The 71,107-nt window shown below is 46.6% G+C and overlaps 1 long non-coding RNA gene across 1 annotated transcript; it reads left to right on the plus strand.

Annotated features, from left to right (window-relative positions):
- The first annotated feature begins 15,565 nt into the window (after positions 1 to 15,565).
- Positions 15,566 to 21,883, plus strand: LOC140592710 (uncharacterized). The gene is made up of 2 exons (XR_011993140.1): positions 15,566 to 16,169; positions 21,217 to 21,883. It is a non-coding gene; the product is annotated as an uncharacterized lncRNA (long non-coding RNA).
- Positions 21,884 to 71,107: the final 49,224 nt, after the last annotated feature.

Genomic DNA, 71,107 nt, shown 5'->3' on the forward strand with positions numbered 1-71,107 from the left:
AGGTGGTTGCTAAGGTGTGGCTAGGTGGTTGCTAGGTGCTGCAAGTGGGTTGCTATGATGTCAGATGGCGTTGCTATGGTCTCAGTTGCTGGTTGCTAGGCATAGCTAGATGGTTGCTATGGCGTTGCTATGCAATTCTAGGTGGTTGCTAAGGTGTTGCTAGGTGGTTGCTAGGTGCTGCAAGCTGGTTGCTATGATGTCAGAAGGCGTTGCTATGGTCTCAGTAGCTGGTTGCTAGGCATAGCTAGATGGTTGCTATGGTGTTGCTATGCAATTATAGGTGGTTGCTAAGGTGTTGCTAGGTGGTTGCTAGGTGCTGCAAGCTGGTTGCTATGATGTCAGAAGGCGTTGCTATGGTCTCAGTAGCTGGTTGCTAGGCATAGCTAGATGGTTGCTATGGTGTTGCTATGCAATTATAGGTGGTTGCTAAGGTGTTGCTAGGTGGTTGCTAGGTGCTGCAAGTGGGTTGCTATGATGTCAGAAGGCGTTGCTATGGTCTCAGTAGCTGGTTGCTAGCCATAGCTAGATGGTTGCTATGGCGTTGCTATGCAATTATAGGTGGTTGCTAAGGTGTTGCTAGGTGGTTGCTAGGTGCTGCAAGTGGGTTGCTATGATGTCAGAAGGTGTTGCTATGGTCTCAGTAGCTGGTTGCTAGGCATAGCTAGATGGTTGCTAAGGTGTTGCTATGAAATTGTAGGTAGTTGCTAAGGTGTTGCTAGGTGGTTGCTAGGCAGTTGCTATGTGTTTGGTGATGAGGCCTGAGGTGTAATACCAAGTCTTGTTGCTGTGGCATTAACACTGGCCAAGTGGCAAAACTTTGATTGAAATGCATTGAAGTCAATGGGAGAGAACGAGGGATGAAAGACGAGTGCGGGTCAAGATGGTGGACTTGGGGCGTTGGGTGATGAGGCCTAAGGGTGAATATGAAGTCTTGTTGCAGTGGTATGAACGCTGGACGAATGGGAAAACTTTGACTGAAATGCATTGAAGTCAATGGGAGGGAACGAGGGATGAAAGACGAGTGCGGGTCAAGATGTTGGACTTGCGGTGTTGGTTGATGAGGCCTAAGGTTGAATACCGAGTCTTGTTGCTCTGGTATGAACGCTGGCCGAGTGGGACAACTTTGACTGAAATGCATTGAAGTCAATGGGCCATTCACTCCCATGAAAAAAGATGCGCCTTACTACTATTCACATGGCTAATGCTAGGTAAAAGTTAGCATTCAGTGCATTCCTATGGGATTTTAAGTGTGTTTTAACGTGAATAACGTCGCCATGGTAACATATTCTGCGCAGAAAAGTAATAGCACACCTCACACCATGAAGGACTCACTTTTGATATATAGATTGCCTGGCTGCACGCTACGGTACGACCCGCATTAATTGCCGAAAATCACGGAAGAATAATAATAATAATAAACTAGAAACGAAAATTCCTGAAGAAATTTTGAGATGGGCCTATTCTGCTGACCGAGGAAGAGCCTGTGCTACTAATAAAGTGGCTGGTCTGTGCACTGCTAGGTGATTGCTATGATGTTGCTAGTTTGGTGCTATGGTGCTGCTAGGCAGTTGCTGTAGTGCCGCTAGGCATTGCTAGGTGGTTGCAATGTTGTTATTAGGCATTGCAAGGGTGTTGGTAGCTGGTTGCTAGGTGTTGCAACATGGTTGCTATGGTGTTGCTAGGTGGTTGCTATGGTGTTGTATGGTGGTTGCTAGGTGCTGCAAGGTGTTTGCTATGGCGTCTGAAGGCATTGCTATGGTCTCAGTAGCTGGTTGCTAGGCATAGCTAGATGGTTGCTATGGTGTTGCTATGCAATTCTAGGTGGTTGCTATGGTGTTGCTAGGTGGTTGCTAGGTGCTGCAAGTGGGTTGCTAAGATGTCAGAAGGCGTTGCTAAGGTCTCAGTAGCTGGTTGCTAGGCATAGCTAGGTGGTTGCTATGGTGTTGCTATGCAATTCTAGGTGGTTGCTAAGGTGTTGCTAGGTGGTTACTAGGTGCTGCAAGTGGGTTGCTATGATGTCAGAAGGCGTTGCTATGGTCTCAGTAGCTGGTTGCTAGGCATAGCTAGATGGTTGCTATGGTGTTGCTATGCAATTCTAGGTGGTTGCTATGGTGTTGCTAGGTGGTTGCTAGGTGCTGCAAGGTGGTTGCTATGGCGTCAGAAGGCATTTCTATGGTCTCAGTAGCTGGTTGCTAGGCATAGCTAGATGGTTGCTATGGTGTTGCTATGCAATTCTAGGTGGTTGCTAAGGTGTTGCTAGGTGGTTGCTAGGTGCTGCAAGTGGGTTGCTATGATGTCAGAAGGCGTTGCTATGGTCTCAGTATCTGGTTGCTAGGCATAGCTAGATGGTTGCTATGGTGTTGCTATGCAATTGTAGGTGGTTGCTAAGGTGTTGCTAGGTGGTTGCTAGGTGCTGCAAGCTGGTTGCTATGATGTCAGAAGGCGTTGCTATGGTCTCGATAGCTGGTTGCTAGGCATAGCTAGATGGTTGCTATGGTGTTGCTATGCAATTCTGGGTGGTTGCTAAGGTGTTGCTAGGTGGTTGCTAGGTGCTGCAAGCGGGTTGCTATGATGTCAGAAGGCGTTGCTATGGTCTCAGTAGCTGGTTGCTAGGCATAGCTAGATGGTTGCTATGGTGTTGCTATGCAATTATAGGTGGTTGCTAAGATGTTGCTAGGTGGTTGCTAGCTGTTGCAAGGTGTTTGCTATGGTGTCAGAAGGCGTTGCTATGGCCTGAGTAGCTGGTTGCTAGGCATAGCAAAATGGTTGCTATGGTGTTGCTATGCATTTTTTGGTGGTTGCTATGGTGTTGCTAGGTGGTTGCTAGCTGCTGCAAGGTGGTTGCTATGATGTCAGAAGGCGTCGCTATGGTCTTAGTAGCTGGTTGCTAGGCATAGCTAGATGGTTGCTATGGTGTTGCTATGCAATTATCGGTGGTTGCTATGGTGTTGCTAGGTGGTTGCTATGGTGTCAGAAGGCGTTGCTATGGTCTCAGTAGCTGGTTGCTAGGTGGTTGCTAGGCATAGCTAGGTGGTTGCTATGGTGTTGCTATGCAATTGTAGGTGGTTGCTATGGTGTTGCTAGGTGGTTGCTAGGTGCTGCAAGGTGGTTGCTAGGTTGTGCGATGGCGTTCCTATGGTGTCAGTAGCTGGTAGCTAGGCATTGCTATGTGGTTGCTATGCAGTTGCTATGTAATTATAGGTGGTTGCTATGGTGTTGCTAGGCATCGCTAGGTGGTTGCTACGGTGCTGGTAGGCGTCTGGTGATGAGGCCAAAGGTTTAATATTAAGTGTTGATGATGTGGCATGAACAGTGGCTGAATAGCACAAGTTTGACTGAAATGCATTGAAGTCAATGGGAGAGAACGAGGGATGAAAGACGAGTGCGGGTCAAGATGTTGGACTTGGGGTGTGGGGTGATGAGGCCTAAGGTTAAATACCGAGTCTTGTTGCCGTGGTATGAACGCTGGCCCAGTGGGAAAACTTTGACTGAAATGCATTGAAGACAATGGGAGAGAACGAGGGATGAAAGACGAGTGCGGGTCAAGATGTTGGACTTGCGGTGTTGAGTGATGAGGCCTACGGTATAATACCGAGTCTTGTTGCTGTGGTATGAACACTGGCCCAGTGGGAAAACTTTGACTGAAATGCATTGAAGTCAATGGGAGAGAACGAGGGATGAAAGACGAGTGCGGGTCAAGATGGTGGACTTGGGGCGTTGGGTGATGAGGCCTAAGGTTGAATACCGAGTCTTGTTGCTGTGGTTTGAACGCTGGACGAATGGGAAAACTTTGACTGAAATGCATTGAAGTCAATGGGAGAGAACGAGGGATGAAAGACGAGTGCGGGTCAAGATGGTGGACTTGGGGTGTTGGGTGATGAGGCCTAAGGTTGAATACCGAGTCTTGTTGCTGTGGTATGAACGCTGGCCGAGTGGGACAACTTTGACTGAAATGCATTGAAGTCAATGGGAGAGAACGAGGGATGAAAGACGAGTGCTGGTCAAGATGTTGGACTTGGGGTGTTGGGTGATGAGGCCTAAGGTTGAATACCGAGCCTTGTTGCTGTGGTATGAACACTGGCGGAGTTGGGCAACTTTGAATGAAATGCATTGAAGTCAATGGGAGAGAACGAGGGATGAAAGACGAGTGCGGGTCAAGATGTTGGACTTGGGGTGATGGGTGATGAGGCCTAAGGTTGAATACCGAGTCTTGTTGCTGTGGTATGAACGCTGGCCGAGTGGGACAACTTTGACTGAAATGCATTGAAGTCAATGGGCCATTCACTCCCATGAAAAAAGATTCGCCTTACTACTATTCACATGGCTAATGCTAGGTAAAAGTTAGCATTTAATGCATTCCTATGGGATTTTTAGTGTGTTTTAACGTGAATAACGTCGCCATGGTAACATATTCTGCGCAGAAAAGTAATAGCACACCTCACACAACCAAGGACTCACTTTTGATATATAGATTGCCTGGCTGCACGCTACGGTACGACCCGCATTAATTGCCGAAAATCACGGAAGAATAATAAATAATAACTAGAAACGAAAATTCCTGAAGAAATTTTGAGATGGGCCTATTCTGCTGACCGAGGAAGAGCCTGTGCTACTAATAAAGTGGCTGGTCTGTGCACTGCTAGGTGATTGCTATGATGTTGCTAGTTTGGTGCTATGGTGCTGCTAGGCGGTTGCTGTAGTGCCGCTAGGCATTGCTAGGTGGTTGCAATTTTGTTAATAGGCATTGCAAGGGTGTTGGTAGCTGGTTGCTAGGCGTTGCTACATGGTTGTATGGTGTTGCAAGGTGGTTGCTAGGTGCTGCAAGGTGTTTGCAATGGCATCAGAAGGCCTTGCTATGGTCTCAGCAGCTGGTTGCTAGGCATAGCTAAATGGTTCCGATGGTGTTGCTAGGCATTTTTTGGTGGTTGCTATGGTGTTGCTAGGTGGTTACTAGCTGCTGCAAGGTGGTTGCTATGATGTCAGAAGGCATTGCTATGGTCTCAGTAGCTGGTTGCTAGGCATAGATAGATGGTTGCTATGGTGTTGCTATGCAATTCTAGGTGGTTGCTATGGTGTTGCTAGGTGGTTGCTAGGTGCTGCAAGTGCGTTGCTATGATATCAGAAGTTGTTGCTATGGTCTCAGTAGCTGGTTGCTAAGCAAAGCTAGATGGTTGCTATGGTGTTGCTATGCAATTATAGGTGGTTGCTAAGGTGTTGCTAGGTGGTTGCTAGGTGCTGCAAGCGGGTTGCTATGATATCAGAAGGCGTTGCTATGGTCTCAGTAGCTGGTTGCTAGGCATAGATAGATGGTTGCTATGGTGTTGCTATGCAATTATAGGTGGTTGCTAAGGTGTTGCTAGGTGGTTGCTAGGTGCTGCAAGCTGGTTGCTATGATGTCAGAAGGCGTTGCTATGGTCTCAGTAGCTGGTTGCTAGGCATACCTAGATGGTTGCTATGGTGTTGCTATGCAATTATAGGTGGTTGCTAAGGTGTTGCTAGGTGGTTGCTAGGTGCTGCAAGCGGGTTGCTATGATATCAGAAGGCGTTGCTATGGTCTCAGTATCTGGTTGATAGGCATAGCTAGATGGTTGCTATGGTGTTGCTATGCAATTGTAGGTGGCTGCTAAGGTGTTGCTAGGTGGTTGCTAGGTGCTGCAAGCTGGTTGCTATGATGTCAGAAGGCGTTGCTAAGGTCTCAGTAGCTGGATGCTAGGCATAGCTAGATGGTTGCTATGGTGTTGCTATGCAATTATAGGTGGTTGCTAAGGTGTTGCTAGGTGGTTGCTAGGTGCTGCAAGTGGGTTGCTATGATGTCAGAAGGTGTTGCTATGGTCTCAGTAGCTGGTTGCTAGGCATAGCTAGATGGTTGCTAAGGTGTTGCTATGAAATTGTAGGTAGTTGCTAAGGTGTTGCTAGGTGGTTGCTAGGCAGTTGCTATGTGTTTGGTGATGAGGCCTGAGGTGTAATACCAAGTCTTGTTGCTGTGGCATTAACACTGGCCAAGTGGCAAAACTTTGATTGAAATGCATTGAAGTAAATGGGAGAGAACGAGGGATGAAAGACGAGTGCGGGTCAAGATGGTGGACTTGGGGCGTTGGGTGATGAGGCCTAAGGGTGAATATGAAGTCTTGTTGCAGTGGTATGAACGCTGGACGAATGGGAAAACTTTGACTAAAATGCATTGAAGTCAATGGGAGGGAACGAGGGATGAAAGACGAGTGCGGGTCAAGATGGTGGTGTTGCGGTGTTGGGTGATGAGGCCTGAGGTTGAATACCTAGTCTTGTTGCAGTGGTATGAACGCTGGCCGAATAGGAAAACTTTGACTGAAATGCATTGAAGTCAATGGGAGAGAACGAGGGATGAAAGACGAGTGCGGGTCAAGATGGTGGACTTGGGGCGTTGGGTGATGAGGCCTAAGGGTGAATATGAAGTCTTGTTGCAGTGGTATGAACGCTGGACGAATGGGAAAACTTTGACTGAAATGCATTGAAGTCAATGGGAGGGAACGAGGGATGAAAGACGAGTGCGGGTCAAGATGTTGGACTTGCGGTGTTGGTTGATGAGGCCTAAGGTTGAATACCGAGTCTTGTTGCTCTGGTATGAACGCTGGCCGAGTGGGACAACTTTGACTGAAATGCATTGAAGTCAATGGGCCATTCACTCCCATGAAAAAAGATGCGCCTTACTACTATTCACATGGCTAATGCTAGGTAAAAGTTAGCATTCAGTGCATTCCTATGGGATTTTAAGTGTGTTTTAACGTGAATAACGTCGCCATGGTAACATATTCTGCGCAGAAAAGTAATAGCACACCTCACACCATGAAGGACTCACTTTTGATATATAGATTGCCTGGCTGCACGCTACGGTACGACCCGCATTAATTGCCGAAAATCACGGAAGAATAATAATAATAATAAATAAATAATAATAAAGTTTTTTTTTTGACTTTGAGAGGCAATTGCACGCAATCCGTAAGCAGTACGGAGACAAACGATATGTCAATCCGTGCAGCTAAGTAAGCCCTACGATTTGGCACCAAAGTGAGCTCCGTGCCTTTCACGGGCTCAGCGCAAATTGGCAAAATGTAGTTTACTAGGTGAAGAACAATATGGGCCTTTCATTACATGAATAGGCCCATAACTAGAAACGAAAATTCCTGAAGAAATTTTGAGATGGGCCTATTCCGCTGACCGTGGCAGAGCCTGTGCTACTAATAAAATGGGTGGTCTGTGTACTGCTAGGTGATTGCTAAGATTTGCAAGTTAGTTGCTACGGTGCTGCTAGGTGGTTACCGAAGTGCCGCTAGGCATTGCTAACTGGTTGCAATGTTGTTATTAGGCATTGCAAGGGTGTTGGTAGCTGGTTGCTAGGTGCTGCAAGTGGGTTGCTATGATGTCAGAAGGCGTTGCTATGGTCTCAGTAGCTGGTTGCTAGGCATAGCTAGATGGTTGCTATGGTGTTGCTATGCAATTATAGGTGGTTGCTAAGGTGTTGCATGGTGGTTGCTAGGTGCTGCAAGGTGTTTGCAATGGCATCAGAAGGCCTTGCTATGGTCTCAGCAGCTGGTTGCTAGGCATAGCTAGATGGTTGCTATGGTGTTGCTATGCAATTATAGGTGGTTGCTAAGGTGTGGCTAGGTGGTTGCTAGGTGCTGCAAGTGGGTTGCTATGATGTCAGATGGCGTTGCTATGGTCTCAGTTGCTGGTTGCTAGGCATAGCTAGATGGTTGCTATGGCGTTGCTATGCAATTCTAGGTGGTTGCTAAGGTGTTGCTAGGTGGTTGCTAGGTGCTGCAAGTGGGTTGCTATGATGTCAGAAGGCGTTGCTATGGTCTCAGTAGCTGGTTGCTAGGCATAGCTAGATGGTTGCTATGGTGTTGCTATGCAATTATAGGTGGTTGCTAAGGTGTTGCTAGGTGGTTGCTAGGTGCTGCAAGGTGGTTGCTATGATTTCAGAAGGCGTTGCTAAGGTCTCAGTAGCTGGTTGCTAGGCATAGCTAGATGGTTGCTATGGTGTTGCTATGCAATTCTAGGTGGTTGCTAAGGTGTTGCTAGGTGGTTGCTAGGTGCTGCAAATGGGTTGCTATGATGTCAGAAGTCGTTGCTATGGTCTCAGTAGCTGGTTGCTAGGCATAGCTAGATGGTTGCTATGGTGTTGCTATGCAATTCTAGGTGGTTGCTAAGGTGTTGCTAGGTGGTTGCTATGTTGTCAGAAGGTGTTGCTATGGGCTCAGTAGCTGGTTGCTAGGCATAGCTAGATGGTTGCTAAGGTGTTGCTATGAAATTGTAGGTAGTTGCTAAGGTGTTGCTAGGTGGTTGCTAGGTGCTGCAAGTGGGTTGCTATGATGTCAGATGGCGTTGCTATGGTCTCAGTAGCTGGTTGCTAGGTGGTTGCTAGGCATAGCTAGGTGGTTGCTATGGTGTTGCTATGCAATTCTAGGTGGTTGCTAAGGTGTTGCTAGGTGGTTGCTATGTTGTCAGAAGGTGTTGCTATGGGCTCAGTAGCTGGTTGCTAGGCATAGCTAGATGGTTGCTAAGGTGTTGCTATGAAATTGTAGGTAGTTGCTAAGGTGTTGCTAGGTGGTTGCTAGGTGCTGCAAGTGGGTTGCTATGATGTCAGATGGCGTTGCTATGGTCTCAGTAGCTGGTTGCTAGGTGGTTGCTAGGCATAGCTAGGTGGTTGCTATGGTGTTGCTATGCAATTGTAGGTGGTTGCTATGGTGTTGCTAGGTGGTTGCTAGGTGCTGCAAGGTGGTTGCTAGGTTGTGCGATGGCGTTCCTATGGTGTCAGTAGCTGGTAGCTAGGCATTGCTATGTGGTTGCTATGCAGTTGCTATGTAATTATAGGTGGTTGCTATGGTGTTGCTAGGCATCGCTAGGTGGTTGCTACGGTGCTGGTAGGCGTTTGGTGATGAGGCCTAAGGTTTAATATTAAGTGTTGATGATGTGGCATGAACAGTGGCTGAATAGCACAAGTTTGACTGAAATGCATTGAAGTCAATGGGAGAGAACGAGGGATGAAAGACGAGTGCGGGTCAAGATGTTGGACTTGGGGTGTGGGGTGATGAGGCCTAAGGTTAAATACCGAGTCTTGTTGCCGTGGTATGAACGCTGGCCCAGTGGGAAAACTTTGACTGAAATGCATTGAAGTCAATGGGAGAGAACGAGGGATGAAAGACGAGTGCGGGGCAAGATGTTGGACTTGGGATGTTGGGTGATGAGGCCTGAAGTTGAATACCGAGTGTTATTGCTGTGGTATGAACGCTGGCCGAGGAGGAAAACTTTGACAGAAATGCATTGAAGTCAATAGGAGAGAACGAGGGATGAAAGACGAGTGCGGGGCAAGATGTTGGACTTGGGGTGTTGGGTGATGAGGCCTAAGGTTGAATACCGAGTCTTGTTGCTGTGGAATGAATACTGGCCGAGTGGGAAAACATTGACTGAAATGCATTGAAGTCAATGGGAGAGAACGAGGGATGAAAGACGAGTGCGGGTCAAGATGTTGGACTTGGGGTGTTGGGTGATGAGGCCTAAGGTTGAATACCGAGTCTTGTTGCTGTGGTATGAACGCTGGCCGAGTGGGACAACTTTGACTGAAATGCATTGAAGTCAATGGGCCATTCACTGCCATGAAATAAGACGATCCTTACTACTATTCACATGGTTAGTTAGGTATAGGCTAATGCTAGGTAAAAGTTAGCATTCAATGCATTCCTATGGGATTTTTAGTGTGTTTTAACATGAATAACGTCACCATGGTAACATATTCTGCGCAGAAAAGTAATAGCACACCTCACACCATGAAGGACTCACTTTTGATATATAGATTACCTGGCTGCATGCTACGGTACGACCCGCATTAATTGCCGAAAATCACGGAAGAATAATAATAATAAAGTTTTTTTTTCGTGTTTGAGAGGCGATTGCACGCAATCCGTAAGGAGTACAGAGACAAAAGATATGTCAATCCGTCCAGCTAAGCAGGCCCTACGATTTGGCACCAAAGTGAGCTCCGTGCCTTTCACGGGCTCAGCGCAAGTTGGCAAAATGTAGTTTACTAGGTGAAGAGTAATATGGGCCTTTCATTACATGAATAGGCCCATAATAATAAATAATAAAGTTTTTTTTCGACTTTGAGAGGCAATTGCACGCAATCCGTAAGCAGTACGGAGACAAACGATATGTCAATCCGTGCAGCTAAGTAAGCCCTACGATTTGGCACCAAAGTGAGCTCCGTGCCTTTCACGGTCTCAGTGCAAATTGGCAAAATGTAGTTTACTAGGTGAAGAGTAATATGGGCCTTTCATTACATGAATAGGCCCATAATAATAAATAATAAAGTTTTTTTTCCACTTTGAGAGGGAATTGCACGCAATCCGTAAGCAGTACGGAGACAAACGATATGTCAATCCGTCCAGCAAGGTAAGCCCTACGATTTGGCCCCAACGTGAGCTCCATGCCTTTCACGGGCTCAGCGCAAATTGGCAAAATGTAGTTTACTAGGTGAAGAACAATATGGGCCTTTTATTACATGAATAGGCCCATAACTAGAAACGAAAATTCCTGAAGAAATTTTGAGATGGGCCTATTCCGCTGACCGTGGAAGAGCCTGTGCTACTAATAAAATGGCTGGTCTGTGTACTGCTAGGTGATTGCTAAGATTTGCAAGTTAGTTGCTACGGTGCTGCTACGTGGTTACCGAAGTGCCGCTAGGCATTGCTAGGTGGTTGCAATGTTGTTATTAGGCATTGCAAGTGTGTTGGTAGCTGGTTGCAAGGCATTGCTATGTGGTTGCTATGGTGTTGCTATGCATTTTTTGGTGGTTGCTATGGTGTTGCTAGGTGGTTACTAGCTGCTGAAAGGTGGTTGCTATGGCCTCAGAAGGTGTTGCTATGGTCTCTGTAGCTGGTAGCTAGGCATAGCTAAATGGTTGCTATGGTGTTGCTATGCATTTTTTGGTGGTTGCTAAGGTGTTGCTAGGTGGTTGCTAGGTGCTGCAAGTAGGTTGCTATGATGTCAGAAGGCGTCGCTATGGTCTTAGTAGCTGGTTGCTAGGCATAGCTAGATGGTTGCTATGGTGTTGCTATGCAATTATCGGTGGTTGCTATGGTGTTGCTAGGTGGTTGCTATGGTGTCGGAAGGCGTTGCTATGGTCTCAGTAGCTGGTTGCTAGGTGGTTACTAGGCATAGCTAGGTGGTTGCTATGGTGTTGCTATGCAATTTTAGATGGTTGCTAAGGTGTTGCTAGGTGGTTGCTATGGTGTCGGAAGGCGTTGCTATGGTGTCAGTAGCTGGTTGCTAGATGGTTGCTAGGCATAGCTAGATGGTTGCTATGGTGTTGCTATGCAATTCTAGGTGGTTGCTAAGGTGTTGCTAGGTGGTTGCTAGGTGCTGTAAGCTGGTTGCTATGATGTCAAAAGGTGTTGCTATGGTCTCAGTAGCTGGTTGCTAGGCATAGCTAGATGGTTGCTATGGTGTTGCTATGCAATTCTAGGTGGTTGCTAAGGTGTTGCTAGGTGGTTGCTAGGTGCTGCAAGTGGGTTGCAATGATGTCAGAAGGCGTTGCTAAGGTCTCAGTAGCTGGTTGCTAGGCATAGCTAGATGGTTGCTATGGTGTTGCTATTCAATTCTAGGTGGTTGCTAAGGTGTTGCTAGGTGGTTGCTAGGTGCTGCAAGTGGGTTGCTATGATGTCAGAAGGCGTTGCTAAGGTCTCAGTAGCTGGATGCTAGGCATAGCTAGATGGTTGCTATGGTGTTGCTATGCAATTCTAGGTGGTTGCTAAGGTGTTGCTAGGTGGTTGCTAGATGCTGCAAGTGGGTTGCTATGATGTCAGAAGGCGTTGCTATGTTCTCAGTAGCTGGTTGCTAGGCATAGCTAGATGGTTGCTAAGGTGTTGCTATGAAATTGTAGGTAGTTGCTAAGGTGTTGCTAGGTGGTTGCTAGGCAGTTGCTATGTGTTTGGTGATGAGGCCTGAGGTGTAATACCAAGTCTTGTTGCTGTGGCATTAACACTGGCCAAGTGGCAAAACTTTGATTGAAATGCATTGAAGTCAATGGGAGAGAACGAGGGATGAAAGACGAGTGCGGGTCAAGATGTTGGACTTGGGGTGTTGGGTGATGAGGCCTAAGGTTGAATACCAAGTCTTGTTGCTCTGGTATGAACGCTGGCCGAGTGGGACAACTTTGACTGAAATGCATTGAAGCCAATGGGCCATTCACTCCCATGAAAAAAGATGCGCCTTACTACTATTCACATGGCTAATGCTAGTTAAAAGTTAGCATTCAATGCATTCCTATGGGATTTTAAGTGTGTTTTAACGTGAATAACGTCGCCATGGTAACATATTCTGCGCAGAAAAGTAATAGCACACCTCACACCATGAAGGACTCACTTTTGATATATAGCTTGCCTGGCTGCACGCTACGGTACGACCCGCATTAATTGCCGAAAATCACGGAAGAATAATAAATAATAAATAATAATAAAGTTTTTTTTTCGACTTTGAGAGGCAATTGCACGCAATCCGTAAGCAGTACGGAGACAAACGATATGTCAATCCGTGCAGCTAAGTAAGCCCTACGATTTGGCACCAAAGTGAGCTCCGTGACTTTCACGAGCTCAGCGCAAATTGGCAAAATGTAGTTTACTAGGTGAAGAACAATATGGGCCTTTCATTACATGAATAGGCCCATAATAAATAATAATAAAGTTTTTTTTTTGACTTTGAGAGGCAATTGCACGCAATCCGTAAGCAGTACGGAGACAAACGATATGTCAATCCGTGCAGCTAAGTAAGCCCTACGATTTGGCACCAAAGTGAGCTCCGTGCCTTTCACGGGCTCAGCGCAAATTGGCAAAATGTAGTTTACTAGGTGAAGAACAATATGGGCCTTTCATTACATGAATAGGCCCATAATAATAATAAAGTTTTTTTTTCGACTTTGAGAGGCAATTGCACGCAATCCGTAAGCAGTACGGAGACAAACGATATGTCAATCCGTGCAGCTAAGGAAGCCCTACGATTTGGCACCAAAGTGAGCTCCGTGCCTTTCACGGGCTCAGCGCAAATTGGCAAAATGTAGTTTACTAGGTGAAGAACAATATGGGCCTTTCATTACATGAATAGGCCCATAACTAGAAACGAAAATTCCTGAAGAAATTTTGAGATGGGCCTATTCCGCTGACCTTGGAAGAGCCGGTGCTTTTACTTATTGATTTAATTATTTAGTCTTGTTGCTGTGGCAGTAGTATTGGCCAAATAATGAAACTTTGACAGAAATGCATTGAAGTCAATGTGAGAGAACGAGGGATGAAGGACGAGTGCGGGTCAGGATGGGGGTCTTAAGGTGTTGGGTGATGGTGCCTGAGGTTTAATACCGAGTCTTATTGTTGTGGCATAAACCCTGGCCGAGTAGGAAAACTTTGACTAAAATCTATTGAAGTCAATGGGAGAGAACGAGGGATGAAAGACGAGTGCGGGTCAAGATGGTGGACTTGGGGCGTTGGGTGATGAGGCCTGAGGTTGAATACCGAGTCTTGTTGCTCTGGTATGAACGCTGGCCGAGTGGGACAACTTTGACTGAAATGCATTGAAGTCAATGGGAGAGAACGAGGGATGAAAGACGAGTGCGGGTCAAGATGTTGGACTTGGGGTGTTGGGTGATGAGGCCTAAGGTTGAATACCGAGCCTTGTTGCTGTGGTATGAACACTGGCGGAGTTGGGCAACTTTGAATGAAATGCATTGAAGTCAATGGGAGAGAACGAGGGATGAAAGACGAGTGCGGGTCAAGATGTTGGACTTGGGGTGATGGGTGATGAGGCCTAAGGTTGAATACCGAGTCTTGTTGCTGTGGTATGAACGCTGGCCGAATGGGACAACTTTGACTGAAATGCATTGAAGTCAATGGGCCATTCACTCCCATGAAAAAAGATTCGCCTTACTACTATTCACATGGCTAATGCTAGGTAAAAGTTAGCATTTAATGCATTCCTATGTGATTTTTAGTGTGTTTTAACGTGAATAACGTCGCCATGGTAACATATTCTGCGCAGAAAAGTAATAGCACACCTCACACAACCAAGGACTCACTTTTGATATATAGATTGCCTGGCTGCACGCTACGGTACGACCCGCATTAATTGCCGAAAATCACGGAAGAATAATAATAATAATAATAATAATAATAAAGTTTTTTTTTCGACTTTGAGAGGCAATTGCACGCAATCCGTAAGCAGTACGGAGACAAACGATATGTCAATCCGTGCAGCTAAGTAAGCCCTACGATTTGGCACCAAAGTGAGCTCCGTGCCTTTCACGGGCTCAGCGCAAATTGGCAAAATGTAGTTTACTAGGTGAAGAACAATATGGGCCTTTCATTACATGAATAGGCCCATAACTAGAAACGAAAATTCCTGAAGAAATTTTGAGATGGGCCTATTCCGCTGACCGTGGAAGAGCCTGTGCTACTTATAAAATGGGTGGTCTGTGTACTGCTAGGCGATTGCTAAGATTTGCAAGTTAGTTGCTACGGTGCTGCTAGGTGGTTACCGAAGTGCCGCTAGGTATTGCTAGGTGGTTGCAATGTTGTTATTAGGCATTGCAAGTGTGTTGGTAGCTGGTTGCTAGGCATTGCTACGTGGTTGCTATGTTGTTGCTATGCAATTATAGGTGGTTGCTATGGTGTTGCATGGTGGTTGCTAGGTGCTGCAAGGTGTTTGCTATGGCATCAGAAGGCGTTGCTATGGCCTCAGTAGCTGGTTGCTAGGCATAACTAAATGGTTGCTATGGTGTTGCTATGCATTTTTTGGTGGTTGATATGGTGTTCCTAGGTGGTTGCTAGCTGTTGCAAGGTGGTTGCTATGGTGTCATAAGGCATTGCTATGGTCTCAGTAGCTGGTTGCTAGGCATAGCTAGATGGTTGCTATGGTGTTGCTATGCAATTCTGGGTGGTTGCTAAGGTGTTGCTAGGTGGTTGCTAGGTGCTGCAAGTGGGTTGTTATGATGTCAGAAGGCATTGCTATGGTCTCAGTAGCTGGTTGCTAGGCATGGCTAGATGGTTGCTATGGTGTTGCTATGCAATTCTAGGTGGTTGCTAAGGTGTTGCTAGGTGGTTGCTAGGTGCTGCAAGCTGGTTGCTATGATGTCAGAAGGCGTTGCTATGGTCTCAGTAGCTGGTTGCTAGGCATAGCTAGATGGTTGCTATGGTGTTGCTATGCAATTTTAGGTGGTTGCTAAGGTGTTGCTAGGTGGTTGCTATGTTGTCAGAAGGTGTTGCTATGGGCTCAGTAGCTGGTTGCTAGGCATAGCTAGATGGTTGCTATGGTGTTGCTGTGGAATTATAGGTGGTTGCTAAGCTGTTGCTAGGTGGTTGCTAGGTGCTGCAAGTGGGTTGCTATGATGTCAGATGTCATTGCTATGGTCTCAGTAGCTGGTTGCTAGGCATAGCTAGATGGTTGCTATGGTGTTGCTATGCAATTATAGATGGTTGCTAAGGTGTTGCTAGGTGGTTGCTATGTTGTCAGAAGGTGTTGCAAAGGTCTCAGTAGCTGGTTGTGTAGTGGAAAATTACCACCAAGCATGATGTCTGATGGTTACTAAGGAAGTTAGGCTGCAAAATAAGGTTGCTATGCTCGAAGAAACAGATGCAAGAGACTGGGGAGGGGTTTTAGACCTTACCCATGTTAAGCTAGACAAGAGATGAATTTTTATTCTATATATGGTAAATATAAGATGCTTGTGCTAGACGAAAAGCTTGTCCTGAGCATAGAATGTGCAAAAGCAGACATGGGTCTTCCGGTTGTGGTTGCAGAGAAAGGTCATTTGTCTGTCAGTATAAAATGAAAGCAACTGCGTTTGCTATTTGGAGAACTTCTCAGAACTGTCTGTGGAGAGTCTCCCCGAGCTCGCATAGAAAGATATCTCAATAAATGAAACCAAGCTAAACCATTGGACTCATCTGTTACTTCCTACCTCCAAATTTCCATAACAGACTTGGGGGCTCGTCCGGGATTCGGTTGCACGGGGACCGCCAGGACCTTCAGAAGGACGCGAGTCCTAGAAGGACGACGAGGTACCCGTCTGGAGTCGAGGACAGAGAATTTTAGCCTGACCCATCGCAGTTCCTGAGGCCTGCGGTCCCCCGTCACTCCGACCGGACTAAAAGGTAGGACAAATTTTGTGGAATAGAAAATTTGTTGCGGTATCTTTCTGAAGGTAAAATATCCAGGTTCGACTGGGAGAGTCGTAAAATAACCAGGTTCGACTGGGAGAGTCGTAAAATATCCAGGTTCGACTGGGAGAGTCGTAAAATAACCAGGTTCGACTGGGAGAGTCGTAAAATATCCAGGTTCGACTGGGAGAGTCGTAAAATAACCAGGTTCGACTGGGAGAGTCGTAAAATATCCAGGTTCGACTGGGAGAGTCGTAAAATAACCAGGTTCGACTGGGAGAGTCGTAAAATATCCAGTTTCGACTGGGAGAGTCGTAAAATAACCAGGTTCGACTGGGAGAGTCGTAAAATATCCAGTTTCGACTGGGAGAGTCGTAAAATATCCAGGTTCGACTGAGAGAGTCGTAAAATATCTGTATCACGTCCAGCGAGATGTGAAATGTGTTTTGTCTGCAGACTAGATAAAATAAGATTGTATGAATGTAACGTGCACGGTATGAATGTGTAAGGTTTGTGGTTTGGATGAGTGTGCCGAGTGTGAAATTAGAAACCTGACAAGTCAAGAATATCAAATAAATGTGCTCATAAGTATAAAAAAAAATTAAGCAGAAATTAAGGTGTAAAAGGTTCCGCAAACATATAGTTTAACGGAGAGGCTGAGACAAAGACCTCCGTGTACTGTAGATTATCCCCACGACTGCTTTGTCCCTATTATCAGAACTGCACCCCGAATTGAGATTTATGTTACTGGGATGTGCATTTGGCATACATAAATTATACAAATATAACTGTTTTGTTATAAGTCTTTTGTAAAAGTCTGCATTGTTGCAATGAAGAACTTGCTTTGCAAAATAACACAGGAATAGAAGTTTTCTACTGTGTGACAATTTTAATATATATATATATTCTTTCCCTGCAAAGAAAACAAGTTTACCTTCTTTTTTTTTTTTTTTTTAGCTTTTTTCTTTATGCAAAGAAGACTGGCTTGTCTAACATATTCTGTGCATGTTTGTTAAGTAACCTATCTTAAAAAAAAAAAAAAAAAAAAAAAAAAATCAGTACTGAAAGTCTGGTGCGACAAAATGGGAAATAGCAGTAGCAAGTCAAATTGGACTCCTGATCCGGCTTATGATCCGGAAGGTGAAACAGCATTTGAAAGGGAAATGCGAAAACGTGATAAGGGAAATAAGGGCTTACTACGGGGTAAAACATGTAGGGAAGCAGTAGAGGAAAGAACTGGAAAGGACTTTTCGGAGATGTGTGAAATGTGGGCGAAAAGGACAGGTGGCAAGTGGCCAAGAGATGGGTCTTTCGACCCTGCGAAAATAAGGATGGTAAGAAGAAAGATAAAGAAGCGAGAAGGCTGTTGTGGATGTTGTAGAAGTAGTGAAGGTGAAGAGGAATGTTTGGAAATGTGGGAAAATGTGGCAAGACAGATCGAAATAGAGGCTGAGAGACGCAAGAATGAGGGAATCATAAAAAAAATAGGTGAGGAAAAAGCAAAGGCAGTCCAAGCACAACAAAGTTTGAATATGTTGTTAAAAGAGAAAGAAGATAGAGGAAAAAAAAAGAAAGCGGAAGACAGCTGCATCTACCCACCCCTCCCTTCAGCGCCGCCAGCTCCCCCTGCTCAGGAAATCCTGCCACCACCAGCGAGACAGGATCCGCCCCCTGCATACTCAGCAGCGCAAACCGCAAGAGCTGCAGATTCGGCAGAAGATGAAGAAGACACTCCTCCCCGGAGGAGTGAGCGTATTCAACAACGCATGCAACAGCCTCTGAATGAAGAGCAAAGGGCACCTGTTGGAGTGCCAAGACAGTTCCCCTTGGTGGAAATGCCAAACCCCAGAGACGACGGGACGCCACTGGGTGCAGAGGAACTGGGATCTAAGTGAACTGAAGGAGGTGGTCAACAGTCTGCCAGACCCAAACCAAGTGGGAGGGGCCCCCACCCCAGTGGGGTGCAGATGGCCCACAATGAAGAGGCGAGGGGACTGAGGGACCAGGAAACGGTCAGTTCCTGTCCCTCACAGAGACATCAAGGGAGGACCCCACGATAACCCTCGAGATTGACAATCATGCTGTTGTCTTCTTAGTGGACACAGGAGCTACCAAGTCCACAGTGAAAGACACAGACCTCCCTGGAGTCCCTAAGTCTGGAAATCATGTGACAGTTGTGGGGTCCTCTGGCCTACCCCACACCTTGTTAGAGACTGTTCCGTTATCCATTGCCACAAGGTCCGGTCCTGTCCATCACGCCTTCCTGTTGAATAACCACTGTCCAGTTAACCTTTTGGGCAGAGACCTACTATGTAAACTGCAATGCAAAATTGATTTGGACGAGAGGGGAGTCCACCTGACCTCTCCCCCACTTGGATTGTATGTCTCCCAAGAAAGTAAGCCATGCTACGCCGCATGGGTCCTCACTGATAACACCATTGGTCGAGACAAGGTGCCACACTCACTTGAACAACCCCCCATCCTCCATTGCACGGCTCTCTATAGTTCACACTGCGACCATGAGATAAGGGAATGGATGATGTTCTTCCTGGAAGAACAGAAACCCCCTGAGACCGTGTTAATGAAGTTTCTGTATGTAAGCGCGTCCATGGCCGGCATGTCTGTCCAGCTCAACCAAGATCAAAGTACATGGATCTTCGATCATCATATGCCCCATGTGTCACTGGGAAAAACTGACGCCCACCAATGGAAAGACCTAGGCCCATGGATCAAAGACTGTGAAGAGAGACAAGACTGGATTCAAGTCGAGGATGGCCGAAGTATTACTACTGATGGAACCATTCAAAGACATACCATCTCCCTCACAGTAGATGTCAGGAGAGAAGCGTTCCTCTCTGGAGAACATCGCCAGACCACGAACCTACCAGCCCCACCAACTGAACCTGAGTGGCTGTCTGAGATACCAGAAACCCTATGGGCAAGTGGCAAGAATGACTTTGGGAGAATCTGTACCGCGGCACCACTGCAAGTCCAGCCAAAGTCCAACCACAGACCAGTAAAAGCTCAGTACCCACTCTCACCTGAGGCAGAGAAGGGTATCACCATGGTGCACCAAGAACTGGTACAAAAGGGGGCTCTGAAGGAAATTCCCTACTCCCCCGTTAATTCTCCGATCCTTCCTGTGAGGAAGGCAGATGGATCCTGCCGGTTTGTACAGGACCTAAGGGGGGTAAATGACGCCATACATCCCCGTGCACCTATTGTTCCTAATCCAGTAACTATCCTATCATCCATACCACCTCAGGCTCAGTGGTTTTCTGTTATTGATCTAGCAAATGCATTTTTCTCTATCCCTGTTCACCCAGACTCACAGTACTGGTTTGCGCACACCTTTAGAGGCAAGCGTTATACGTGGACAGTGATGCCCCAGGGGTACACTGAGTCACCTAGCGTTTATGCTCAAGAATTAGGGAAGAACTTAGAGGGGTTCAAGCCCCCGGGCGGGAGCACCCTAATTCAATATGTAGATGACCTGCTGTTGTGTTCCACCACTAGGCAGAGTTGTGAGCAAGATACCAAAGCGCTGTTGCTGTTTCTAGCCCAAAATGGCCATAAAGCCTCAAAGGCAAAACTGCAGTTAGTCAAACAAGAGGTTCAATATCTCGGACATGTCCTCAATCACCTAGGCAGACGCCTAGGTCTAAAACGGGTAGAAGGGATTCGCAAGGCCCCCATCCCAGATACTAAAAGGCAATTGATGAAATGGATGGGAATGGTCGGCTACTGCCGTCCCTGGATCCAGGATTTTGCTGAAAGATCCCAACCTTTACTAGACCTTATGCATGGGGGACAAGGACTTAGACCTAATGACAGACTGGACTGGACGACTAAGGCTGAGACGGCGTTCTCTGACCTTAAACAAGCGCTATGCGATGCGCCTGCTTTAGGAGTACCAAATTTTTCCAAGCCATTTCAATTGTATGTGGATGAACGGCATGGTTTCATGACCGCCGTCCTTGGCCAGATTCATGGTGACAGGTTGCGCCCCATTGCGTATTATTCTAAACGTCTGGACACGGTGGCCAGCTCTCTGCCAGCCTGCCTCAGAGCTGTGGCAGCCACTGTGGAGGCAGTCCTCATGTCTGCAGATTTAGTCCAAATGCAACCCCTTGTGGTGCACACCTCGCATGCTGTGCATGCCCTAATAACGCAGGCTAAAACATCTCACCTTACCACTGCGCGTCTGATTCACTACCAAAACATCCTGCTTACTCTCTCCAATGTGACCCTCCAAAGGTGTTCCACAATAAACCCGGCCACACTTCTTCCCACTGAAATGGAAGGTTCCCCTCATGACTGTGTTGAGGTTGCTCAATCCCTCGCTAAGCCTAGATCAGACCTGGGTGAAGACCCATTGCCAAATTCTGGGTTCATTTTTGTGGATGGGTGCTCCCTTAGGCTCCCTGATGGGAGCCCATCTACCTCTTACGCTGTGGTTGCGTCAGAGGGCCAATTGCTGTCTGGAGGTAAGTTACCGTCCACCTGGTCAGCACAGGCTGCAGAGCTGTTCGCCCTAGCCCAGGCCTGCCGCCAGTTCGCAGGTGAGGATGTCACGATATTCACAGATTCCAGGTATGCATTCGGGGTATGCCATGACCATGGAGCCCTCTGGAAACAGAGGGGCTTCCTCACCAGCACAGGTAAACCAATACAGCACCATGAGTTAGTCCGAGACCTCCTTTCTGCCATCCAACTGCTTCACTCCATTGCTGTGGTTAAGTGTAAGGCTCACACGGGGTGCTCTGACCCGGTCAGCATTGGTAACTCCTGGGCCGATTGGTGGGCTAAGAGGGCAGCCTTACACACTGATGCCCCAGTGGCGCTCATGCCTTCACGGGTATTACATGACACTCACACCCTCCTTGATGTCCAGTCGGGTGTGACAGAGGGGACAAACACATAGTGGAATGGGGTTAGCTCCATTTGAGGTGCTCACCGGGAGACCAGTGCCGCTCCCATACCCGGGAGGCACGCTCACGTTAGAAACTGTTGATGGCGATTTACTACCCTATGTGTCTAGTTTACAGATTTCCTTGAAGAGGATCCATAGCCAGATCAGGGCTGCTCAGGTCGGACCGGAGCCAAATCAGCCAGAGACCATAGGACCAGGAGAGTGGATCCTGATCAAGGACCTGCGCCGGAAGCATTGGCATCAACCGAGAGGAAGAAGCAGCAGACAGCACGTTCTGCTGCCTCTCATGCCCAGCTGGAATGGACTGCTCCTGGGAACCCTTACTCCTCGGACGAGGACGACGTCAGTGTGTGATACAAGAATGATTTTGTATCAAAGGGGGGAATGTAGTGGAAAATTACCACCAAGCATGATGTCTGATGGTTACTAAGGAAGTTAGGCTGCAAAATAAGGTTGCTATGCTCGAAGAAACAGATGCAAGAGACTGGGGAGGGGTTTTAGACCTTACCCATGTTAAGCTAGACAAGAGATGAATTTTTATTCTATATATGGTAAATATAAGATGCTTGTGCTAGACGAAAAGCTTGTCCTGAGCATAGAATGTGCAAAAGCAGACATGGGTCTTCCGGTTGTGGTTGCAGAGAAAGGTCATTTGTCTGTCAGTATAAAATGAAAGCAACTGCGTTTGCTATTTGGAGAACTTCTCAGAACTGTCTGTGGAGAGTCTCCCCGAGCTCGCATAGAAAGATATCTCAATAAATGAAACCAAGCTAAACCATTGGACTCATCTGTTACTTCCTACCTCCAAATTTCCATAACAGTTGCTAGGCATAGCTAGATGGTTGCTATGGTGTTGCTATGCAATTATAGGTGGTTGCTATGGTGTTGCATGGTGGTTGCCAGGTGCTGCAAGTGGGTTGCTATGTCAGAAGGCGTTGCTATGGTCTCAGTAGCTGGTTGCTAGGCATAGCTAGATGGTTGCTATGGTGTTGCTATGCAATTCTAGGTGGTTGCTAAGGTGTTGCTAGGTGGTTGCTAGGTGCTGCAAGTGGGTTGCTATGATGTCAGAAGGCGTTGCTATGGTCTCAGTAGCTGGTTGCTAGGCATAGCTAGATGGTTGCTATGGTGTTGCTATGCAATTCTAGGTGGTTGCTAAGGTGTTGCTAGGTGGTTGCTAGGTGCTGCAAATGGGTTGCTATGATGTCAGAAGGCGTTGCTATGGGCTCAGTAGCTGGTTGCTAGGCATAGCTAGATGGTTGCTGAGGCGTTGCTATGAAATTGTAGGTAGTTGCTAAGGTGTTGCTAGGCGGTTGCTAGGCAGTTGCTAGGTGTTTGGTGATGAGGCCTGAGGTTGAATACCAAGTCTTGTTGCTGTGGCATAAACGTTGGCCCAGTGGGAAAACTTTGACTGAAATGCATTGAAGTCAATGGGAGAGAACGAGGGATGAAAGACGAGTGCGGGTCAAGATGGTGGACTTGGGGCGTTGGGTGATGAGGCCTGAGGTTGAATACCAAGTCTTGTTGCTGTGGTATGAACGCTGGCCCAGTGGGAAAACTTTGACCAAAATGCATTGAAGTCAATGGGAGAGAACGAGGGATGAAAGACGAGTGTGGGTCAAGATGGTGGTCTTGGGGTGTTGGGTGATGAGGCCTGAGGTTGAATACCTAGTCTTGTTGGAGTGGTATGAACACTGGCCGAATAGGAAAACTTTGACTGAAATGCATTGAAGTCAATGGGAGAGAACGAGGGATGAAAGACGAGTGCGGGTCAAGATGGTGGACTTGTGGCGTTGGGTGATGAGGCCTAAGGGTGAATATGAAGTCTTGTTGCAGTGGTATGAACGCTGGACGAATGGGAAAACTTTGACTGAAATGCATTGAAGTCAATGCGAGGGAACGAGGGATGAAAGACGAGTGCGGGTCAAGTTGGTTGACTTGGGGTGTTGGGTGAATAGGCCTGAGGTTGAATACCAAGTGTTGTTGCTCTGGTATGAACGCTGGCCGAGTGGGACAACTTTGACTGAAATGCATTGAAGCCAATGGGCCATTCACTCCCATGAAAAAAGATGCGCCTTACTACTATTCACATGGCTAATGCTAGGTAAAAGTTAGCATTCAATGCATTCCTATGGGATTTTTAGTGTGTTTTAACGTGAATAACGTCGCCATGGTAACGTATTCTGCGCAGAAAAGTAATAGCACACCTCACACCATGAAGGACTCACTTTTGATATATAGATTACCTGGCTGCACGCTACGGTACGACCCGCATTAATTGCCGAAAATCACGGAAGAATAATAATAAATAATAAAGTTTTTTTTCGACTTTGAGAGGGAATTGCACGCAATCCGTAAGGATTACGGAGACAATCAATATGTCAATCCGTCCAGCTAACCAAGCTCTACGATTTGGCACCAAAGTGAGCTCCGTGCCTTTCATGGGCTCAGCGCAAATTGGCAAAATATAGTTTACTAGGTGAAGAACAATATGGGCCTTTCATTACATGAATAGGCCCATAACTAGAAACGAAAATTCCTGAAGAAATTTTGAGATGGGCCTATTCCGCTGACTGTGGAAGAGCCTGTGCTACTATTAAAATGGCTCGTCTGTGTACTGCTAGGTGATTGCTAAGATTTGCAAATTAGTTGCTACGGTGCTGCTAGGTGGTTACCGAAGTGCCGCTAGGCATTGATAGGTGGTTGCAATGTTGTTATTAGGCATTGCAAGTGTGTTGGTAGCTGGTTGCTAGGCATTGCTACGTGGTTGCTATGTTGTTGCTATGCAATTATAGGTGATTGCTATGGTGTTGCATGGTGGTTGCTAGGTGCTGCAAGGTGTTTGCTATGGCATCAGAAGGTGTTGCAATGGTCTCAGTAGCTGGTCGCTAGGCATATCTAAATGGATGCTATGGTGTTGCTATGCATTTTTTGGTGGTTGCTATGGTGTTGCTAGGTGGTTGCTAGCTGTTGCTAGGTGGTTGCTATGGTGTCATAAGGCATTGCTATGGTCTCAGTAGCTGGTTGCTAGGCATAGCTAGATGGTTGCTATGGTGTTGCTAGGTGGTTGCTATGATGTCAGAAGGCGTTGCTATGGTCTCAGTAGCTGGTTGCTAGGCATAGCTAGATGGTTGCTATGGTGTTGCTATGCAATTCTAGGTGTTTGCTAAGGTGTTGCTAGGTGGTTGCTAGGTGCTGCAAGTGGGTTGCTATGATGTCAGAAGGCGTTGCTATGGTCTCAGTAGCTGGTTGCTAGGCATAGCTAGATGGTTGCTATGGTGTTGCTATGCAATTTTAGGTGGTTGCTAAGGTGTTGCTAGGTGGTTGCTAGGTGCTGCAAGTGGGTTGCTATGATGTCAGATGGCGTTGCTATGGTCTCAGTAGCTGGTTGCTAGGCATAGCTAGATGGTTGCTATGGTGTTGCTATGCAAATCTAGGTGGTTGCTAAGGTGTTGCTAGGTGGTTGCTAGGTGCTGCAAGTGGGTTGCTATGATGTCAGAAGGCGTTGCTATGGTCTCAGTAGCTGGTTGCTAGGCATAGCTAGATGGTTGCTATGGTGTTGCTATGCAATTCTAGGTGGTTGCTAAGGTGTTGCTAGGTGGTTGCTACGTGCTGCAAGCGGGTTGCTATGATGTCAGAAGGCGTTGCTATGTTCTCAGTAGCTGGTTGCTAGGCATAGCTAGATGGTTGCAATGGTGTTGCTATGCAATTGTAGGTGGTTGCTAAGGTGTTGCTAGGTGGTTGCTAGGTGCTGCAAGTGGGTTGCTATGATGTCAGAAGGCGTTGCTATGGTCTCAGTAGCTGATTGCTAGTCATAGCTAGATGGTTGCTATGGTGTTGCTATGCAATTCTAGGTGTTTGCTAAGGTGTTGCTAGGTAGTTGCTAGGTGCTGCAAGTGGGTTGCTATGATGTCAGAAGGCGTTGCTATGGTCTCAGTAGCTGTTTGCTAGGCATAGCTAGATGGTTGCTATGGTGTTGCTATGCAATTGTAGGTGTTTGCTAAGGTGTTGCTAGGTGGTTGCTAGGTGCTGCAAGTGGGTTGCTATGATGTCAGAAGGCGTTGCTATGGTCTCAGTAGCTGGTTGCTAGGCATAGCTAGATGGTTGCTATGGTGTTGCTATGCAATTGTAGGTGGTTGCTAAGGAGTTGCTAGGTGGTTGCTAGGTGCTGCAATTGGGTTGCTATGATGTCAGAAGGCTTTGCTATGGTCTCAGTAGCTGGTTGCTAGGCATAGCTAGATGGTTGCTATGGTGTTGCTATGCAATTGTAGGTGGTTGCTAAGGTGTTGCTAGGTGGTTGCTAGGTGCTGCAAGCGGGTTGCTATGATGTCAGAAGGCGTTGCTATGGTCTCAGTAGCTGGTTGCTAGGCATAGCTAGATGGTTGCTATGGTGTTGCTAGGTGGTTGCTAGGTGCTGCAAGTGGGTTGCTATGATGTCAGAAGGCGTTGCTATGGTCTCAGTAGCTGGTTGCTAGGCATAGCTAGATGGTTGCTATGGTGTTGCTATGCAATTCTAGGTGTTTGCTAAGGTGTTGCTAGGTGGTTGCTAGGTGCTGCAAGTGGGTTGCTATGATGTCAGAAGGCGTTGCTATGGTCTCAGTAGCTGGTTGCTAGGCATAGCTAGATGGTTGCAATGGTGTTGCTATGCAATTTTAGGTCGTTGCTAAGGTGTTGCTAGGTGGTTGCTAGGTGCTGCAAGTTGGTTGCTATGATGTCAGAAGGCGTTGCTATGGTCTCAGTAGCTGGTTGCTAGGCATAGCTAGATGGTTGCTATGGTGTTGCTATGCAATTCTAGGTGGTTGCTAAGGTGTTGCTAGGTGGTTGCTAGGTGCTGCAAGTGGGTTGCTATGATGTCAGATGGCGTTGCTATGGTCTCAGTAGCTGGTTGCTAGGCATAGCTAGATGGTTGCTATGGTGTTGCTATGCAATTCTAGGTGGTTGCTAAGGTGTTGCTAGGTGGTTGCTAGGTGCTGCAAGTGGGTTGCTATGATGTCAGAAGGCGTTGCTATGGTCTCAGTAGCTGGTTGCTAGGCATAGCTAGATGGTTGCTATGGTGTTGCTATGCAATTCTAGGTGGTTGCTAAGGTGTTGCTAGGTGGTTGCTACGTGCTGCAAGCGGGTTGCTATGATGTCAGAAGGCGTTGCTATGTTCTCAGTAGCTGGTTGCTAGGCATAGCTAGATGGTTGCAATGGTGTTGCTATGCAATTCTAGGTGGTTGCTAAGGTGTTGCTAGGTAGTTGCTAGGTGCTGCAAGTGGGTTGCTATGATGTCAGAAGGCGTTGCTATGGTCTCAGTAGCTGGTTGCTAGGCATAGCTAGATGGTTGCTATGGTGTTGCTATGCAATTCTAGGTGGTTGCTAAGGTGTTGCTAGGTGGTTGCTAGGTGCTGCAAGTGGGTTGCTATGATGTCAGATGGCGTTGCTATGGTCTCAGTAGCTGGTTGCTAGGCATAGCTAGATGGTTGCTATGGTGTTGCTATGCAATTCTAGGTGGTTGCTAAGGTGTTGCTAGGTGGTTGCTAGGTGCTGCAAGTGGGTTGCTATGATGTCAGAAGGCGTTGCTATGGTCTCAGTAGCTGGTTGCTAGGCATAGCTAGATGGTTGCTATGGTGTTGCTATGCAATTCTAGGTGGTTGCTAAGGTGTTGCTAGGTGGTTGCTACGTGCTGCAAGCGGGTTGCTATGATGTCAGAAGGCGTTGCTATGTTCTCAGTAGCTGGTTGCTAGGCATAGCTAGATGGTTGCAATGATGTTGCTATGCAATTCTAGGTGGTTGCTAAGGTGTTGCTAGGTAGTTGCTAGGTGCTGCAAGTGGGTTGCTATGATGTCAGAAGGCGTTGCTATGGTCTCAGTAGCTGGTTGCTAGGCATAGCTAGATGGTTGCTATGGTGTTGCTATGCAATTCTAGGTGGTTGCTAAGGAGTTGCTAGGTGGTTGCTAGGTGCTGCAAGTGGGTTGCTATGATGTCAGAAGGCGTTGCTATGGTCTCAGTAGCTGGTTGCTAGGCATAGCTAGATGGTTGCTATGGTGTTGCTATGCAATTCTAGGTGGTTGCTAAGGAGTTGCTAGGTGGTTGCTAGGTGCTGCAAGTGGGTTGCTATGATGTCAGAAGGCGTTGCTATGGTCTCAGTAGCTGGTTGCTAGGCATAGCTAGATGGTTGCTATGGTGTTGCTATGCAATTCTAGGTAGTTGCTAAGGTGTTGCTAGGTGGTTGCTAGGCAGTTGCTAGGTGTTTGGTGATGAGGCCTGAGGTTGAATACCAAGTCTTGTTGCTGTGGTATGAACGCTGGCCGAGTGGGACAACTTTGACTGAAATGCATTGAAGTCAATGGGAGAGAACGAGGGATGAAAGACGAGTGCGGGTGAAGATGTTGGACTTGGGGTGTCGGGTGATGAGGCCTGAGGTTGAATACCGAGTCTTGTTGCTGTGGTATGAACGCTGGCCGAGTGGGACAACTTTGACTGAAATGCATTGAAGTCAATGGGAGAGAACGAGGGATGAAAGACGAGTGCGGGTCAAGATGTTGGACTTGGGGTGTTGGGTGATGAGGCCTGAGGTTGAATACCGAGTCTTGTTGCTGTGGTATGAACGCTGGCCGAGTGGGACAACTTTGACTGAAATGCATTGAAGTCAATGGGCCATTCACTCCCATGAAAAAAGATGCGCCTTACTTCTATTCACATGGTTAGTCAGGCTAATGCTAGGTAAAAGTTAGCATTTAATGCATTCCTATAGGATTTTTAATGTGTTTTAACGTGAATAACGTCGCCATGGTAACATATTCTGCGCAGAAAAGTAATAGCACACCTCACACAACCAAGGACTCACTTTTGATATATAGATTGCCTTGCTGCACGCTACGGTACGACCCGCATTAATTGCCGAAAATCACGGAAGAATAATAATAAATAATAACTAGAAACGAAAATTCCTGAAGAAATTTTGAGATGGGCCTATTCCGCTGACCTTGGAAGAGCCGGTGCTTTTACTTATTGATTTAATTATTTAGTCTTGTTGCTGTGGCAGTAGTATTGGCCAAATAATGAAACTTTGACAGAAATGCATTGAAGTCAATGTGAGAGAACGAGGGATGAAGGACGAGTGCGGGTCAGGATGGGGGTCTTAAGGTGTTGGGTGATGGTGCCTGAGGTTTAATACCGAGTCTTATTGTTGTGGCATAAACCCTGGCCGAGTAGGAAAACTTTGACTAAAATCTATTGAAGTCAATGGGAGAGAACGAGGGATGAAAGACGAGTGCGGGTCAAGATGGTGGACTTGGGGCGTTGGGTGATGAGGCCTGAGGTTGAATACCGAGTCTTGTTGCTCTGGTATGAACGCTGGCCGAGTGGGACAACTTTGACTGAAATGCATTGAAGTCAATGGGAGAGAACGAGGGATGAAAGACGAGTGCGGGTCAAGATGTTGGACTTGCGGTGTTGGTTGATGAGGCCTAAGGTTGAATACCGAGTCTTGTTGCTCTGGTATGAACGCTGGCCGAGTGGGACAACTTTGACTGAAATGCATTGAAGTCAATGGGCCATTCACTCCCATGAAAAAAGATGCGCCTTACTACTATTCACATGGCTAATGCTAGGTCAAAGTTAGCATTCAGTGCATTCCTATGGGATTTTAAGTGTGTTTTAACGTGAATAACGTCGCCATGGTAACATATTCTGCGCAGAAAAGTAATAGCACACCTCACACCATGAAGGACTCACTTTTGATATATAGATTGCCTGGCTGCACGCTACGGTACGACCCGCATTAATTGCCGAAAATCACGGAAGAATAATAATAATAATAAATAAATAATAATAAAGTTTTTTTTTTGACTTTGAGAGGCAATTGCACGCAATCCGTAAGCAGTACGGAGACAAACGATATGTCAATCCGTGCAGCTAAGTAAGCCCTACGATTTGGCACCAAAGTGAGCTCCGTGCCTTTCACGGGCTCAGCGCAAATTGGGAAAATGTAATTTACTAGGTGAATAGTAATATGGGCCTTTCATTACATGAATAGGCCCATAATAATAATAATAAAGTTTTTTTTTCGACTTTGAGAGGCAATTGCACGCAATCCGTAAGAAGTACGGAGACAATCGATATGTCAATCCGTGCAGCTAAGTAAGCCCTACGATTTGGCACCAAAGTGAGCTCCGTGCCTTTCACGGGCTCAGCGCAAATTGGCAAAATGTAGTTTACTAGGTGAAGAACAATATGGGCCTTTCATTACATGAATAGGCCCATAATAATAATAAAGTTTTTTTTTCGACTTTGAGAGGCAATTGCACGCAATCCGTAAGCAGTACGGAGACAAACGATATGTCAATCCGTGCAGCTAAGTAAGCCCTACGATTTGGCACCAAAGTGAGCTCCGTGCCTTTCACGGGCTCAGCGCAAATTGGCAAAATGTAGTTTACTAGGTGAAGAACAATATGGGCCTTTCATTACATGAATAGGCCCATAATAATAAAGTTTTTTTTTTGACTTTGAGAGGCAATTGCACGCAATCCGTAAGAAGTACGGAGACAATCGATATGTCAATCCGTGCAGCTAAGTAAGCCCTACGATTTGGCACCAAAGTGAGCTCCGTGCCTTTCACGGGCTCAGCGCAAATTGGCAAAATGTAGTTTACTAGGTGAAGAACAATATGGGCCTTTCATTACATGAATAGGCCCATAACTAGAAACGAAAATTCCTGAAGAAATTTTGAGATGGGCCTATTCTGCTGACCGAGGAAGAGCTGTTGCTTTTACTTATTGATTTAATTATTCAGTCTTGTAGCTGTGGCAGAAGTAGTGGCCAAATAATGAAACTTTGACAGAAATGCATTGAAGTCAATGGGAGAGAACGAGGGATGAAAGACGAGTGCGGGTCAGGATGGTGGACTTGGGGTGTTGGGTGATGAGGCCTAAGGTTGAATTCCGAGCCTTGTTGCTGTGGTATGAACACTGGCCCAGTGGGAAAACTTTGACTGAAATGCATTGAAGTCAATGGGAGAGAACGAGGGATGAAAAACGAGTGCGGGTCAAGATGGTGGTCTTAATGTGTTGGGTGATGAGGCCTAAGCTTGAATACCGAGTCTTGTTGTTATGGTATGAATGCTGGCCGAGTGGTAAAACTATGACTGAAATGCATTGAAGTCAATGGGAGAGAACGAGGGATGAAAGACGAGTGCGGGTCAAGATGTTGGACTTGCGGTGTTGGGTGATGAGGCCTAAGGTTGAATACCAAGTCTTGTTGCTCTGGTATGAACGCTGGCCGAGTGGGACAACTTTGACTGAAATGCATTGAAGTCAATGGGCCATTCACTCCCATTAAAAAAGATGCGCCTTACTACTATTCACATGGCTAATGCTAGGTAAAAGTTAGCATTCAATGCATTCCTATGGGATTTTAAGTGTGTTTTAACGTGAATAACGTCGCCATGGTAACATATTCTGCGCAGAAAAGTAATAGCACACCTCACACTATGAAGGACTCACTTTTGACATATAGCTTGCCTGGCTGCACGCTACGGTACGACCCGCATTAATTGCCGAAAATCACGGAAGAATAATAAATAATAACTAGAAACGAAAATTCCTGAAGAAATTTTGAGATGGGCCTATTCTGCTGACCATGGAAGAGCTGGTGCTTTTACTTATTGATTTAATTATTTAGTCTTGTAGCTGTGGCAGGAGCAGTGGCCAAATAATGAAACTTTGACCAAAATGCATTGAAGTCAATGGGAGAGAACGAGGGATGAAAGACGAGTGCGGGTCAAGATGTTGGACTTGGGGTGTTGGGTGATGAGGCCTGAGGTTGAATACCGAGTCTTGTTGCTGTGGTATGAACGCTGGCCGAGTGGGACAACTTTGACTGAAATGCATTGAAGCCAATGGGCCATTCACTCCCATGAAAAAAGATGCGCCTTACTACTATTCACATGGCTAATGCTAGGTAAAAGTTAGCATTTAATGCATTCCTATGGGATTTTTAGTGTGTTTTAACGTGAATAACGTCGCCATGGTAACATATTCTGCGCAGAAAAGTAATAGCACACCTCACACAACCAAGGACTCACTTTTGATATATAAATTGCCTGGCTGCACTCTACGGTACGACCCGCATTAATTGCCGAAAATCTACGGAAGAATAATAATAATAAACTAGAAACGAAAATTCCTGAAGAAATTTTGAGATGGGCCTATTCCGCTGACTGTGGAAGAGCCTGTGCTACTATTAAAATGGCTCGTCTGTGTACTGCTAGGTGATTGCTAAGATTTGCAAATTAGTTGCTACGGTGCTGCTAGGTGGTTACCGAAGTGCCGCTAGGCATTGATAGGTGGTTGCAATGTTGTTATTAGGCATTGCAAGTGTGTTGGTAGCTGGTTGCTAGGCATTGCTACGTGGTTGCTATGTTGTTGCTATGCAATTATAGGTGATTGCTATGGTGTTGCATGGTGGTTGCTAGGTGCTGCAAGGTGTTTGCTATGGCATCAGAAGGTGTTGCAATGGTCTCAGTAGCTGGTCGCTAGGCATATCTAAATGGATGCTATGGTGTTGCTATGCATTTTTTGGTGGTTGCTATGGTGTTGCTAGGTGGTTGCTAGCTGTTGCTAGGTGGTTGCTATGGTGTCATAAGGCATTGCTATGGTCTCAGTAGCTGGTTGCTAGGCATAGCTAGATGGTTGCTATGGTGTTGCTAGGTGGTTGCTATGATGTCAGAAGGCGTTGCTATGGTCTCAGTAGCTGGTTGCTAGGCATAGCTAGATGGTTGCTATGGTGTTGCTATGCAATTCTAGGTGGTTGCTAAGGTGTTGCTAGGTGGTTGCTAGGTGCTGCAAGTGGGTTGCTATGATGTCAGAAGGCGTTGCTATGGTCTCAGTAGCTGATTGCTAGTCATAGCTAGATGGTTGCTATGGTGTTGCTATGCAATTCTAGGTGTTTGCTAAGGTGTTGCTAGGTAGTTGCTAGGTGCTGCAAGTGGGTTGCTATGATGTCAGAAGGCGTTGCTATGGTCTCAGTAGCTGTTTGCTAGGCATAGCTAGATGGTTGCTATGGTGTTGCTATGCAATTGTAGGTGTTTGCTAAGGTGTTGCTAGGTGGTTGCTAGGTGCTGCAAGTGGGTTGCTATGATGTCAGAAGGCGTTGCTATGGTCTCAGTAGCTGGTTGCTAGGCATAGCTAGATGGTTGCTATGGTGTTGCTATGCAATTGTAGGTGGTTGCTAAGGAGTTGCTAGGTGGTTGCTAGGTGCTGCAATTGGGTTGCTATGATGTCAGAAGGCGTTGCTATGGTCTCAGTAGCTGGTTGCTAGGCATAGCTAGATGGTTGCTATGGTGTTGCTATGCAATTGTAGGTGGTTGCTAAGGTGTTGCTAGGTGGTTGCTAGGTGCTGCAAGCGGGTTGCTATGATGTCAGAAGGCGTTGCTATGGTCTCAGTAGCTGGTTGCTAGGCATAGCTAGATGGTTGCTATGGTGTTGCTAGGTGGTTGCTAGGTGCTGCAAGTGGGTTGCTATGATGTCAGAAGGCGTTGCTATGGTCAAAGTAGCTGGTTGCTAGGCATAGCTAGATGGTTGCTATGGTGTTGCTATGCAATTATAGGTGTTTGCTAAGGTGTTGCTAGGTACTTGCTAGGTGCCGCAAGTGGGTTGCTATGATGTCAGAAGGCGTTGCTATGGTCTCAGTAGCTGGTTGCTAGGCATAGCTAGATGGTTGCAATGGTGTTGCTATGCAATTTTAGGTCGTTGCTAAGGTGTTGCTAGGTGGTTGCTAGGTGCTGCAAGTTGGTTGCTATGATGTCAGAAGGCGTTGCTATGGTCTCAGTAGCTGGTTGCTAGGCATAGCTAGATGGTTGCTATGGTGTTGCTATGCAATTCTAGGTGTTTGCTAAGGTGTTGCTAGGTGGTTGCTAGGTGCTGCAAGTGGGTTGCTATGATGTCAGAAGGCGTTGCTATGGTCTCAGTAGCTGGTTGCTAGGCATAGCTAGATGGTTGCTATGGTGTTGCTATGCAATTTTAGGTGGTTGCTAAGGTGTTGCTAGGTGGTTGCTAGGTGCTGCAAGTGGGTTGCTATGATGTCAGATGGCGTTGCTATGGTCTCAGTAGCTGGTTGCTAGGCATAGCTAGATGGTTGCTATGGTGTTGCTATGCAATTCTAGGTGGTTGCTAAGGTGTTGCTAGGTGGTTGCTAGGTGCTGCAAGTGGGTTGCTATGATGTCAGAAGGCGTTGCTATGGTCTCAGTAGCTGGTTGCTAGGCATAGCTAGATGGTTGCTATGGTGTTGCTATGCAATTCTAGGTGGTTGCTAAGGTGTTGCTAGGTGGTTGCTACGTGCTGCAAGCGGGTTGCTATGATGTCAGAAGGCGTTGCTATGTTCTCAGTAGCTGGTTGCTAGGCATAGCTAGATGGTTGCAATGGTGTTGCTATGCAATTGTAGGTGGTTGCTAAGGTGTTGCTAGGTGGTTGCTAGGTGCTGCAAGTGGGTTGCTATGATGTCAGAAGGCGTTGCTATGGTCTCAGTAGCTGATTGCTAGTCATAGCTAGATGGTTGCTATGGTGTTGCTATGCAATTCTAGGTGTTTGCTAAGGTGTTGCTAGGTAGTTGCTAGGTGCTGCAAGTGGGTTGCTATGATGTCAGAAGGCGTTGCTATGGTCTCAGTAGCTGTTTGCTAGGCATAGCTAGATGGTTGCTATGGTGTTGCTATGCAATTGTAGGTGTTTGCTAAGGTGTTGCTAGGTGGTTGCTAGGTGCTGCAAGTGGGTTGCTATGATGTCAGAAGGCGTTGCTATGGTCTCAGTAGCTGGTTGCTAGGCATAGCTAGATGGTTGCTATGGTGTTGCTATGCAATTGTAGGTGGTTGCTAAGGAGTTGCTAGGTGGTTGCTAGGTGCTGCAATTGGGTTGCTATGATGTCAGAAGGCGTTGCTATGGTCTCAGTAGCTGGTTGCTAGGCATAGCTAGATGGTTGCTATGGTGTTGCTATGCAATTGTAGGTGGTTGCTAAGGTGTTGCTAGGTGGTTGCTAGGTGCTGCAAGCGGGTTGCTATGATGTCAGAAGGCGTTGCTATGGTCTCAGTAGCTGGTTGCTAGGCATAGCTAGATGGTTGCTATGGTGTTGCTAGGTGGTTGCTAGGTGCTGCAAGTGGGTTGCTATGATGTCAGAAGGCGTTGCTATGGTCTCAGTAGCTGGTTGCTAGGCATAGCTAGATGGTTGCTATGGTGTTGCTATGCAATTCTAGGTGTTTGCTAAGGTGTTGCTAGGTGGTTGCTAGGTGCTGCAAGTGGGTTGCTATGATGTCAGAAGGCGTTGCTATGGTCTCAGTAGCTGGTTGCTAGGCATAGCTAGATGGTTGCAATGGTGTTGCTATGCAATTTTAGGTCGTTGCTAAGGTGTTGCTAGGTGGTTGCTAGGTGCTGCAAGTTGGTTGCTATGATGTCAGAAGGCGTTGCTATGGTCTCAGTAGCTGGTTGCTAGGCATAGCTAGATGGTTGCTATGGTGTTGCTATGCAATTCTAGGTGTTTGCTAAGGTGTTGCTAGGTGGTTGCTAGGTGCTGCAAGTGGGTTGCTATGATGTCAGAAGGCGTTGCTATGGTCTCAGTAGCTGGTTGCTAGGCATAGCTAGATGGTTGCTATGGTGTTGCTATGCAATTCTAGGTGGTTGCTAAGGTGTTGCTAGGTGGTTGCTAGGTGCTGCAAGTGGGTTGCTATGATGTCAGATGGCGTTGCTATGGTCTCAGTAGCTGGTTGCTAGGCATAGCTAGATGGTTGCTATGGTGTTGCTATGCAATTCTAGGTGGTTGCTAAGGTGTTGCTAGGTGGTTGCTAGGTGCTGCAAGTGGGTTGCTATGATGTCAGAAGGCGTTGCTATGGTCTCAGTAGCTGGTTGCTAGGCATAGCTAGATGGTTGCTATGGTGTTGCTATGCAATTCTAGGTGGTTGCTAAGGTGTTGCTAGGTGGTTGCTACGTGCTGCAAGCGGGTTGCTATGATGTCAGAAGGCGTTGCTATGTTCTCAGTAGCTGGTTGCTAGGCATAGCTAGATGGTTGCAATGGTGTTGCTATGCAATTCTAGGTGGTTGCTAAGGTGTTGCTAGGTAGTTGCTAGGTGCTGCAAGTGGGTTGCTATGATGTCAGAAGGCGTTGCTATGGTCTCAGTAGCTGGTTGCTAGGCATAGCTAGATGGTTGCTATGGTGTTGCTATGCAATTCTAGGTGGTTGCTAAGGAGTTGCTAGGTGGTTGCTAGGTGCTGCAAGTGGGTTGCTATGATGTCAGAAGGCGTTGCTATGGTCTCAGTAGCTGGTTGCTAGGCATAGCTAGATGGTTGCTATGGTGTTGCTATGCAATTCTAGGTGGTTGCTAAGGAGTTGCTAGGTGGTTGCTAGGTGCTGCAAGTGGGTTGCTATGATGTCAGAAGGCGTTGCTATGGTCTCAGTAGCTGGTTGCTAGGCATAGCTAGATGGTTGCTATGGTGTTGCTATGCAATTCTAGGTAGTTGCTAAGGTGTTGCTAGGTGGTTGCTAGGCAGTTGCTAGGTGTTTGGTGATGAGGCCTGAGGTTGAATACCAAGTCTTGTTGCTGTGGTATGAACGCTGGCCGAGTGGGACAACTTTGACTGAAATGCATTGAAGTCAATGGGAGAGAACGAGGGATGAAAGACGAGTGCGGGTCAAGATGTTGGACTTGGGGTGTCGGGTGATGAGGCCTGAGGTTGAATACCGAGTCTTGTTGCTGTGGTATGAACGCTGGCCGAGTGGGACAACTTTGACTGAAATGCATTGAAGTCAATGGGAGAGAACGAGGGATGAAAGACGAGTGCGGGTCAAGATGTTGGACTTGGGGTGTTGGGTGATGAGGCCTGAGGTTGAATACCGAGTCTTGTTGCTGTGGTATGAACGCTGGCCGAGTGGGACAACTTTGACTGAAATGCATTGAAGTCAATGGGCCATTCACTCCCATGAAAAAAGATGCGCCTTACTACTATTCACATGGTTAGTCAGGCTAATGCTAGGTAAAAGTTAGCATTTAATGCATTCCTATAGGATTTTTAATGTGTTTTAACGTGAATAACGTCGCCATGGTAACATATTCTGCGCAGAAAAGTAATAGCACACCTCACACAACCAAGGACTCACTTTTGATATATAGATTGCCTTGCTGCACGCTACGGTACGACCCGCATTAATTGCCGAAAATCACGGAAGAATAATAATAAATAATAACTAGAAACGAAAATTACTGAAGAAATTTTGAGATGGGCCTATTCTGCTGACCGAGGAAGAGCAGGTGCCTTTACTTATTGATTTAATTATTTAGTCTTGTAGCAGTGAGAGGAGCAGTGGACAAATAGGGAAACTTTGACAGAAATGCATTGATGTCAATAGGAGAGAACGAGGGATGAAAGACGAGTACGGGTCAGGATGGTGGTCTTAAGGTGTTGTGTGATGAGGCCTAAGGTTGAATACCGAGTCTTGTTGCTGTGGTATGAACGCTGGCCGAGTGGGACAACTTTGACTGAAATGCATTGAAGTCAATGGGAGAGAACGAGGGATGAAAGACGAGTGCGGGTCAAGATGTTGGACTTGGGGTGTTGGGTGATGAGGCCTGAGGTTGAATACCGAGTCTTGTTGCTGTGGTATGAACGCTGGCCGAGTGGGACAACTTTGACTGAAATGCATTGAAGTCAATGGGCCATTCACTCCCATGAAAAAAGATGCGCCTTACTACTATTCACATGGTTAGTCAGGCTAATGCTAGGTAAAAGTTAGCATTTAATGCATTCCTATAGGATTTTTAATGTGTTTTAACGTGAATAACGTCGCCATGGTAACATATTCTGCGCAGAAAAGTAATAGCACACCTCACACAACCAAGGACTCACTTTTGATATATAGATTGCCTTGCTGCACGCTACGGTACGACCCGCATTAATTGCCGAAAATCACGGAAGAATAATAATAAATAATAACTAGAAACGAAAATTACTGAAGAAATTTTGAGATGGGCCTATTCTGCTGACCGAGGAAGAGCAGGTGCCTTTACTTATTGATTTAATTATTTAGTCTTGTAGCAGTGAGAGGAGCAGTGGACAAATAGGGAAACTTTGACAGAAATGCATTGATGTCAATAGGAGAGAACGAGGGATGAAAGACGAGTACGGGTCAGGATGGTGGTCTTAAGGTGTTGTGTGATGAGGCCTAAGGTTGAATACCGAGTCTTGTTGCTGTGGTATGAACGCTGGCCCAGTGGGACAACTTTGACTGAAATGCATTGAAGTCAATGGGAGAGAACGAGGGATGAAAGACGAGTGCGGGTCAAGATGGTGGACTTGGGGTGTTGGGTGATGAGGCCTAAGGTTGAATACCGAGTCTTGTTGCTGTGGTATGAATGCTGGGCCAGTAGGAAAACTTTGACTGAAATGCATTGAAGTCAATGGGAGAGAACGAGGGATGAAAGACGAGTGCGGGTCAAGTTGGTTGACTTGGGGTGTTGGGTGAATAGGCCTGAGGTTGAATACCGAGTGTTGTTGCTGTGGCATGAAAACTGGCCGAGTAGGAAATATTTGACTGAAATACATTGAAGTCAATGGCAGAGAACGAGGGATGAAAGATGAGTGCGGGTCAAGATGGTGGACTTGGGGTGTTGGGTGAAGAGGCCTAAGGTTGAATACCGAGTCTTGTTGCTGTGGTATGAACGCTGGCCGAGTGGGACAACTTTGACTGAAATGCATTGAAGTCAATGGGAGAGAACGAGGGATGAAAGACGAGTGCGGGTCAAGATGTTGGACTTGGGGTGTTGGGTGATGAGGCCTAAGGTTGAATACCGAGCCTTGTTGCTGTGGTATGAACACTGGCGGAGTTGGGCAACTTTGAATGAAATGCATTGAAGTCAATGGGAGAGAACGAGGGATGAAAGACGAGTGCGGGTCAAGATGTTGGACTTGGGGTGTTGGGTGATGAGGCCTGAGGTTGAATACCGAGTCTTGTTGCTGTGGTATGAAGGCTGGCCGAGTGGGACAACTTTGACTGAAATGCATTGAAGCCAATGGGCCATTCACTCCCATGAAAAAAGATTCGCCTTACTACTATTCACATGGCTAATGCTAGGTAAAAGTTAGCATTTAATGCATTCCTATGGGATTTTTAGTGTGTTTTAACGTGAATAACGTCGCCATGGTAACATATTCTGCGCAGAAAAGTAATAGCACACCTCACACCATGAAGGACTCACTTTTGACATATAGCTTGCCTGGCTGCTCGATACGGTACGACCCGCATTAATTGCCGAAAATCTACGGAAGAATAATAAATAATCACTAGAAACGAAAATTCCTGAAGAAATTTTGAGATGGGCCTATTCCGCTGACCGTGGCAGAGCCTGTGCTACTAATAAAATGGGTGGTCTGTGTACTGCTAGGTGATTGCTAAGATTTGCAAGTTAGTTGCTACGGTGCTGCTAGGTGGTTACCGAAGTGCCGCTAGGCATTGCTAACTGGTTGCAATGTTGTTATTAGGCATTGCAAGGGTGTTGGTAGCTGGTTGCTAGGTGCTGCAAGTGGGTTGCTATGATGTCAGAAGGCGTTGCTATGGTCTCAGTAGCTGGTTGCTAGGCATAGCTAGATGGTTGCTATGGTGTTGCTATGCAATTATAGGTGGTTGCTAAGGTGTTGCATGGTGGTTGCTAGGTGCTGCAAGGTGTTTGCAATGGCATCAGAAGGCCTTGCTATGGTCTCAGCAGCTGGTTGCTAGGCATAGCTAGATGGTTGCTATGGTGTTGCTATGCAATTATAGGTGGTTGCTAAGGTGTGGCTAGGTGGTTGCTAGGTGCTGCAAGTGGGTTGCTATGATGTCAGATGGCGTTGCTATGGTCTCAGTTGCTGGTTGCTAGGCATAGCTAGATGGTTGCTATGGCGTTGCTATGCAATTCTAGGTGGTTGCTAAGGTGTTGCTAGGTGGTTGCTAGGTGCTGCAAGTGGGTTGCTATGATGTCAGAAGGCGTTGCTATGGTCTCAGTAGCTGGTTGCTAGGCATAGCTAGATGGTTGCTATGGTGTTGCTATGCAATTATAGGTGGTTGCTAAGGTGTTGCATGGTGGTTGCTAGGTGCTGCAAGGTGTTTGCAATGGCATCAGAAGGCCTTGCTATGGTCTCAGCAGCTGGTTGCTAGGCATAGCTAGATGGTTGCTATGGTGTTGCTATGCAATTATAGGTGGTTGCTAAGGTGTGGCTAGGTGGTTGCTAGGTGCTGCAAGTGGGTTGCTATGATGTCAGATGGCGTTGCTATGGTCTCAGTTGCTGGTTGCTAGGCATAGCTAGATGGTTGCTATGGCGTTGCTATGCAATTCTAGGTGGTTGCTAAGGTGTTGCTAGGTGGTTGCTAGGTGCTGCAAGTGGGTTGCTATGATGTCAGAAGGCGTTGCTATGGTCTCAGTAGCTGGTTGCTAGGCATAGCTAGATGGTTGCTATGGTGTTGCTATGCAATTATAGGTGGTTGCTAAGGTGTTGCTAGGTGGTTGCTAGGTGCTGCAAGGTGGTTGCTATGATTTCAGAAGGCGTTGCTAAGGTCTCAGTAGCTGGTTGCTAGGCATAGCTAGATGGTTGCTATGGTGTTGCTATGCAATTCTAGGTGGTTGCTAAGGTGTTGCTAGGTGGTTGCTAGGTGCTGCAAATGGGTTGCTATGATGTCAGAAGTCGTTGCTATGGTCTCAGTAGCTGGTTGCTAGGCATAGCTAGATGGTTGCTATGGTGTTGCTATGCAATTCTAGGTGGTTGCTAAGGTGTTGCTAGGTGGTTGCTATGTTGTCAGAAGGTGTTGCTATGGGCTCAGTAGCTGGTTGCTAGGCATAGCTAGATGGTTGCTAAGGTGTTGCTATGAAATTGTAGGTAGTTGCTAAGGTGTTGCTAGGTGGTTGCTAGGTGCTGCAAGTGGGTTGCTATGATGTCAGATGGCGTTGCTATGGTCTCAGTAGCTGGTTGCTAGGTGGTTGCTAGGCATAGCTAGGTGGTTGCTATGGTGTTGCTATGCAATTCTAGGTGGTTGCTAAGGTGTTGCTAGGTGGTTGCTATGTTGTCAGAAGGTGTTGCTATGGGCTCAGTAGCTGGTTGCTAGGCATAGCTAGATGGTTGCTAAGGTGTTGCTATGAAATTGTAGGTAGTTGCTAAGGTGTTGCTAGGTGGTTGCTAGGTGCTGCAAGTGGGTTGCTATGATGTCAGATGGCGTTGCTATGGTCTCAGTAGCTGGTTGCTAGGTGGTTGCTAGGCATAGCTAGGTGGTTGCTATGGTGTTGCTATGCAATTGTAGGTGGTTGCTATGGTGTTGCTAGGTGGTTGCTAGGTGCTGCAAGGTGGTTGCTAGGTTGTGCGATGGCGTTCCTATGGTGTCAGTAGCTGGTAGCTAGGCATTGCTATGTGGTTGCTATGCAGTTGCTATGTAATTATAGGTGGTTGCTATGGTGTTGCTAGGCATCGCTAGGTGGTTGCTACGGTGCTGGTAGGCGTTTGGTGATGAGGCCTAAGGTTTAATATTAAGTGTTGATGATGTGGCATGAACAGTGGCTGAATAGCACAAGTTTGACTGAAATGCATTGAAGTCAATGGGAGAGAACGAGGGATGAAAGACGAGTGCGGGTCAAGATGTTGGACTTGGGGTGTGGGGTGATGAGGCCTAAGGTTAAATACCGAGTCTTGTTGCCGTGGTATGAACGCTGGCCCAGTGGGAAAACTTTGACTGAAATGCATTGAAGTCAATGGGAGAGAACGAGGGATGAAAGACGAGTGCGGGGCAAGATGTTGGACTTGGGATGTTGGGTGATGAGGCCTGAAGTTGAATACCGAGTGTTATTGCTGTGGTATGAACGCTGGCCGAGGAGGAAAACTTTGACAGAAATGCATTGAAGTCAATAGGAGAGAACGAGGGATGAAAGACGAGTGCGGGGCAAGATGTTGGACTTGGGGTGTTGGGTGATGAGGCCTAAGGTTGAATACCGAGTCTTGTTGCTGTGGAATGAATACTGGCCGAGTGGGAAAACATTGACTGAAATGCATTGAAGTCAATGGGAGAGAACGAGGGATGAAAGACGAGTGCGGGTCAAGATGTTGGACTTGGGGTGTTGGGTGATGAGGCCTAAGGTTGAATACCGAGTCTTGTTGCTGTGGTATGAACGCTGGCCGAGTGGGACAACTTTGACTGAAATGCATTGAAGTCAATGGGCCATTCACTGCCATGAAATAAGACGATCCTTACTACTATTCACATGGTTAGTTAGGTATAGGCTAATGCTAGGTAAAAGTTAGCATTCAATGCATTCCTATGGGATTTTTAGTGTGTTTTAACATGAATAACGTCACCATGGTAACATATTCTGCGCAGAAAAGTAATAGCACACCTCACACCATGAAGGACTCACTTTTGATATATAGATTACCTGGCTGCATGCTACGGTACGACCCGCATTAATTGCCGAAAATCACGGAAGAATAATAATAATAAAGTTTTTTTTTCGTGTTTGAGAGGCGATTGCACGCAATCCGTAAGGAGTACAGTGACAAAAGATATGTCAATCCGTCCAGCTAAGCAGGCCCTACGATTTGGCACCAAAGTGAGCTCCGTGCCTTTCACGGGCTCAGCGCAAGTTGGCAAAATGTAGTTTACTAGGTGAAGAGTAATATGGGCCTTTCATTACATGAATAGGCCCATAACTAGAAACGAAAATTCCTGAAGAAATTTTGAGATGGGCCTATTCTGCTGACCGAGGAAGAGCCTGTGCTTCTAATAAAGTGGCTGGTCTGTGCACTGCTAGGTGATTGCTATGATGTTGCTAGTTTGGTGCTATGGTGCTGCTAGGCGGTTGCTGTAGTGCCGCTAGGCATTGCTAGGTGGTTGCAATGTTGTTATTAGGCATTGCAAGGGTGTTGGTAGCTGGTTGCTAGGCGTTGCTACATGGTTGCTATGGTGTTGCTAGGTGGTTGCTATGGTGTTGCATGGTGGTTGCTAGGTGCTGCAAGGTGTTTGCTATGGCGTCAGAAGGCAATGCTATGGTCTCAGTAGCTGGTTGCTAGGCATAGCTAGATGGTTGCTATGGTGTTGCTATGCAATTCTAGGTGGTTGCTATGGTGTTGCTAGGTGGTTGCTAGGTGCTGCAAGTGGGTTGCTATGATGTCAGAAGGCGTTGCTAAGGTCTCAGTCGCTGGTTGCTAGGCATAGCTAGGTGGTTGCTATGGTGTTGCTATGCAATTCTAGGTGGTTGCTAAGGTGTTGCTAGGTGGTTGCTGTGTTGTCAGCAGGCGTTGCTATGGTCTCAGTAGCTGGTTGCTAGGCATAACTAAATGGTTGCTATGGTGTTGCTATGCATTTTTTGGTGGTTGCTATGGTGTTCCTAGGTGGTTGCTAGCTGTTGCAAGGTGGTTGGTATGGTGTCATAAGGCATTGCTATGGTCTCAGTAGCTGGTTGCTAGGCATAGCTAGATGGTTGCTATGGTGTTGCTATGCAATTCTGGGTGGTTGCTAAGGTGTTGCTAGGTGGTTGCTAGGTGCTGCAAGTGGGTTGTTATGATGTCAGAAGGCATTGCTATGGTCTCAGTAGCTGGTTGCTAGGCATGGCTAGATGGTTGCTATGGTGTTGCTATGCAATTCTAGGTGGTTGGTAAGGGGTTGCTAGGTGGTTGCTATGTTGTCAGAAGGTGTTGCTATGGGCTCAGTAGCTGGTTGCTAGGCATAGCTAGATGGTTGCTAAGGCGTTGCTATGAAATTGTAGGTAGTTGCTAAGGTGTTGCTAGGCGGTTGCTAGGCAGTTGCTAGGTGTTTGGTGATGAGGCCAGAGGTTGAATACCAAGTCTTGTTGCTGTGGCATAAACGTTGGCCCAGTGGGAAAACTTTGACTGAAATGCATTGAAGTCAATGGGAGAGAACGAGGGATGAAAGACGAGTGCGGGTCAAGATGGTGGACTTGGGGCGTTGGGTGATGAGGCCTGAGGTTGAATACCAAGTCTTGTTGCTGTGGTATGAACGCTGGCCCAGTGGGAAAACTTTGACCAAAATGCATTGAAGTCAATGGGAGAGAACGAGGGATGAAAGACGAGTGTGGGTCAAGATGGTGGTCTTGGGGTGTTGGGTGATGAGGCCTGAGGTTGAATACCTAGTCTTGTTGGAGTGGTATGAACACTGGCCGAATAGGAAAACTTTGACTGAAATGCATTGAAGTCAATGGGAGAGAACGAGGGATGAAAGACGAGTGCGGGTCAAGATGGTGGACTTGTGGCGTTGGGTGATGAGGCCTAAGGGTGAATATGAAGTCTTGTTGCAGTGGTATGAACGCTGGACGAATGGGAAAACTTTGACTGAAATGCATTGAAGTCAATGGGAGGGAACGAGGGATGAAAGACGAGTGCGGGTCAAGATGTTGGACTTGCGGTGTTGGGTGATGAGGCCTAAGGTTGTATACCGAGTCTTGTTGCTGTGGTATGAACGCTGGCCGAGTGGGACAACTTTGACTGAAATGCATTGAAGTCAATGGGCCATTCACTCCCATGAAAAAAGATGCGCCTTACTACTATTCACATGGCTAATGCTAGGTAAAAGTTAGCATTTAATGCATTCCTATGGGATTTTAAGTGTGTTTTAACGTGAATAACGTCGCCATGGTAACATATTCTGCGCAGAAAAGTAATAGCACACCTCACACAACCAAGGACTCACTTTTGATATATAGATTGCCTGGCTGCACGCTACGGTACGACCCGCATTAATTGCCGAAAATCACGGAAGAATAATAATAATAATAAACTAGAAACGAAAATTCCTGAAGAAATTTTGAGATGGGCCTATTATGCTGACCGAGGAAGAGCCTGTGCTACTAATAAAGTGGCTGGTCTGTGCACTGCTAGGTGATTGCTATGATGTTGCTAGTTTGGTGCTATGGTGCTGCTAGGCGGTTGCTGTAGTGCCGCTAGGCATTGCTAGGTGGTTGCAATGTTGTTATTAGGCATTGCAAGGGTGTTGGTAGCTGGTTGCTAGGCGTTGCTACATGGTTGCTATGGTGTTGCATGGTGGTTGCTAGGTGCTGCAAGGTGTTTGCAATGGCATCAGAAGGCCTTGCTATGGTCTCAGCAGCTGGTTGCTAGGCATAGCTAAATGGTTGCTATGGTGTTGCTATGCATTTTTTGGTGGTTGCTATGGTGTTGCTAGGTGGTTGCTAGGTGCTGCAAGTGGGTTGCTATGATGTCAGAAGGCGTTGCTAAGGTCTCAGTAGCTGGTTGCTAGGCATAGCTAGATGGTTGCTATGGTGTTGCTATGCAATTATAGGTGGTTGCTAAGGTGTTGGTAGGTGGTTGCTAGGTGCTGCAAGTCGGTTGCTATGATGTCAGATGGCGTTGCTATGGTCTCAGTTGCTGGTTGCTAGGCATAGCTAGATGGTTGCTATGGTGTTGCTATGCAATTGTAGGTGGTTGCTAAGGTATGGGTAGGTGGTTGCTAGGTGCTGCAAGCTGGTTGCTATGATGTCAGAAGGCGTTGCTATGGTCTCAGTAGCTGGTTCCTAGGCATAGCTAGATGGTTGCTATGGTGTTGCTATGCAATTTTAGGTGGTTGCTAAGGTGTTGGTAGGTGGTTGCTAGGTGCTGCAAGCTGGTTGCTATGATGTCAGAAGGCGTTGCTATGGTCTCAGTAGCTGGTTGCTAGGCATAGCTAGATGGTTGCTATGGTGTTGCTATGCAATTCTAGGTGGTTGCTAAGGTGTTGCTAGGTGGTTGCTATGTTGTCAGATGGCGTTGCTATGGTCTCAGTAGCTGGTTGCTAGGCATAGCTAGATGGTTGCTATGGTGTTGCTATGCAATTCTAGGTGGTTGCTAAGGTGTTGCTAGGTGGTTGCTAGGTGCTGCTAGTGGGTTGCTATGATGTCAGAAGGCGTTGCTAAGGTTTCAGTAGCTGGTTGCTAGGCATAGCTAGATGGTTGCTATGGTGTTGCTATGCAATTCTAGGTGGTTGCTAAGGTGTTGCTAGGTGGTTGCTATGTTGTCAGAAGGTGTTGCTATGGTCTCAGTAGCTGGTTGCTAGGCATAGCTAGATGGTTGCTAAGGTGTTGCTATGAAATTGTAGGTAGTTGCTAAGCTGTTGCTAGGTGGTTGCTAGGCAGTTGCTATGTGTTTGGTGATGAGGCCTGAGGTTTAATACCAAGTCTTGTTGCTGTGGCATTATCACTGGCCAAGTGGCAAAACTTTGATTGAAATGCATTGAAGTCAATGGGAGAGAACGAGGGATGAAAGACGAGTGCGGGTCAAGATGATGGACTTGGGGTGTTGGGTGATGAGGCCTAAGGTTGAATACCGAGTCTTGTTGCTGTGGTATGAACGCTGGCCGAGAGGGACAACTTTGACTGAAATGCATTGAAGTCAATGGGAAAGAACGAGGGATGAAAGACGAGTGTGGGTCAAGATGTTGGACTTGTGGTGTTGGGTGATGAGGCCTAAGGTTGAATACCGAATCTTGTTGCTGTGGCATAAACGTTGGCCCAGTGGGAAAACTTTGACTGAAATGCATTGAAGTCAATGGGAGAGAACGAGGGATGAAAGACGAGTGCGGGTGAAGATGGTGGTCTTGAGGTGTTTGGTGATGAGGACTAAGGTTGAATTCCTAGTCTTGTTGCTGTGGTATGAACACTGGCCGAGTAGGAAATCTTTGACTAAAATGTATTGAAGTCAATGGGAGAGAACGAGGGATGAAAGACGAGTGCGGGTCAAGATGGTGGACTTGGGGTGTTGGGTGATGAGGCCTAAGGTTGAATACCGAGTCTTGTTGCTGTGGTATGAATGCTGGCCGAGTGGGACAACTTTGACTGAAATGCATTGAAGCCAATGGGCCATTCACTCCCATGAAAAAAGATGCGCCTTACTACTATTCACATGGCTAATGCTAGGTAAAAGTTAGCATTTAATGCATTCCTATGGGATTTTTAGTGTGTTTTAACGTGAATAACGTCGCCATGGTAACATATTCTGCGCAGAAAAGTAATAGCACACCTCACACAACCAAGGACTCACTTTTGATATATAGATTGCCTGGCTGCACGTTACGGTACGACCCGCATTAATTGCCGAAAATCTACGGAAGAATAATAATAATAACTAGAAACGAAAATTCCTGAAGAAATTTTGAGATGGGCCTATTCTGCTGACCGAGGAAGAGCCTGTGCTACTAATAAAGTGGCTGGTCTGTGCACTGCTAGGTGATTGCTATGATGTTGCTAGTTTGGTGCTATGGTGCTGCCAGGCGGTTGCTGTAGTGCCGCTAGGCATTGCTAGGTGGTTGCAATGTTGTTATTAGGCATTGCAAGGGTGTTGGTAGCTGGTTGCTAGGCGTTGCTATATGGTTGCTATGGTGTTGCATGGTGGTTGCTAGGTGCTGCAAGGTGTTTGCAATGGCATCAGAAGGCCTTGCTATGGTCTCAGCAGCTGGTTGCTAGGCATAGCTAAATGGTTGGTATGGTGTTGCTATGCATTTTTTGGTGGTTGCTATGGTGTTGCTAGGTGGTTACTAGCTGCTGAAAGGTGGTTGCTATGGCCTCAGAAGGTGTTGCTAAGGTCTAAGTAGCTGGTTGCTAGGCATACCTAGATGGTTGCTATGGTGTTGCTATGGAATTATAGGTGGTTGCTAAGGTGTTGCTAGGTGGTTGCTATGTTGTCAGAAGGTGTTGCTATGGGCTCAGTAGCTGGTTGCCAGGCATAGCTAGATGGTTGCTATGGTGTTGCTATGGAATTATTGGTGGTTGCTAAGGTGTTGCTAGGTGGTTGCTAGGTGCTGCAAGTGGGTTGCTATGATGTCAGATGGAGTTGCTATGGTCTCAGTAGCTGGTTGCTAGGCATAGCTAGATGGTTGCTATGGTGTTGCTATGCAATTCTAGGTGGTTGCTAAGGTGTTGCTAGGTGGTTGCTAGGCAGTTGCTATGTGTTTGATGGTGAGGTCTGAGGTGTAATACCAAGTCTTGTTGCTGTGGCATTAACACTGGCCAAGTGGCAAAACTTTGATTGAAATACATTGAAGTCAATGGGAGAGAACGAGGGATGAAAGACGAGTGCGGGTCAGGATGGTGGTCTTGGGTTGTTGGGTGATGAGGCCTAAGGTTGAATATCGAGTCTTGTTGCTGTGGTATGAACGCTGGCCGAGTAGGAAAACTTTGACTGAAATGCATTGAAGTCAATGGGAGAGAACGAGGGATGAAAAATGAGTGCGGGTCAAGATGTTGGACTTGGGGTGTTGGGTGATGAGGCCTAAGGTTGAATACCGAGTCTTGTTGCTGTGGTATGAACGCTGGCCGAGTGGGACAACTTTGACTGAAATGCATTGAAGTCAATGGGCCATTCACTGCCATGAAATAAGACGATCCTTACTACTATTGACATGGTTAGTTAGGTATAGGCTAATGCTAGGTAAAAGTTAGCATTCAATGCATTCCTATGGGATTTTTAGTGTGTTTTAACATGAATAACGTCACCATGGTAACATATTCTGCGCAGAAAAGTAATAGCACACCTCACACCATGAAGGACTCACTTTTGATATATAGATTACCTGGCTGCATGCTACGGTACGACCCGCATTAATTGCCGAAAATCACGGAAGAATAATAATAATAAAGTTTTTTTTTCGTGTTTGAGAGGCGATTGCACGCAATCCGTAAGGAGTACAGAGACAAAAGATATGTCAATCCGTCCAGCTAAGCAGGCCCTACGATTTGGCACCAAAAGGAGCTCCGTGCCTTTCACGGGCTCAGCGCAAATTGGCAAAATGTAGTTTACTAGGTGAAGAACAATATGGGCCTTTCATTACATGAATAGGCCCATAACTAGATGGTTGCTATGGTGTTGCTATGCAATTATAGGTGGTTGCTAAGGTGTTGCTAGGTGGTTGCTAGGTGCTGCAAGCGGGTTGCTATGATGTCAGAAGGCGTTGCTATGGTCTCAGTAGCTGGTTGCTAGGCATAGCTAGATGGTTGCTATGGTGTTGCTATGCAATTCTAGGTGGTTGCTAAGGTGTTGCTAGGTGGTTGCTAGGTGCTGCAAGTGGGTTGCTATGATGTCAGAAGGCGTTGCTATGCTCTCAGTAGCTGGTTGCTAGGCATATCTAGATGGTTGCTATGGTGTTGCTATGCAATTATAGATGGTTGCTAAGGTGTTGCTAGGTGGTTGCTATGTTGTCAGAAGGTGTTGCTATGGTCTCAGTAGCTGGTTGCTAGGCATAGCTAGATGGTTGCTATGGTGTTGCTATGCAATTATAGGTGTTTGCTAAGGTGTTGCTAGGTGGTTGCTAGGTGCTGCAAGCGGGTTGCTATGATGTCAGAAGGCATTGCTATGGTCTCAATAGCTGGTTGCTAGGCATAGCTAGATGGTTGCTATGGTGTTGCTATGCAATTCTAGGTGGTTGCTAAGGTGTTGCTAGGTGGTTGCTAGGTGCTGCAAGTGGGTTGCTATGATGTTAGAAGGCGTTGCTATGCTCTCAGTAGCTGGTTGCTAGGCATATCTAGATGGTTGCTATGGTGTTGCTATGCAATTATAGATGGTTGCTAAGGTGTTGCTAGGTGGTTGCTATGTTGTCAGAAGGTGTTGCTATGCTCTCAGTAGCTGGTTGCTAGGCATAGCTAGATGGTTGCTATGGTGTTGCTATGCAATTATAGGTGTTTGCTAAGGTGTTGCTAGGTGGTTGCTAGGTGCTGCAAGCGGGTTGCTATGATGTCAGAAGGCGTTGCTATGGTCTCAATAGCTGGTTGCTAGGCATAGCTAGATGGTTGCTATGGTGTTGCTATGCAATTCTAGGTGGTTGCTAAGGTGTTGCTAGGTGGTTGCTAGGTGCTGCAAGCGGGTTGCTATGATGTCAGAAGGCGTTGCTATGGTCTCAGTAGCTGGTTGCTAGGCATAGCTAGATGGTTGCTATGGTGTTGCTATGCAATTATAGGTGGTTGCTAAGGTGTTGCTAGGTGGTTGCTATGTTGTCAGAAGGTGTTGCTATGGGCTTAGTAGCTGGTTGCTAGGCATAGGTAGATGGTTGCTAAGGTGTTGCTATGAAATTGTAGGTAGTTGCTAAGGTGTTGCTAGGTGGTTGCTAGGCAGTTGCTAGGTGTTTGGTGATGAGGCCTGAGGTTGAATACCAAGTCTTGTTGCTGTGGCATTAACACTGGCTAATTGGCAAAACTTTGATTGAAATGCATTGAAGTCAATGGGAGAGAACGAGGGATGAAAGACGAGTGCGGGGCAAGATGTTGGACTTGGGGTGTTGGGTGATGAGGCCTAAGGTTGAATACCGAGTCTTGTTGCTGTGGTATGAATACTGGCCGAGTGGGAAAACATTGACTGAAATGCATTGAAGTCAATGGGAGAGAACGAGGGATGAAAGACGAGTGCGGGTCAAGATGTTGGACTTGCGGTGTTGAGTGATGAGGCGTACGGTATAATACCGAGCCTTGTTGCTGTGGTATGAACACTGGCCTAGTGGGAAAACTTTGACTGAAATGCATTGAAGTCAATGGGAGAGAACGAGGGATGAAAAACGAGTGCGGGTCAAGATGGTGGTCTTAATGTGTTGGGTGATGAGGCCTAAGCTTGAATACCGAGTCTTGTTGTAATGGTATGAATGCTGGCCGAGTGGTAAAACTATGACTGAAATGCATTGAAGTCAATGGGAGAGAACGAGGGATGAAAGACGAGTGCGGGTCAAGATGTTGGACTTGGGGTGTTGGGTGATGAGGCCTAAGGTTGAATACCGAGCCTTGTTGCTGTGGTATGAACACTGGCGGAGTTGGGCAACTTTGAATGAAATGCATTGAAGTCAATGGGAGAGAACGAGGGATGAAAGACGAGTGCGGGTCAAGATGTTGGACTTGGGGTGATGGGTGATGAGGCCTAAGGTTGAATACCGAGTCTTGTTGCTGTGGTATGAACGCTGGCCGAGTGGGACAACTTTGACTGAAATGCATTGAAGTCAATGGGCCATTCACTCCCATGAAAAAAGATGCGCCTTACTACTATTCACATGGTTAGTCAGGCTAATGCTAGGTAAAAGTTAGCATTCAATGCATTCCTATGGGATTTTAAGTGTGTTTTAACGTGAATAACGTCGCCATGGTAACATATTCTGCGCAGAAAAGTAATAGCACACCTCACACAACCAAGGACTCACTTTTGATATATAGATTGCCTGGCTGCACGCTACGGTACGACCCGCATTAATTGCCGAAAATCACGGAAGAATAATAATAATAAATAACTAGAAACGAAAATTCCTGAAGAAATTTTGAGATGGGCCTATTCCGCTGACCGTGGCAGAGCCTGTGCTACTAATAAAATGGGTGGTCTGTGTACTGCTAGGTGATTGCTAAGATTTGCAAGTTAGTTGCTACGGTGCTGCTAGGTGGTTACCGAAGTGCCGCTAGGCATTGCTAACTGGTTGCAATGTTGTTATTAGGCATTGCAAGGGTGTTGGTAGCTGGTTGCTAGGTGCTGCAAGTGGGTTGCTATGATGTCAGAAGGCGTTGCTATGGTCTCAGTAGCTGGTTGCTAGGCATAGCTAGATGGTTGCTATGGTGTTGCTATGCAATTATAGGTGGTTGCTAAGGTGTTGCATGGTGGTTGCTAGGTGCTGCAAGGTGTTTGCAATGGCATCAGAAGGCCTTGCTATGGTCTCAGCAGCTGGTTGCTAGGCATAGCTAGATGGTTGCTATGGTGTTGCTATGCAATTATAGGTGGTTGCTAAGGTGTGGCTAGGTGGTTGCTAGGTGCTGCAAGTGGGTTGCTATGATGTCAGATGGCGTTGCTATGGTCTCAGTTGCTGGTTGCTAGGCATAGCTAGATGGTTGCTATGGCGTTGCTATGCAATTCTAGGTGGTTGCTAAGGTGTTGCTAGGTGGTTGCTAGGTGCTGCAAGTGGGTTGCTATGATGTCAGAAGGCGTTGCTATGGTCTCAGTAGCTGGTTGCTAGGCATAGCTAGATGGTTGCTATGGTGTTGCTATGCAATTATAGGTGGTTGCTAAGGTGTTGCTAGGTGGTTGCTAGGTGCTGCAAGGTGGTTGCTATGATTTCAGAAGGCGTTGCTAAGGTCTCAGTAGCTGGTTGCTAGGCATAGCTAGATGGTTGCTATGGTGTTGCTATGCAATTCTAGGTGGTTGCTAAGGTGTTGCTAGGTGGTTGCTAGGTGCTGCAAATGGGTTGCTATGATGTCAGAAGTCGTTGCTATGGTCTCAGTAGCTGGTTGCTAGGCATAGCTAGATGGTTGCTATGGTGTTGCTATGCAATTCTAGGTGGTTGCTAAGGTGTTGCTAGGTGGTTGCTATGTTGTCAGAAGGTGTTGCTATGGGCTCAGTAGCTGGTTGCTAGGCATAGCTAGATGGTTGCTAAGGTGTTGCTATGAAATTGTAGGTAGTTGCTAAGGTGTTGCTAGGTGGTTGCTAGGTGCTGCAAGTGGGTTGCTATGATGTCAGATGGCGTTGCTATGGTCTCAGTAGCTGGTTGCTAGGTGGTTGCTAGGCATAGCTAGGTGGTTGCTATGGTGTTGCTATGCAATTCTAGGTGGTTGCTAAGGTGTTGCTAGGTGGTTGCTATGTTGTCAGAAGGTGTTGCTATGGGCTCAGTAGCTGGTTGCTAGGCATAGCTAGATGGTTGCTAAGGTGTTGCTATGAAATTGTAGGTAGTTGCTAAGGTGTTGCTAGGTGGTTGCTAGGTGCTGCAAGTGGGTTGCTATGATGTCAGATGGCGTTGCTATGGTCTCAGTAGCTGGTTGCTAGGTGGTTGCTAGGCATAGCTAGGTGGTTGCTATGGTGTTGCTATGCAATTGTAGGTGGTTGCTATGGTGTTGCTAGGTGGTTGCTAGGTGCTGCAAGGTGGTTGCTAGGTTGTGCGATGGCGTTCCTATGGTGTCAGTAGCTGGTAGCTAGGCATTGCTATGTGGTTGCTATGCAGTTGCTATGTAATTATAGGTGGTTGCTATGGTGTTGCTAGGCATCGCTAGGTGGTTGCTACGGTGCTGGTAGGCGTTTGGTGATGAGGCCTAAGGTTTAATATTAAGTGTTGATGATGTGGCATGAACAGTGGCTGAATAGCACAAGTTTGACTGAAATGCATTGAAGTCAATGGGAGAGAACGAGGGATGAAAGACGAGTGCGGGTCAAGATGTTGGACTTGGGGTGTGGGGTGATGAGGCCTAAGGTTAAATACCGAGTCTTGTTGCCGTGGTATGAACGCTGGCCCAGTGGGAAAACTTTGACTGAAATGCATTGAAGTCAATGGGAGAGAACGAGGGATGAAAGACGAGTGCGGGGCAAGATGTTGGACTTGGGATGTTGGGTGATGAGGCCTGAAGTTGAATACCGAGTGTTATTGCTGTGGTATGAACGCTGGCCGAGGAGGAAAACTTTGACAGAAATGCATTGAAGTCAATAGGAGAGAACGAGGGATGAAAGACGAGTGCGGGGCAAGATGTTGGACTTGGGGTGTTGGGTGATGAGGCCTAAGGTTGAATACCGAGTCTTGTTGCTGTGGAATGAATACTGGCCGAGTGGGAAAACATTGACTGAAATGCATTGAAGTCAATGGGAGAGAACGAGGGATGAAAGACGAGTGCGGGTCAAGATGTTGGACTTGGGGTGTTGGGTGATGAGGCCTAAGGTTGAATACCGAGTCTTGTTGCTGTGGTATGAACGCTGGCCGAGTGGGACAACTTTGACTGAAATGCATTGAAGTCAATGGGCCATTCACTGCCATGAAATAAGACGATCCTTACTACTATTCACATGGTTAGTTAGGTATAGGCTAATGCTAGGTAAAAGTTAGCATTCAATGCATTCCTATGGGATTTTTAGTGTGTTTTAACATGAATAACGTCACCATGGTAACATATTCTGCGCAGAAAAGTAATAGCACACCTCACACCATGAAGGACTCACTTTTGATATATAGATTACCTGGCTGCATGCTACGGTACGACCCGCATTAATTGCCGAAAATCACGGAAGAATAATAATAATAAAGTTTTTTTTTCGTGTTTGAGAGGCGATTGCACGCAATCCGTAAGGAGTACAGAGACAAAAGATATGTCAATCCGTCCAGCTAAGCAGGCCCTACGATTTGGCACCAAAGTGAGCTCCGTGCCTTTCACGGGCTCAGCGCAAGTTGGCAAAATGTAGTTTACTAGGTGAAGAGTAATATGGGCCTTTCATTACATGAATAGGCCCATAATAATAAAGTTTTTTTTTCGACTTTGAGAGGCAATTGCACGCAATCCGTAAGCAGTACGGAGACAAACGATATGTCAATCCGTGCAGCTAAGTAAGCCCTACGATTTGGCACCAAAGTGAGCTCCGTGCCTTTCACGGGCTCAGCGCAAATTGGCAAAATGTAGTTTACTAGGTGAAGAACAATATGGGCCTTTCATTACATGAATAGGCCCATAATAATAACTAGAAACGAAAATTCCTGAAGAAATTTTGAGATGGGCCTATTCTGCTGACGGAGGAAGAGCTGTTGCTTTTACTTATTGATTTAATTATTCAGTCTTGTAGCTGTGGCAGAAGTAGTGGCCAAATAATGAAACTTTGACAGAAATGCATTGAAGTCAATGGGAGAGAACGAGGGATGAAAGACGAGTGCGGGTCAGGATGGTGGACTTGGGGTGTTGGGTGATGAGGCCTAAGGTTGAATTCCGAGCCTTGTTGCTGTGGTATGAACACTGGCCCAGTGGGAAAACTTTGACTGAAATGCATTGAAGTCAATGGGAGAGAACGAGGGATGAAAAACGAGTGCGGGTCAAGATGGTGGTCTTAATGTGTTGGGTGATGAGGCCTAAGCTTGAATACCGAGTCTTGTTGTTATGGTATGAATGCTGGCCGAGTGGTAAAACTATGACTGAAATGCATTGAAGTCAATGGGAGAGAACGAGGGATGAAAGACGAGTGCGGGTCAAGATGTTGGACTTGCGGTGTTGGGTGATGAGGCCTAAGGTTGAATACCAAGTCTTGTTGCTCTGGTATGAACGCTGGCCGAGTGGGACAACTTTGACTGAAATGCATTGAAGTCAATGGGCCATTCACTCCCATTAAAAAAGATGCGCCTTACTACTATTCACATGGCTAATGCTAGGTAAAAGTTAGCATTCAATGCATTCCTATGGGATTTTAAGTGTGTTTTAACGTGAATAACGTCGCCATGGTAACATATTCTGCGCAGAAAAGTAATAGCACACCTCACACTATGAAGGACTCACTTTTGACATATAGCTTGCCTGGCTGCACGCTACGGTACGACCCGCATTAATTGCCGAAAATCACGGAAGAATAATAAATAATAACTAGAAACGAAAATTCCTGAAGAAATTTTGAGATGGGCCTATTCTGCTGACCGAGGAAGAGCCTGTGCTACTAATAAAGTGGCTGGTCTGTGCACTGCTAGGTGATTGCTATGATGTTGCTAGTTTGGTGCTATGGTGCTGCCAGGCGGTTGCTGTAGTGCCGCTAGGCATTGCTAGGTGGTTGCAATGTTGTTATTAGGCATTGCAAGGGTGTTGGTAGCTGGTTGCTAGGCGTTGCTATATGGTTGCTATGGTGTTGCATGGTGGTTGCTAGGTGCTGCAAGGTGTTTGCAATGGCATCAGAAGGCCTTGCTATGGTCTCAGCAGCTGGTTGCTAGGCATAGCTAAATGGTTGGTATGGTGTTGCTATGCATTTTTTGGTGGTTGCTATGGTGTTGCTAGGTGGTTACTAGCTGCTGAAAGGTGGTTGCTATGGCCTCAGAAGGTGTTGCTAAGGTCTAAGTAGCTGGTTGCTAGGCATACCTAGATGGTTGCTATGGTGTTGCTATGGAATTATAGGTGGTTGCTAAGGTGTTGCTAGGTGGTTGCTATGTTGTCAGAAGGTGTTGCTATGGGCTCAGTAGCTGGTTGCCAGGCATAGCTAGATGGTTGCTATGGTGTTGCTATGGAATTATTGGTGGTTGCTAAGGTGTTGCTAGGTGGTTGCTAGGTGCTGCAAGTGGGTTGCTATGATGTCAGATGGAGTTGCTATGGTCTCAGTAGCTGGTTGCTAGGCATAGCTAGATGGTTGCTATGGTGTTGCTATGCAATTCTAGGTGGTTGCTAAGGTGTTGCTAGGTGGTTGCTAGGCAGTTGCTATGTGTTTGATGGTGAGGTCTGAGGTGTAATACCAAGTCTTGTTGCTGTGGCATTAACACTGGCCAAGTGGCAAAACTTTGATTGAAATACATTGAAGTCAATGGGAGAGAACGAGGGATGAAAGACGAGTGCGGGTCAGGATGGTGGTCTTGGGTTGTTGGGTGATGAGGCCTAAGGTTGAATATCGAGTCTTGTTGCTGTGGTATGAACGCTGGCCGAGTAGGAAAACTTTGACTGAAATGCATTGAAGTCAATGGGAGAGAACGAGGGATGAAAAATGAGTGCGGGTCAAGATGTTGGACTTGGGGTGTTGGGTGATGAGGCCTAAGGTTGAATACCGAGTCTTGTTGCTGTGGTATGAACGCTGGCCGAGTGGGACAACTTTGACTGAAATGCATTGAAGTCAATGGGCCATTCACTGCTATGAAATAAGACGATCCTTACTACTATTGACATGGTTAGTTAGGTATAGGCTAATGCTAGGTAAAAGTTAGCATTCAATGCATTCCTATGGGATTTTTAGTGTGTTTTAACATGAATAACGTCACCATGGTAACATATTCTGCGCAGAAAAGTAATAGCACACCTCACACCATGAAGGACTCACTTTTGATATATAGATTACCTGGCTGCATGCTACGGTACGACCCGCATTAATTGCCGAAAATCACGGAAGAATAATAATAATAAAGTTTTTTTTTCGTGTTTGAGAGGCGATTGCACGCAATCCGTAAGGAGTACAGAGACAAAAGATATGTCAATCCGTCCAGCTAAGCAGGCCCTACGATTTGGCACCAAAATGAGCTCCGTGCCTTTCACGGGCTCAGCGCAAATTGGCAAAATGTAGTTTACTAGGTGAAGAACAATATGGGCCTTTCATTACATGAATAGGCCCATAACTAGAAACGAAAATTCCTGAAGAAATTTTGAGATGGGCCTATTCTGCTGACCGAGGAAGAGCCTGTGCTACTAATAAAGTGGCTGGTCTGTGCACTGCTAGGTGATTGCTATGATGTTGCTAGTTTGGTGCTATGGTGCTGCTAGGCGGTTGCTGTAGTGCCGCTAGGCATTGCTAGGTGATTGCAATGTTGTTATTAGGCATTGCAATGCTGTTTGTAGCTGGTTGCTAGGCGTTGCTACATGGTTGCTATGGTGTTGCATGGTGGTTGCTAGGTGCTGCAAGTGGGTTGCTATGATGTCAGAAGGCGTTGCTATGGTCTCAGTAGCTGGTTGCTAGGCATAGCTAGATGGTTGCTATGGTGTTGCTATGCAATTCTAGGTGGTTGCTAAGGTGTTGCTAGGTGGTTGCTAGGTGCTGCAAGTGGGTTGCTATGATGTCAGAAGGCGTTGCTATGGTCTCAGTAGCTGGTTGCTAGGCATAGCTAGATGGTTGCTATGGTGTTGCTATGCAATTCTAGGTGGTTGCTAAGGAGTTGCTAGGTGGTTGCTAGGTGCTGCAAGTGGGTTGCTATGATGTCAGAAGGCGTTGCTATGGTCTCAGTAGCTGGTTGCTAGGCATAGCTAGATGGTTGCTATGGTGTTGCTATGCAATTCTAGGTGGTTGCTAAGGTGTTGCTAGGTGGTTGCTAGGTGCTGCAAGTGGGTTGCTATGATGTCAGAAGGCGTTGCTATGGTCTCAGTAGCTGGTTGCTAGGCATAGCTAGATGGTTGCTATGGTGTTGCTATGCAATTCTAGGTGGTTGCTAAGGTGTTGCTAGGTGGTTGCTAGGTGCTGCAAGTGGGTTGCTATGATGTCAGAAGGCGTTGCTATGGTCTCAGTAGCTGGTTGCTAGGCATAGCTAGATGGTTGCTATGGTGTTGCTATGCAATTCTAGGTGGTTGCTAAGGAGTTGCTAGGTGGTTGCTAGGTGCTGCAAGTGGGTTGCTATGATGTCAGAAGGTGTTGCTATGGTCTCAGTAGCTGGTTGCTAGGCATAGCTAGATGGTTGCTATGGTGTTGCTATGCAATTCTAGGTAGTTGCTAAGGTGTTGCTAGGTGGTTGCTAGGCAGTTGCTAGGTGTTTGGTGATGAGGCCTGAGGTTGAATACCAAGTCTTGTTGCTGTGGTATGAACGCTGGCCGAGTGGGACAACTTTGACTGAAATGCATTGAAGTCAATGGGAGAGAACGAGGGATGAAAGACGAGTGCGGGTCAAGATGTTGGACTTGGGGTGTTGGGTGATGAGGCCTGAGGTTGAATACCAAGTCTTGTTGCTGTGGTATGAACGCTGGCCGAGTGGGACAACTTTGACTGAAATGCATTGAAGTCAATGGGAGAGAACGAGGGATGAAAGACGAGTGCGGGTCAAGATGTTGGACTTGGGGTGTTGGGTGATGAGGCCTGAGGTTGAGTACCGAGTCTTGTTGCTGTGGCATGAACGCTGGCCGAGTGGGACAACTTTGACTGAAATGCATTGAAGTCAATGGGAGAGAACGAGGGATGAAAGACGAGTGCGGGTCAAGATGTTGGACTTGGGGTGTTGGGTGATGAGGCCTGAGGTTGAGTACCGAGTCTTGTTGCTGTGGCATGAACGCTGGCCGAGTGGGACAACTTTGACTGAAATGCATTGAAGTCAATGGGAGAGAACGAGGGATGAAAGACGAGTGCGGGTCAAGATGTTGGACTTGGGGTGTTGGGTGATGAGGCCTAAGGTTGAATACCGAGTCTTGTTGCTGTGGTATGAACGCTGGTCGATTGGGACCACTTTGACTGAAATGCATGGAAGTGAATGGGCCATTAACTCCCATGAAAAAAGATGCGCCTTACTACTATTCACATGGTTAGTCAGGCTAATGCTAGGTAAAAGTTAGCATTCAATGCATTCCTATGGGATTTTAAGTGTGTTTTAATGTGAATAACGTTGCCATGGTAACATATTCTGCGCAGAAAAGTAATAGCACACCTCACACCATGAAGGACTCACTTTTGATATATAGCTTGCCTGGCAGCACGCTACGGTACGACCCGCATTAATTGCCGAAAATCACGGAAGAATAATAATAATAAATGAAAGACGAGTGCGGGTCAAGATGTTGGACTTGGGGTGTTGGGTGATGAGGCCTAAGGTTGAATACCGAGTCTTGTTGCTGTGGTATGAATGCTGGCCGAGTGGGACAACTTTGACTGGAATGCATTGAAGCCAATGGGAGAGAACGAGGGATGAAAGACGAGTGCGGGGCAAGATGTTGGACTTGGGGTGTTGGGTGATGAGGCCTAAGGTTGAATTCCGAGCCTTGTTGCTGTGGTATGAACACTGGCCCAGTGGGAAAACTTTGACTGAAATGCATTGAAGTCAATGGGAGAGAACGAGGGATGAAAAACGAGTGCGGGTCAAGATGGTGGTCTTAATGTGTTGGGTGATGAGGCCTAAGCTTGAATACCGAGTCTTGTTGTTATGGTATGAATGCTGGCCGAGTGGTAAAACTATGACTGAAATGCATTGAAGTCAATGGGAGAGAACGAGGGATGAAAGACGAGTGCGGGTCAAGATGTTGGACTTGGGGTGTTGGGTGTTGAGGCCTAAGGTTGAATACCAAGTCTTGTTGCTCTGGTATGAACGCTGGCCGAGTGGGACAACTTTGACTAAAATGCATTGAAGCCAATGGGCCATTCACTCCCATTAAAAAAGATGCGCCTTACTACTATTCACATGGCTAATGCTAGGTAAAAGTTAGCATTCAATGCATTCCTATGGGATTTTAAGTGTGTTTTAACGTGAATAACGTCGCCATGGTAACATATTCTGCGCAGAAAAGTAATAGCACACCTCACACCATGAAGGACTCACTTTTGACATATAGCTTGCCTGGCTGCACGCTACGGTACGACCCGCATTAATTGCCGAAAATGACGGAAGAATAATAATAATAATAACTAGAAACGAAAATTCCTGAAGAAATTTTGAGATGGGCCTATTCCGCTGACCTTGGAAGAGCTGGTGCTTTTACTTATTGATTTAATTATTTAGTCTTGTTGCTGTGGCAGTAGTATTGGCCAAATAATGAAACTTTGACAGAAATGCATTGAAGTCAATGTGAGAGAACGAGGGATGAAGGACGAGTGCGGGTCAGGATGGGGGTCTTAAGATGTTGGGTGATGGTGCCTGAGGTTTAATACCGAGTCTTATTGTTGTGGCATAAACCCTGGCCGAGTAGGAAAACTTTGACTAAAATCTATTGAAGTCAATGGGAGAGAACGAGGGATGAAAGACGAGTGCGGGTCAAGATGGTGGACTTGGGGCGTTGGGTGATGAGGCCTGAGGTTGAATACCGAGTCTTGTTGCTGTAGTATGTACGCTGGCCCAGTGGGAAAACTTTGACTGAAATGCATTGAAGTCAATGGGAGAGAACGAGGGATGAAAGACGAGTGCGGGGCAAGATGTTGGACTTGAGGTGTTGGGTGATGAAGCCTAAGGTTGAATACCGAGTCTTGTTGCTGTGGTATGAACGCTGGCCCAGTGGGAAAACTTTGACTGAAATGCATTGAAGTCAATGGGAGAGAACGAGGGATGAAAGACGAGTGCGGGTCAAGATGTTGGACTTGGGGTGTTGGGTGATGAGGCCTAAGGTTGAATACCAAGTCTTGTTGCTGTAGTATATACGCTGGCCGAGTGGGACAACTTTGACTGAAATGCATTGAAGCCAATGGGCCATTCACTCCCATGAAAAAAGATGCGCCTTACTACTATTCACATGGCTAATGCTAGGTAAAAGTTAGCATTTAATGCATTCCTATGGGATTTTAAGTGTGTTTGAACGTGAATAACGTCGCCATGGTAACATATTCTGCGCAGAAAAGTAATAGCACACCTCACACAACCAAGGACTCACTTTTGATATATAGATTGCCTGGCTGCACGCTACGGTACGACCCGCATTAATTGCCGAAAATCTACGGAAGAATAATAATAAATTATTGATGTACTTATTTAGTCTTGTAGCAGTGAGAGGAGCAGTGAACAAATAGGGAAACTTTGACAGAAATGCATTGATGTCAATAGGAGAGAACGAGGGATGAAAGACGAGTACGGGTCAGGATGGTGGTCTTAAGGTGTTGTGTGATGAGGCCTAAGGTTGAATACCAAGTCTTGTTGCTGTGGTATGAACGCTGGCCCAGTGGGACAACTTTGACTGAAATGCATTGAAGTCAATGGGAGAGAACGAGGGATGAAAGACGAGTGCGGGTCAAGATGTTGGACTTGCGGTGTTGGGTGATGAGGCCTAAGGTTGAATACCGAGTGTTGTTGCTGTGGTATGAACACTGGCCGAATAGGAAAACTTTGACTGAAATGCATTGAAGTCAATGGGAGAGAACGAGGGATGAAAGACGAGTGCGGGTCAAGATGTTGGACTTGCGGTGTTGGGTGATGAGGCCTAAGGTTGAATACCGAGTGTTGTTGCTGTGGTATGAACACTGGCGGAGTGGGACAATTTTGACTGAAATGCATTGAAGTCAATGGGAGAGAACGAGGGATGAAAGACGAGTGCGGGTCAAGATGGTGGTCTTGGGGTGTTGGGTGATGAGGCCTGAGGTTGAATACCTAGTCTTGTTGCTGTGGTATGAACGCTGGCCGAGTGGGAAAACTTTGACTGAAATGCATTGAAATCAATGGGAGGGAACGAGGGATGAAAGACGAGTGCGGGTCAAGATGTTGGACTTGCGGTGTTGGGTGATGAGGCCTAAGGTTGTATACCGAGTCTTGTTGCTGTGGTATGAACGCTGGCCGAGTGGGACAACTTTGACTGAAATGCATTGAAGTCAATGGGCCATTCACTCCCATGAAAAAAGATGCGCCTTACTACTATTCACATGGTTAGTCAGGCTAATGCTAGGTAAAAGTTAGCATTTAATGCATTCCTATGGGATTTTTAATGTGTTTAAACGTGAATAACGTCGCTATGGTAACATATTCTGCGCAGAAAAGTAATAGCACACCTCACACAACCAAGGACTCACTTTTGATATATAGATTGCCTGGCTGCACGCTACGGTACGACCCGCATTAATTGCCGAAAATCACGGAAGAATAATAATAATAAACTAGAAACGAAAATTCCTGAAGAAATTTTGAGATGGGCCTATTCTGCTGACCGAGGAAGAGCTGGTGCTTTTACTTATTGATTTAATTATTCAGTCTTGTAGCTGTGGCAGAAGTAGTGGCCAAATAATGAAACTTTGACAGAAATGCATTGAAGTCAATGGGAGAGAACGAGGGATGAAAGACGAGTGCGGGTCAAGATGTTGGACTTGGAGTGTTGGGTGATGATGCCAAAGGTTGAATACCAAGTCTTGTTCCTCTGGTATGAACGCTGGCCGAGTGGGACAACTTTGACCGAAATGCATTGAAGCCAATGGGCCATTCACTCCCATGAAAAAAGACGCGCCTTACTACTATTCACATGGCTAATGCTAGGTAAAAGTTAGCATTTAATGCATTCCTATGGGATTTTTAGTGTGTTTTAACGTGAATAACGTCGCCATGGTAACATATTCTGCGCAGAAAAGTAATAGCACACCTCACACAACCAAGGACTCACTTTTGATATATAGATTGCCTGGCTGCACGCTACGGTACGACCCGCATTAATTGCCGAAAATCTACGGAAGAATAATAATAATAATAAATAATAAAGTTTTTTTTCGACTTTGAGAGGGAATTGCACGAAATCCGTAAGGAGGACGGAGACAAGCGATATGTCAATCCGTGCAGCTAAGTAAGCCCTACGATTTGGCACCAAAGTGAGCTCCGTGCCTTTCACGGGCTCAGCGCAAATTGGCAAAATGTAGTTTACTAGGTGAAGAACAATATGGGCCTTTCATTACATGAATAGGCCCATAACTAGAAACGAAAATTCCTGAAGAAATTTTGAGATGGGCCTATTCTGCTGACCGAGGAAGAGCCTGTGCTACTAATAAAGTGGCTGGTCTGTGCACTGCTAGGTGATTGCTATGATGTTGCTAGTTTGGTGCTATGGCGCTGCTAGGCGGTTGCTGTAGTGCCGCTAGGCATTGCTAGGTGGTTGCAATGTTGTTATTAGGCATTGCAAGGGTGTTGGTAGCTGGTTGCTAGGTGGTGCAACATGGTTGTTATGGTGTTGCTAGGTGGTTGCTATGGTGTATGGTGGTTGCTAGGTGCTGCAAGGTGTTTGCTATGGCGTCTGAAGGCATTGCTATGGTCTCAGTAGCTGGTTGCTAGGCATAGCTAGATGGTTGCTATGGTGTTGCTATGCAATTATAGGTGGTTGCTATGGTGTTGCTAGGTGGTTGCTAGGTGCTGCAAGTGGGTTGCTAAGATGTCAGAAGGCGTTGCTAAGGTCTCAGTAGCTGGTTGCTAGGCATAGCTAGGTGGTTGCTATGGTGTTGCTATGCAATTCTAGGTGGTTGCTAAGGTGTTGCTAGGTGGTTGCTGTGTTGTCAGAAGGCGTTGCTATGGTCTCAGTAGCTGGTTGCTAGGCATAGCTAGATGGTTGCTATGGTGTTGCTATGCAATTCTAGGTGGTTGCTAAGGAGTTGCTAGGTGGTTACTAGGTGCTGCAAGTGGGTTGCTATGATGTGAGAAGGCGTTGCTATGGTCTCAGTAGCTGGTTGCTAGGCATAGCTAGATGGTTGCTATGGTGATGCTATGCAATTCTAGGTGGTTGCTATGGTGTTGCTAGGTGGTTGCTAGGTGCTGCAAGGTGGTTGCTATGGCGTCAGAAGGCATTTCTATGGTCTCAGTAGCTGGTTGCTAGGCATAGCTAGATGGTTGCTATGGTGTTGCTATGCAATTATAGGTGGTTGCTAAGGTGTTGCTAGGTGGTTGCTAGGTGCTGCAAGTGGGTTGCTATGATGTCAGAAGGCGTTGCTATGGTCTCAGTAGCTGGTTGCTAGGCATAGCTAGATGGTTGCTATGGTGTTGCTATGCATGTTTTGGTGGTTGCTATGGTGCTGCTAGGTGGTTGCTAGGTGCTGTAAGTGGGTTGCTATGATGTCAGATGGCGTTGCTATGGTCTCAGTAGCTGGTTGCTAGGCATAGCTAGATGGTTGCTATGGTGTTGCTATGCAATTCTAGGTGTTTGCTAAGGTGTTGCTAGGTGGTTGCTAGGTGCTGCAAGTGGGTTGCTATGATGTCAGAAGGCGTTGCTATGGTCTCAGTAGCTGGTTGCTAGGCATAGCTAGATGGTTGCTATGGTGTTGCTATGCAATTCTAGGTGGTTGCTAAGGTGTTGCTAGGTGGTTGCTAGGTGCTGTAAGCTGGTTGCTATGATGTCAGAAGGCGTTGCTATGGTCTCAGTAGCTGGTTGCTAGGCATAGCTAGATGGTTGCTATGGTGTTGCTATGCAATTCTAGGTGGTTGCTAAGGTGTTGCTAGGTGGTTGCTAGGTGCTGTAAGCTGGTTGCTATGATGTCAGAAGGCGTTGCTATGGTCTCAGTAGCTGGTTGCTAGGCATAGCTAGATGGTTGCTATGGTGTTGCTATGCAATTCTAGGTGGTTGCTAAGGTGTTGCTAGGTGGTTGCTAGGTGCTGCAAGTGGGTTGCTATGATGTCAGAAGGCGTTGCTATGTTCTCAGTAGCTGGTTGCTAGGCATAGCTAGATGGTTGCTAAGGTGTTGCTATGAAATTGTAGGTAGTTGCTAAGGTGTTGCTAGGTGGTTGCTAGGCAGTTGCTATGTGTTTGGTGATGATGCCTGAGGTGTAATACTAAGTCTTGTTGCTGTGGCATTAACACTGGCCAAGTGGCAAAACTTTGATTGAAATGCATTGAAGTCAATGGGAGAGAACGAGGGATGAAAGACGAGTGCGGGTCAAGATGTTGAACTTGTGGTGTTGGATGATGAGGCCTAAGGTTTAATACCTAGTCTTGTTGCTGTGGCATAAACGTTGGCCCAGTGGGAAAACTTTGACTGAAATGCATTGAAGTCAATGGGAGAGAACGAGGGATGAAAGACGAGTGCGGGTGAAGATGGTGGTCTTAAGGTGTTTGGTGATGAGGACTAAGGTTGAATTCCTAGTCTTGTTGCTGTGGTATGAACACTGGCCGAGTAGGAAATCTTTGACTAAAATGTATTGAAGTCAATGGGAGAGAACGAGGGATGAAAGACGAGTGCGGGTCAAGATGGTGGACTTGGGGTGTTGGGTGATGAGGCCTAAGGTTGAATACCGAGTCTTGTTGCTGTGGTATGAACGCTGGCCGAGTGGGACAACTTTGACTGAAATGCATTGAAGCCAATGGGCCATTCACTCCCATGAAAAAAGATGCGCCTTACTACTATTCACATGGCTAATGCTAGGTAAAAGTTAGCATTTAATGCATTCCTATGGGATTTTTAGTGTGTTTTAACGTGAATAACGTCGCCATGGTAACATATTCTGCGCAGAAAAGTAATAGCACACCTCACACAACCAAGGACTCACTTTTGATATATAGATTGCCTGGCTGCACGTTACGGTACGACCCGCATTAATTGCCGAAAATCTACGGAAGAATAATAATAATAACTAGAAACGAAAATTCCTGAAGAAATTTTGAGATGGGCCTATTCTGCTGACCGAGGAAGAGCCTGTGCTACTAATAAAGTGGCTGGTCTGTGCACTGCTAGGTGATTGCTATGATGTTGCTAGTTTGGTGCTATGGTGCTGCTAGGCGGTTGCTGTAGTGCCGCTAGGCATTGCTAGGTGGTTGCAATGTTGTTATTAGGCATTGCAAGGGTGTTGGTAGCTGGTTGCTAGGCGTTGCTACATGGTTGCTATGGTGTTGCATGGTGGTTGCTAGGTGCTGCAAGGTGTTTGCAATGGCATCAGAAGGCCTTGCTATGGTCTCAGCAGCTGGTTGCTAGGCATAGCTAAATGGTTGCTATGGTGTTGCTATGCATTTTTTGGTGGTTGCTATGGTGTTGCTAGGTGGTTGCTAGGTGCTGCAAGTGGGTTGCTATGATGTCAGAAGGCGTTGCTAAGGTCTCAGTAGCTGGTTGCTAGGCATAGCTAGATGGTTGCTATGGTGTTGCTATGCAATTATAGGTGGTTGCTAAGGTGTTGGTAGGTGGTTGCTAGGTGCTGCAAGTCGGTTGCTATGATGTCAGATGGCGTTGCTATGGTCTCAGTTGCTGGTTGCTAGGCATAGCTAGATGGTTGCTATGGTGTTGCTATGCAATTCTAGGTGGTTGCTAAGGTATGGGTAGGTGGTTGCTAGGTGCTGCAAGCTGGTTGCTATGATGTCAGAAGGCGTTGCTATGGTCTCAGTAGCTGGTTGCTAGGCATAGCTAGATGGTTGCTATGGTGTTGCTATGCAATTTTAGGTGGTTGCTAAGGTGTTGGTAGGTGGTTGCTAGGTGCTGCAAGCTGGTTGCTATGATGTCAGAAGGCGTTGCTATGGTCTCAGTAGCTGGTTGCTAGGCATAGCTAGATGGTTGCTATGGTGTTGCTATGCAATTCTAGGTGGTTGCTAAGGTGTTGCTAGGTGGTTGCTATGTTGTCAGATGGCGTTGCTATGGTCTCAGTAGCTGGTTGCTAGGCATAGCTAGATGGTTGCTATGGTGTTGCTATGCAATTCTAGGTGGTTGCTAAGGTGTTGCTAGGTGGTTGCTAGGTGCTGCTAGTGGGTTGCTATGTCAGAAGGCGTTGCTAAGGTTTCAGTAGCTGGTTGCTAGGCATAGCTAGATGGTTGCTATGGTGTTGCTATGCAATTCTAGGTGGTTGCTAAGGTGTTGCTAGGTGGTTGCTATGTTGTCAGAAGGTGTTGCTATGGTCTCAGTAGCTGGTTGCTAGGCATAGCTAGATGGTTGCTAAGGTGTTGCTATGAAATTGTAGGTAGTTGCTAAGCTGTTGCTAGGTGGTTGCTAGGCAGTTGCTATGTGTTTGGTGATGAGGCCTGAGGTTTAATACCAAGTCTTGTTGCTGTGGCATTAACACTGGCCAAGTGGCAAAACTTTGATTGAAATGCATTGAAGTCAATGGGAGAGAACGAGGGATGAAAGACGAGTGCGGGTCAAGATGATGGACTTGGGGTGTTGGGTGATGAGGCCTAAGGTTGAATACCGAGTCTTGTTGCTGTGGTATGAACGCTGGCCGAGAGGGACAACTTTGACTGAAATGCATTGAAGTCAATGGGAAAGAACGAGGGATGAAAGACGAGTGTGGGTCAAGATGTTGGACTTGTGGTGTTGGGTGATGAGGCCTAAGGTTGAATACCGAATCTTGTTGCTGTGGCATAAACGTTGGCCCAGTGGGAAAACTTTGACTGAAATGCATTGAAGTCAATGGGAGAGAACGAGGGATGAAAGACGAGTGCGGGTGAAGATGGTGGTCTTGAGGTGTTTGGTGATGAGGACTAAGGTTGAATTCCTAGTCTTGTTGCTGTGGTATGAACACTGGCCGAGTAGGAAATCTTTGACTAAAATGTATTGAAGTCAATGGGAGAGAACGAGGGATGAAAGACGAGTGCGGGTCAAGATGGTGGACTTGGGGTGTTGGGTGATGAGGCCTAAGGTTGAATACCGAGTCTTGTTGCTGTGGTATGAACGCTGGCCGAGTGGGACAACTTTGACTGAAATGCATTGAAGTCAATGGGCCATTCACTGCCATGAAAAATGACGATCCTTACTACTATTCACATGGTTAGTTAGGTATAGGCTAATGCTAGGTAAAAGTTAGCATTCAATGCATTCCTATGGGATTTTTAGTGTGTTTTAACGTGAATAACGTCACCATGGTAACATATTCTGCGCAGAAAAGTAATAGCACACCTCACACCATGAAGGACTCACTTTTGATATATAGATTACCTGGCTGCATGCTACGGTACGACCCGCATTAATTGCCGAAAATCACGGAAGAATAATAATAATAAAGTTTTTTTTTCGTGTTTGAGAGGCAATTGCACGCAATCCGTAAGAAGTACGGAGACAATCGATATGTCAATCCGTGCAGCTAAGTAAGCCCTACGATTTGGCACCAAAGTGAGCTCCGTGCCTTTCACGGGCTCAGCGCAAATTAGCAAAATGTAGTTTACTAGGTGAAGAACAATATGGGCCTTTCATTACATGAATAGGCCCATAACTAGAAACGAAAATTCCTGAAGAAATTTTGAGATGGGCCTATTCCGCTGACCGTGGCAGAGCCTGTGCTACTAATAAAATGGGTGGTCTGTGTACTGCTAGGTGATTGCTAAGATTTGCAAGTTAGTTGCTACGGTGCTGCTAGGTGGTTACCGAAGTGCCGCTAGGCATTGCTAACTGGTTGCAATGTTGTTATTAGGCATTGCAAGGGTGTTGGTAGCTGGTTGCTAGGTGCTGCAAGTGGGTTGCTATGATGTCAGAAGGCGTTGCTATGGTCTCAGTAGCTGGTTGCTAGGCATAGCTAGATGGTTGCTATGGTGTTGCTATGCAATTATAGGTGGTTGCTAAGGTGTTGCATGGTGGTTGCTAGGTGCTGCAAGGTGTTTGCAATGGCATCAGAAGGCCTTGCTATGGTCTCAGCAGCTGGTTGCTAGGCATAGCTAGATGGTTGCTATGGTGTTGCTATGCAATTATAGGTGGTTGCTAAGGTGTGGCTAGGTGGTTGCTAGGTGCTGCAAGTGGGTTGCTATGATGTCAGATGGCGTTGCTATGGTCTCAGTTGCTGGTTGCTAGGCATAGCTAGATGGTTGCTATGGCGTTGCTATGCAATTCTAGGTGGTTGCTAAGGTGTTGCTAGGTGGTTGCTAGGTGCTGCAAGTGGGTTGCTATGATGTCAGAAGGCGTTGCTATGGTCTCAGTAGCTGGTTGCTAGGCATAGCTAGATGGTTGCTATGGTGTTGCTATGCAATTATAGGTGGTTGCTAAGGTGTTGCTAGGTGGTTGCTAGGTGCTGCAAGGTGGTTGCTATGATTTCAGAAGGCGTTGCTAAGGTCTCAGTAGCTGGTTGCTAGGCATAGCTAGATGGTTGCTATGGTGTTGCTATGCAATTCTAGATGGTTGCTAAGGTGTTGCTAGGTGGTTGCTAGGTGCTGCAAATGGGTTGCTATGATGTCAGAAGTCGTTGCTATGGTCTCAGTAGCTGGTTGCTAGGCATAGCTAGATGGTTGCTATGGTGTTGCTATGCAATTTTAGGTGGTTGCTAAGGTGTTGGTAGGTGGTTGCTAGGTGCTGCAAGCTGGTTGCTATGATGTCAGAAGGCGTTGCTATGGTCTCAGTAGCTGGTTGCTAGGCATAGCTAGATGGTTGCTATGGTGTTGCTATGCAATTCTAGGTGGTTGCTAAGGTGTTGCTAGGTGGTTGCTATGTTGTCAGATGGCGTTGCTATGGTCTCAGTAGCTGGTTGCTAGGCATAGCTAGATGGTTGCTATGGTGTTGCTATGCAATTCTAGGTGGTTGCTAAGGTGTTGCTAGGTGGTTGCTAGGTGCTGCTAGTGGGTTGCTATGATGTCAGAAGGCGTTGCTAAGGTTTCAGTAGCTGGTTGCTAGGCATAGCTAGATGGTTGCTATGGTGTTGCTATGCAATTCTAGGTGGTTGCTAAGGTGTTGCTAGGTGGTTGCTATGTTGTCAGAAGGTGTTGCTATGGTCTCAGTAGCTGGTTGCTAGGCATAGCTAGATGGTTGCTAAGGTGTTGCTATGAAATTGTAGGTAGTTGCTAAGCTGTTGCTAGGTGGTTGCTAGGCAGTTGCTATGTGTTTGGTGATGAGGCCTGAGGTTTAATACCAAGTCTTGTTGCTGTGGCATTAACACTGGCCAAGTGGCAAAACTTTGATTGAAATGCATTGAAGTCAATGGGAGAGAACGAGGGATGAAAGACGAGTGCGGGTCAAGATGATGGACTTGGGGTGTTGGGTGATGAGGCCTAAGGTTGAATACCGAGTCTTGTTGCTGTGGTATGAACGCTGGCCGAGAGGGACAACTTTGACTGAAATGCATTGAAGTCAATGGGAAAGAACGAGGGATGAAAGACGAGTGTGGGTCAAGATGTTGGACTTGTGGTGTTGGGTGATGAGGCCTAAGGTTGAATACCGAATCTTGTTGCTGTGGCATAAACGTTGGCCCAGTGGGAAAACTTTGACTGAAATGCATTGAAGTCAATGGGAGAGAACGAGGGATGAAAGACGAGTGCGGGTGAAGATGGTGGTCTTGAGGTGTTTGGTGATGAGGACTAAGGTTGAATTCCTAGTCTTGTTGCTGTGGTATGAACACTGGCCGAGTAGGAAATCTTTGACTAAAATGTATTGAAGTCAATGGGAGAGAACGAGGGATGAAAGACGAGTGCGGGTCAAGATGGTGGACTTGGGGTGTTGGGTGATGAGGCCTAAGGTTGAATACCGAGTCTTGTTGCTGTGGTATGAACGCTGGCCGAGTGGGACAACTTTGACTGAAATGCATTGAAGTCAATGGGCCATTCACTGCCATGAAAAATGACGATCCTTACTACTATTCACATGGTTAGTTAGGTATAGGCTAATGCTAGGTAAAAGTTAGCATTCAATGCATTCCTATGGGATTTTTAGTGTGTTTTAACGTGAATAACGTCACCATGGTAACATATTCTGCGCAGAAAAGTAATAGCACACCTCACACCATGAAGGACTCACTTTTGATATATAGATTACCTGGCTGCATGCTACGGTACGACCCGCATTAATTGCCGAAAATCACGGAAGAATAATAATAATAAAGTTTTTTTTTCGTGTTTGAGAGGCAATTGCACGCAATCCGTAAGAAGTACGGAGACAATCGATATGTCAATCCGTGCAGCTAAGTAAGCCCTACGATTTGGCACCAAAGTGAGCTCCGTGCCTTTCACGGCCTCAGCGCAAATTAGCAAAATGTAGTTTACTAGGTGAAGAACAATATGGGCCTTTCATTACATGAATAGGCCCATAACTAGAAACGAAAATTCCTGAAGAAATTTTGAGATGGGCCTATTCCGCTGACCGTGGCAGAGCCTGTGCTACTAATAAAATGGGTGGTCTGTGTACTGCTAGGTGATTGCTAAGATTTGCAAGTTAGTTGCTACGGTGCTGCTAGGTGGTTACCGAAGTGCCGCTAGGCATTGCTAACTGGTTGCAATGTTGTTATTAGGCATTGCAAGGGTGTTGGTAGCTGGTTGCTAGGTGCTGCAAGTGGGTTGCTATGATGTCAGAAGGCGTTGCTATGGTCTCAGTAGCTGGTTGCTAGGCATAGCTAGATGGTTGCTATGGTGTTGCTATGCAATTATAGGTGGTTGCTAAGGTGTTGCATGGTGGTTGCTAGGTGCTGCAAGGTGTTTGCAATGGCATCAGAAGGCCTTGCTATGGTCTCAGCAGCTGGTTGCTAGGCATAGCTAGATGGTTGCTATGGTGTTGCTATGCAATTATAGGTGGTTGCTAAGGTGTGGCTAGGTGGTTGCTAGGTGCTGCAAGTGGGTTGCTATGATGTCAGATGGCGTTGCTATGGTCTCAGTTGCTGGTTGCTAGGCATAGCTAGATGGTTGCTATGGCGTTGCTATGCAATTCTAGGTGGTTGCTAAGGTGTTGCTAGGTGGTTGCTAGGTGCTGCAAGTGGGTTGCTATGATGTCAGAAGGCGTTGCTATGGTCTCAGTAGCTGGTTGCTAGGCATAGCTAGATGGTTGCTATGGTGTTGCTATGCAATTATAGGTGGTTGCTAAGGTGTTGCTAGGTGGTTGCTAGGTGCTGCAAGGTGGTTGCTATGATTTCAGAAGGCGTTGCTAAGGTCTCAGTAGCTGGTTGCTAGGCATAGCTAGATGGTTGCTATGGTGTTGCTATGCAATTCTAGGTGGTTGCTAAGGTGTTGCTAGGTGGTTGCTAGGTGCTGCAAATGGGTTGCTATGATGTCAGAAGTCGTTGCTATGGTCTCAGTAGCTGGTTGCTAGGCATAGCTAGATGGTTGCTATGGTGTTGCTATGCAATTCTAGGTGGTTGCTAAGGTGTTGCT

This window comes from Paramormyrops kingsleyae, chromosome 1 (assembly GCF_048594095.1).
Source record: "Paramormyrops kingsleyae isolate MSU_618 chromosome 1, PKINGS_0.4, whole genome shotgun sequence".
Classification (NCBI taxonomy): domain Eukaryota; kingdom Metazoa; phylum Chordata; class Actinopteri; order Osteoglossiformes; family Mormyridae; genus Paramormyrops; species Paramormyrops kingsleyae.